This window comes from Cryptomeria japonica, chromosome 2 (assembly GCF_030272615.1).
Source record: "Cryptomeria japonica chromosome 2, Sugi_1.0, whole genome shotgun sequence".
In the NCBI taxonomy this organism is placed as follows: Eukaryota; Viridiplantae; Streptophyta; class Pinopsida; order Cupressales; family Cupressaceae; genus Cryptomeria; species Cryptomeria japonica.
In genome coordinates, this window is record NC_081406.1 from 268375585 (window position 1) to 268447673 (window position 72089).

Sequence of the window (72089 nt, forward strand, 5' to 3'; positions counted from 1 at the left end):
ATCTCACTACCTCTAATTCCTTGGATAAGTCACTAAATGATGGTGGTGGGAATCCTGTCTGTCCTATGAAGTCAAAAGAATACTTAGAAAGTTGTCAGGGGATTGGTCAGATTTTTGCGAAGAATGATAGGGTTGTTTCAGAGTCTAATGTTGGGGTTTCTTCTCTAGGGTTTCTTGATGATGTTATCCTTGCTCAACAAGTCAAAGAATTGGTGTCTAATTCTTCGCAGCACGTTGATGTGGATGTGGATAATAACGCCACCTTAGGAAATAATATTCAGTTGGGAGACATTCCTGTTATTGTGCTAGATGAAAATCTGCTTCACCAAGTAAATGATCTTTTTAAAGATCATGAGCATCAGATGGATGAGGACATTACAAATAGGGTTATCTGTTCCATTGAGAATAACTTGGGGGGAATTAAATCGACCCTTCCTATTTCTGCATCTGCTAACCCTTTTGAGGTTTTGGCCTCATCAAAAGTGGGCATCATAGATAATTTAGCCATGACTTCTCCTAAGTCAAGTAAGAGTTTACCAATTGTTCAAACTACTCTAATTAGGGCTTCATCTGTGGTTTCTCCTGGTAGGGGTAGGCCTCCAAAGAATCGAAAGACTCAATTGGAAATTGATGCTGGGATTCACCAGACTTTGTCTCTTTCTCCTGGTGTTGGGAAAGGGAAGCATTCGGTTTCTCTTGCTGACACTATGAAAGGAAGTGGTACTCCTAAGGGTAAGAGGAGTAAGAGGTCTATTATCAGTCCTCCTGTGACTAGGTTGGGGGCTATGAAGCACAATCTTCAAAGTAGTTTTAGAGAAGGAAAGTCTTCTCCGTCTAAAGGAAAGAGGGGAGTCTCGATCTCCCCTTAAGAGCAATGCGAATTATATCTTGGAATGTTAGGGGCTTAAATGCCCCTAACAAGAGGCACTTAATTAAGTTCCAGATGGACTTAGTTAAGTGTGATATTTTCATGTTGCAAGAGACAAAATTGTCAAAGGAGTCTGTTGATTTGGTTTTTTCTTCTCGGAGAACGTGGGAATTCCTCTCCTCTCTAGCTTGTGGTGCGTCAGGGGGTTTGGCATTGCTTTGGAATAACTATAACATTGAGGTTGAGCTAGTTGCTTCTACTGTAAACTGGATGTTGGCCTTAGTTAAAAGAAAGCTTTCGAAGGTTAAGTTTTGGCTTTTTAATAATTATGCTCCTTCTGGTATTCAAAGGAAGACTAAATTATGGGGAGAACTTAAGAGGATTTCCTCCCCTTTAAGGCATGGTCCCTTTATAATCTTTGAGGGGGATTTTAATGCTATCACTGACTTGGGAGAAAAGAAAGGATGTATTCTTCCTTATTAAAAAATTATGGAAGACTTTGGGATGTTCATTAAGGACATGGGTCTTTTTGATTGTCAGTTTCAGAATGGAATTTTCACATGGACATGTATGCGAAGAGATTTTTCTCATATTGCAGAAAGGTTAGACCGGTTTTTGTTATCAGATGTTTGGATTGATTCAGAGTTCAAATGTTTTTCCTCTATTCTTCCAGTTTCGGAGTCAGATCATTTTCCAATTTCCCTATCAATTCTGGAAGATAAAGCTCCTTTTAAGTTACCTTTTAAATTTGAACCTATGTGGTTTAGAGATTCTTCCTTTTTGCCTTTGCTCAAAAAATGGTGGAGTTTTGCTCCTTATTGCTCTAGATCCCAAATGTTTCAGATTGCTAAGAAGTTGAGATTTTTGAAATTTAATATTAGAGAATGAAATATCTTGCATTTTAAGAACATCTTTCAAGAAAAACAAAGGATTCATGATATGATTGAATGTCTTAATTCACATGTGATTCAACATGGTATGGTGCCTCTTGTTTGTGATGAACTAAAATTGCTAAAAGCAGAGCTTGAAGAAGTTTTGTCCAGAGAAGAAATCTATTGGAAACAAAAATCGAGGGAGATCCGGCTTTCAGATGGTGATAGAAATACAAAAAAATTTCACTCTTCAACAAAAATTAAGAGGAGTAGAAATAGGATATCTTGTGTTGAGTATCCAAATGGCAGACTTTTAACAGAACGGGAGGATATTGCTTCAGAGGCAGTTAGGTTTTTTAAGTCACTATTGTCTTCGGAGCATGGAGATCTTCATAATAACATTTATTCTAATATTCCTTCTTTGGTATCTTCGGAAGATAATAAAATGTTGATGTCTCCTTTTTCTTTGGATGAAGTTAAGAATATTGTTTTTGCAATGAACCCTGATAAGGCTCCGGGATCAGATGGCTTTACTCCTTTATTTTTTCAGAAATGTTGGGATTTTGTGGAAAATGATGTTTTATTGGCCCTTGAGGAAGCTAGAAGGAATAGGTCTGTTTTGAAAGAGCTTAATACTACAATGATTGCAATTATTCCTAAAAAAGAGGTTACCAAGACATTTGTTGGTTTTTGCCCTATTACTTTATGTAATACTTTGTACAAGATTTTTACCAAGGCTATTTCTTTAAGGTTGGCTAAAATTCTGCCTAGGATCATTTCTTTAGACCAAGGTGGTTTTTTTCCAAGAAGGGAGACGATAGAGGGAGCTATAGAGGCGCATGAGGTTCTACATTCTATTTCTACTCGGAGAATCCCAACCATGATCCTCAAATTAGATATGATGAAAGCATATGATAGAGTAGAATGGTGGGTGTTGTGTGTTGTTCTACTTAAATTGGGCTTTTCGAAGGCATGGGTAAAATGGATTCATGCTTGTATTTCTTTTGCAAGGTTCTCGGTTCTAATTAATGGCTTCCCTTGTGGTTTTTTCTCCTCTTCTAGGGGTTTGAGGCAGGGGGATCCCCCGTCTCCTTTCTTGTTCATTCTTCTAGCTAAAACGTTCAGTTGGGCTATAAGAGCCGCTAAGTTGGGAGGGCTTTGGAAGGGAATTAGGATTCAGAATGTTCCACAAAGCATTTCACATTGCTTGTTTGCAGATGATACCTTGTTATTTGGTCAGGCCTCTTTGGGTGAGGCAAGAGTGATAAAGGGGATAATACAAAATTATGCATCATTTTCTGGTCAGAGAGTCAATGTTGATAAGTCAAAGATTTTTTTCCTTCATGCTTCACAATTGGTTTAGGATAGATTGAAGATTTTTTGAGGATTTGCATCTGGAAATCTTCCTTGTTCTTATCTTGGTATACCTTTCTTCATTAAGCAGGATAGAGTTGAGTTTTGGGATAAGATCATTTCAGTTATCTCCAGAAGGATCCTATCCTAGATTCCTAGATGGTTATCTTTGGCTGGTAAGATTGTTTTTATTAAGTCTGTCCTAAATGTTGTTCCTATTTATCTCATGTCCGTTTTGCAGTCTCCGAAAGCGGCTCTTGTTAGTTTGCAAGATACTCTTAGGTCCTTCCTTTGGAGTAATAATAAAGATGGTAAGAAGAAACTCCCTCTAGTAGCATGGGATAAAATTTGTTTGCCTAAAAACCTTAGGGGCATAGGCATTAGGAGTCTGGAAAGTCAGAATTTAGCCTTAGGTGCTAAAGCTGGTTTGGAAATTGTATGAGAGACCATTCTCCTTTTGGGCACAGATTATGTTTGCTAAATATTTAAATAACGGACCAAGAGAGTATGTTTTTCAAGTTTCTAATTTACCATCTGGTTCAGCTATTTGGAATTTTCTATGTAAATGTAGATCAATGATTTTGCCTCTCTCATGGATTGTTCATAATGGTAGAAAGGTTAGGTTTTGGGAGGAAGTTTGGAATGGACATCCCCCTCTGGTGAACTTGAGGGATTGGTCTCCTTTAATTTCCACTCTTTCTTCCCTTTGGGGTGTCTTTGTGACTGATTATTTTGAAATTAAGTATAGTAGGAATTTTAAGGTGGCAAAATGGAAATCAATTGAGTTTTTAGATTTTGATCAAAATGTGAAATTGGAATATGAAAAGATGTTGGGGGAGAGAGTAATAATTCTTTCTGATGCTGACGATGAGCTTATCTGGACAAGGAATATCTTTGGTAAGTACACAGTTAAGGATGGCTATAATTCTCTCTTGGTTGCTAAAGATTTATCTACTTGGCCATACAAGTTGTTTTGACATATGGCTTGCCTCCCAAAGGCTGGTGCTTTTGCTTGGTTAGCAGTGTAGGACAGGGTCCTTACAAGAATGAGGTTGGACAGGTTGGGTATTACTGCAATATTTTCTTGTGTCTTTTGTAATAAAAATTTAGAATCCTCTGCACACTTGTTTCTTCAATGTGATTTTGCCTATGCTTGCTGGCAATGGTTGTTTGAAAAGCTTAATCTATCCTTTGTTATTGGTAAGGATCTCCTTTTCCACTTTAGAGCCTAGCCTCTCCTGTTTGCCTCATCTTTCTATGCATGTCTTTGGATTATTTCTCCGTCTATTGTGATTTGGAATATTTGGTTAGAGCGTAATAATAGGATTTTTAAACAAACAAGTTCTTCCTTGGCTGAGGTTTTATTGAGGATTGAATCTTCCATCTCTGAAGTTGCTTTGTCTTTTATCTATAAGAATTTGGAAACCCTTACCTCTTTTTCTCATTGGGATGGTAGGGTAACTCGAGTTTGGAGAATGTTATCAGTCTTACCTTCGCATGGATCTATTTTAAATAAGACTAATGCTATAAGTAAGAGAAATTTTGCTTGCTGGAAACCTCCTCTGCAAGGGCACTTTAAATTGAATTTTGATGGTGCTTCTCATGGGAACCCTGGCCTGGCAGGGGCAGGTATGGTAATTTATGATCATAAGGTAAGATTTATTCAGGCTTGTTGTCATGCGATTGGTTTCAAGTCTAACAATTGTGCAAAATTATTTGCTTTGTCCTTTGGTTTGGATATGGCTATATCTTTGGGAATTAAGGACTTGATAATTGAGGGTGATTCTATGGTTATTATTCAAAGTTTCATGAAAAAGAAGTCGAATTGTTGGCAATTACAATAAATACTTGATCATATTTTGCAAAAATTAGATTTTTTTGATTCCTTCTTGATTTCCCACTGTTATAGGGAAGTGAATAAGATTGCAGATTTCTTGGCTAACTTAGCCATTGACAGTGATGCTAATATACGGGAGGTAAGTGTGGATGAGATCTCTTACTCGGTTTTGGAATATTTGAAGTAAAGAAGGGCATAGTTGTAGTCTTCATCAACCTCCTTATTTGGTGTGGCTTTTCTTTAGTGTGGGTTCTGCTATGCTTGATCACAATGTTTATTTTGATAGGGTCTCTGATTATGGTTTCATTTCTGCTATGTGGTATCATTCTAACTAGTGGTTTGGAGAATTGTGTTTCATAGACAGGGGTGGTTCAGACTGGTGTTTATTGGCAACAATGGATATGCATCCTTCGATGATCATACTTTAATCTTCCTTCTATATGCTTCTGTTGGCGGCTTCCTTTATATCTAATGTGGCTTATGTAATTGGGATGGGTTTTTTGATGTACTATGCCAATGGACATTTGGTATTGGGTAGAATAGGCTTGTGTTACTTAAGCAATACTAAAAGGTTTTCTTACTGGTTCTTTCCCTTCAGTGCTTTTTGCTTTTTGAACCAGACACTGTAAAAGACTTTTAAAATTTAATATAGAAATTAATTTCTTATAATTACTGGCTGTTATTATTATTGAATAATAAAGCTTATTAGCTCAACTGTATTTTTTCAGATTTAGATGTTGTATATCCCCTGATATTATATAATAAAAACAAACATAAAAGTCATGTGTCTTGCAACTGTTGCCCCTGGCGTATACAAGCTTAAGGGTTGAGCACATCTGCCCTCTTCCCAGCAATATTGTAGGATTGGGCAAGTAATTTTTCTTTTGAAAATCTTTATAAGTTAGTCCTTACGAATTTTGGAAAAAACACCATCGCCAGAAAGCTTCTCTTTTTGTGGGTGGCTCTGAACATCACTACACAGTTATAGTAGATTCAGACAACCTATTTTTCTGCAAGCAACAAATACCAATTTCAAGACGATTTGGGATTAGTGTGCTCTTGGAGCTTGACAAATCTAAAGTACTCACTGTATTCACCTGTACTGATCAACACAGGATGACCGCCCTGCTCAACAATCTTTCCATCCTCAATAATTGCTATGGAGTTAGAGTTTTGAATTGTGCTCAATCTATGAGCTATAACTATTCTTGTTCTTCCCACCATAACTCGATCTCTGCTTTCTGAACCGTTTTATCTGATTGAAGATCCAATGGACTAGTTGCCTCGTCCAAAAGTAAGATACTTGGATTTTTTATTATTGCCTTGCTATGGCTATCTGTTGCTTCTGCCCACCAGACAACTGCAGTCCTCTATCACCTGTATTTGTATCATATCCTTTCTCCAAATGACTGAAACAATATTAATAACAACACATCTGTGCCAACAAAGAAAAATAATGTTTCAAGCTATGTTCCATCCAGGAGTTCCACCAAGTTTCCTGGATGGGGACGCTAGGGGATGGTGGAACAAGTTTCCCGTAGGGTACTTTTAGGCCGCAAGATAGAGAAATTTTTAAAAATATAGAGAAATTTCCAATACTCATATCAGACTATTTGTTAAAGCATTCATCATAGACATTTTAGAAGCTTAATATATACTATTGAATTTAAATTTGAGATTTCACATGAGCATTGACAAACAAATTAACAAAATTCAAATGCTTTCATTGCCAATGTGCATAAATATTTTACAAGAATTATAACAAAATGCCCCAAAAGACTCAAGTTTCAACTATAAAATGACAAAAACAAAAAAAATGTATGACTGTCCCTAATCAGCAGATGCAATCGATAGGTCTGTATCAAAATTGGAGCTCGAGTTTGAACCACTGCTAGTATAAGGGGTTGTCTTAGGCAATGGAACCCCAAGTCCCCGAAACATTATGGAGACGGGGACAAGAGCGCCAAGGCAGGGGGTGAGTCCCCATGGAGCACAGGTTTCAAGTTACAGTATTTCATTGATCATATAAATCCATGAGCATTAGCAGTCATCACGGCCTCAAGCATCTCTGCCTCAGTTGCATCTTCCTTACCATACCGAATGTTATCTCCAAAACTCCTTGCAGACAAAGTTGCTCTTGCACCCAGACCTATAAAGCATCTCAAGTACCTCAAATTGAATGCTTTAATGTCTTTATTGTCTATTAAAACTAGTCCTTTGATAGGATCATAGAATCTCTCCAAGAGTCCAATAATGCTGAACTTTCCACACACACTTTTGCCAACCAGAGCCATACTGCTTCCTGCTTTGATTTCAAGGCAGAAATTTTTCAATACAATGACATTGGGACAAGCAGGATAAGATAAATCTACATTTCTTAATTCAATAGTGCCATCAATTTTATCTGGTTTAATTCCTCCAATATCTTTTGGATTTATGGAACTATTTTTGTCCAAGATCACAAATACAGATTTCATAGCATCCACACTCTTGGCTATGCTGAATTCATGCTTCCAGCATCTGCTATAATATGCCCAATTCTTCTCATGATTGCCACGCAGGTTAAAGCCTTGCTGTCTAAGCTTCCCTGCATGCCAAAATCCTAAAGCCTCTTTGGATGTAAGGATAAATTGACATGTTCCAAGAACCAATCCTGCATACCATGATTGCATCTTGATCTCTTTGTGAGACTCTGTTTTCTGATTCAGTTTGAACAGGTATGGCAGTGAAACTTTGAGGTTGACAATGTATTTGAAACTGATTCTGATCTACTCGTCATAGCTTTTATATATCCTGCCTAAAATTACTGATTTAAAAAGAATTTTGCATTGTTCATTACAATCATGGCAAGAACCAATCCTGCATACCATGATTGCATCTTGATCTCTTTGTGAGACTCTGTTTTCTAATTCAGTTTGAACAGGTAAGCTATCCAGTATGGCAGTGAAACTTTGAGCTTGACAATGCATTTGAAACGGATTCTGATCTACTGGTCATAGCTGTTATATATCCTGCCTAAAATTACCAATTTAAAAAGAATTTTGCATTGTTCATTACAATCATGGCAAGAGGTCCTTTTAACAAAATGTCCATCTGGAAAGTTTTCAAATATGTAAATTATATACATATGTTAACAATGGCATTGGGAACTTTAGGTTCCATTGGAGGCGGATTATCTGTACCTGCCACATGGATCATATGGGGAAGATTATCCAATTATAGGATATGGTCCATCTGAGAAAATTGGTGACCTTATCACAAAAATTAACATGGTAAAATGTTTGGCAATATAGAATTTGATTGCTTTTACCCTTTAGCACTACTCAATAACACAACCATCTTGCACTACTGCAATTGTGTCTGCAGCTTTTGCTATGGAGAGATGACGTGCCACAAAAATAGTTGTGCATCCTGTAGAAGCTTTATTAATATAATCCTGGTCAATGTGCTCTGATTCTGCATCCAGAGCACTAGTGGCTTCATCCAACATCATGATTGGAGGGTTTTCCAGCATTGTCCGAGCAATGGCCATCCGCTGCTTTTGCCCTCCAGACATCTGGATGCCCCGTTCTCCTGCATGTAATATGAAGAATGTGAAACAAAACTATCAGCTGCATGAACTGATTTCATAAGAATAATGGAAGCTTAAAAAATATTTTTTATTTGAAAGGAGAAATATTACTAAAAAATGAATAAAACAAGTAAATCTTTTCTATTATGTAGTTCTTTCCAGGAGGTTCCTCCACATAATTTGCAAATTACTACCACTTATTGTATTATGATTTCCTATTCCTTTTTGCAGGTTTTCAACATTGTAGACAAAGCTACATACTTTCTCTAGCTGTTAATGTTGCACACACGAGGAAATTTATGCAACAATTATTACTTGTGTGAGTACGTACCTCCATTTTGTGTTCTAATGCGGATCAATTTTCTACTTACGAGTTTGTAAAACCAGCATCATAAAACATTAGACACCAAACACATCATCGGCTATTGTGATTACACAATACTTATTTTCAGACAAATGAAGCACTCGTGATCAAATTCCATTCAATTATAGAACTCCTTATGATTGCAAACAATATGCTTAAAAAGATAGGAATCCAAGGCCAGATTCAATCAACATAAATGCAACTTATAATTCTAGGCAATAAAGTGAACAGCCAGTACCAGAAATCTCTGAAACAAATATACCAGAAACTGCTTATCTCTTAAAAAATCTGGCACCTTTATCATGCCCCTTATCAGTTAATTGTTCATTAGTTTGGATAAGAACTGACCTGTGGAAGATTAATTCTATGGTTTTCATATCAGGAGGTAGATTGGATAGTTCGCAATGACTACTATGTATATGTCTAAAACCCTGGTTTGCAAAAGTGATTTTGTTATCCTTATCTTTACAAGGGCCTCTTGTACAGGCATTTTACCAATCCTTGTTGAGATGATATATCCAGCTACGTCTGACCGATACCATTTGAAATCCTGACTGAAAGCAGTGTAAAAAATTGTGGATCAAGAAATTTTACTAACAGGGTATGACATGCATGGTGTGGCGCTGTGCCATGACCCCGATCTGACACTAGAACCCGTAACATGAAACTGTCTTACAAATGTAATACTTCACAATTTCAGTAATCGCATATCTTGTTACAGTCGCCCATCTTCAGCAAGTTGGGGATATCGTGGGCTGATTAGGGGAGACGTTTCAAGAATGATCCTCAACATTAAGTCTCACTTCACAATCAATAGATTAAGAGAGGAAATTGGGTCATTAGTATAAAGAAAAGAACATCAATCTTTGAATATTATACAGCGGCTCATTATTATATTAATCGCCTATGTTAGGGATTGAATTACCAGTAAAGAAATAAGGTGGGCAGTTGGGACTTGGGAGTTTATTTAAGAGGCAGTGATTCTGATTCTGAAGAGATAGTAATACATTAATCCAACAGTAACCCATGGCAGCGATTAGGAATGAGAAGGCATCATCCACGTTTGAAGAAGCATGACTGATTCTCAAGGAGCAGCAACCTTCCAAAGGTCGTCACCCTTCAGAAAAACATTAAGTTATAAAAGGAGGAAGGCCACGATGAGGAAGGGGCAGATCGGCATAAAGCAAAAAAGGGAAGATTGATCAGCCACTACAATACCATATATGAATTCAATATATACATAGACAGTAATCAGCAATATATACATATATATAAGTCTGATAATTTTAGTATGAAGAATCCAGTCCAGTGCATAATAGACTGATTAATCTGTTAAATATCTTCATTTGATAAGTGTAGATATTCCATTGCCTACGATGCATGTATAATCAGTAATATAGTAGACATGTGCAATAATGATAACGTTCATCTAAGAACAATCACCATCGAAGAACAAGATATTTTCAGAGTACTGAGCATCGATCAGAAAGGGACGCGTCTATTGTGGCTCCAAAACAACAGTACGGATTGACTAACATGCGTGTTAGTCGCGCGTTTTACACCGCCGATTTTGCAATAAAAGGCTGCGATTGACTAACCTGTCGCTAGCATGCTGTACGAAATGTCCGTTTTGGAACCAGAATAGATGCAGCCATCAGAAAGAGATTGGAAAGTACTTAATACTCGAGCAGATTAAGACTGCCATTTCAGACTGCAACATACTAAGTCAGCAACCCACGTGAAGGGTATGACGTGTGTGTATATGTATATGGCCTAATAATTATGCCTTATTAAATGTTAGATATAATCTTCTTGCTGATTGTATGTAGATATTAATATCTTGGCCATATCTCTGCCTGTATATATGCAATACATATCACAATTCCCTTAAGGAATTCTTAAATGTTAGATATAATCTTCTTGCTGATTGTATGTAGATATTAATATCTTGGCCATATCTCTGCCTGTATATATGCAATACATATCACAATTCCCTTAAGGAATTCCTATCTATTGGGCTATCTCATTTTGGAGGGAAGATATGGTACATACGAAGGATTGCAAGCAGCTAGGAAGCCACACTGGTAGAGACACCCCCAGTGAGACTGGAAGGCGAGAATGAAGGTTGTCATTCAGTGCTCCTGGGCTGGATGGAACAGCTCAAGGCGCTTTGTATGGTCTCCCAATTGGTGCTCCCTAATGATGATGAGTTGGTTGGATAAAACTTCAAAGGGAATTCCATAGGTACATCTTAGATGTTACAATAGTGAACTAGAATTCTATTTGTATAATATTGGTTTATATGTTTATTTATCTTGTGGTACTAATCTGGTTGTAGGCCTTACATCAGGATACTGAGGTGACAATTTCCATTTCCAAGCATTATTCAAACCAGAGAAATGGGACTCACCCGGACTCGCCCAGACTCGGCGAGTCTGAGTCCGAGTCATGCTTGGCGAGTCCCAGGGGCTCGGACTTGGACTCGTTCGAGTCTGGCGAGTAAAATTGCCAGACTCGCCGAATTGGCAAGTTTGGCCCAAACTCGCCAAGCTCAGCGAGTCCTGAGCCTCGGACTCGGCCGGCGTCAAGCCAAAACAAAAACACAAAAAAAAAAAAATTTGCAATGTTTTTTTAAGTCCGTTTTTTTATGTTAATTGTCTTCTAGCTCTAAAAGTGACTTTCATTTTATTCACTTGCAAAACAAGGAAGAGTAAAGTGAATTGGGAAGAAAAACAAGGGTGCATAGAAGAAAAACCAGCAAGGAGGAAGCTCAAGTTTTCTTCAATTTGTCACATTGGAGCTGCATTGTGTTTCGATTTGGTGCATCAAGAGTTGGATAGGAAGACTTTGCAGCTTGTTTCAAGCTTGTTGTAAGAGGTACGGTTGTTTTTTTGAAGATTAGTTTGTTTCTTGTATGCAAAAATTCAATTTTGTATCCATTTATTTTGAAAGTTTTACATCTTCTTTCAAAATCTTTTGTATGTGTGTATGTAACATGTAATATGTAGTTGTAGTGTTGTACTATGTAGGCTTTGTAAATTTCTTTTTTTTAAAAGTAGGGTTTGACAAACCCTACTTTATTTTTTTTGAATGTATGTAATATGTATTAATTTTATTTTGTATTTGTAATATTTTATTGCAGCAAACTTCACTTTATTATTTCAATTTGCCTCAACTTCAAGTTTCACAAAACTATCCTAAAATGTCTACTTCAGCTTCTAGACCCCCCATTAGAAAGGACCCTGCTTGGAAATATCATGAGGATTTTCCAGGGCAAGGGAAGGGGCAAACAAAATGTATGTTTTGCAAAACAATATTCCATGGAGGTATATATAGGCTGAAATACCATATTGCTGGTGTGCGTGGACATGATGCCGAACCATGCCTAAAAGCAGTCCCTGAGGCCGTACGTAATTGTTATGTAATGGTTGAGGAGATTGAAAGAAAAAAGAAACAAAAGGAGGATCGAGCGACCATTGGGAGAGAGACAGTTTTAGGAAGAGGGACATAGTTAGGTTGTGTTGGAGGCCCTTCTTCCTTACCTCCATATCGTCCCACTCAGTTTGCTACTGCTGGTGCTTCCATTTCTGCTTCTGCTTCTATAAATGGCAGTGCCACCGCCACTTCTCATGCTCCTACCACTAGTAGTTGTAGTGGGAATGTTACCATTGGACCTAGGATTCGTAAATCTAGGTTGGATTCCTTCTTTGTGCCTCGCACTACTCCTGGGTCCCAACCGTCGCTTGAGGGCATGGGTTGGAACAAGGAGGTCCATGATGCTGCTAAAATGGCAGTTGGCAGGTTTTGGAGCTACAGCTGTATTCCATTCTTTGTAGCCAGGTGAATGTTTTACTAACTTTTATGTTTGATAACTTTGATTGTTTTAATTTTTATACTTAACTTATCTCATTGAATTTTTATACTTAACTTATCTCATTGAGTTTCTTTGCGACAGGTCTCCTTATTGGCAACAAATGGTTGATGCCACTACCATATGCGGGGCGGGGTTCAAAGCCCCTAGTGAGAGTGATTTGAGGGGACCCATTTTGTCTCAAATGGTGGATGATGTGAAAAAAGGATTTAGATGAACAACGCCACATATGGAGCACTAAAGGTTGCACCATCATGACTGATGGTTGGACGGATACGAGAAATAGAACTCTCCTTAATTTTCTTGTTTCTTCTGCAGGTGATTGATTAATTTTAGTTTCATAGTCTTTAATTTTTTATTTTTTATCTAATGGTTTATTGAATGATCATTGACCTAGCTTTATTTTTTTATTTCAAGGGGCACTGTTTTCATCAAGTCCATTGATGCCTCCGCCCATTGCAAGAATGCCACCTACCTATGTGAGCAGATAGAGGAGGTGATTGAAGATGTGGGTGAGGAGAATGTGGTACAGGTGGTGACCGACAATGCAGCAAATTATGTTGCTGCGGGTAAACTTTTGATTACAAACTAATTTTGTTTGCAAATTAATTACTATCTTGTAGTTTGTACCTCCATTAATTACAATTTACAATGCAACAAATTATGTTGCTGCAGGTAGACTATTGATGGCGAGGCACCCATCTATAGTTTGGACTATGTGTTGCTCATTGCATTGACCTCATGTTGGAGGATATTGGAAAAATCCCATTGGTCAAGAGATGTGTAGAAAGGGCAAGAAATGTCTACAAATTTGTATATAATCATTCATGGGTGTTGGCTCTTATGAGACAATACACAGAGCAGAAGGAGTTAGCTCGTCCAGGAATCACAAGATTTGCCACAAACTTCCTCACATTGCAGTCCATGCTTAGGTCTAAGTCTGCCTTGAGACGTATGATTGTTGGTGAGGAGCGGTCTTCCTCATCCTATGCTACCACCCCTGTAGGGATAGAGATGGCAGACTGCATTTTTGATGAGCAAGGCTTTTGGGTCCCTTGTGATGAGATAGTGAAGGTGATTTTTTAATAAATTTTACAATTTAACTTCATGTTTTATAACTTATTATATGTATTCTCTTATTTGCTCATTTTTCTAAATTACACAATATTTTCAATTTTGCAGTTTGTTAAGCCCTTGGTGGTTTTGTTGCGAGTTGCAGATGGAGATAAGCCCGTAATGGGCTATATATATGAGGGCATGGATAGGGCGAAGGAGGCCATCAGATTTGTCTATGGAGCAGATGAGAGCAAGTATGGTCCCATTTGGGAGATCATTGATAGGAGATGACATCATCAGCTTCATAGGCTCATCCATGCGGCAGCCTATTATCTGAATTCGGCATTCTGTTTTATCCCTTCTTTCAAGGCTGATGTGGAGGTCCTTAATGGGCTACTTCTCAGATAGACCTTTTTCGAGAGCTACAGATGTTCTCAGATGCACAAGGGGAGACCTTCTCTCGTCCTGTCGCCAAAGACGGTAGGACAACTATGATGCCAGGTAAAAATAAATTGTTAGGCTTAATTTTAGTTTTATTTAATACTATATTGTAACTTGTTAAATAAGTTCATGAGTGAGATTGATTTTATTTATTTTTCTCATTTCAAACTCAGATCATTGGTGGAACTTTTTTGGCCCAGAGACACCAAATATTCAGAAGTTGGCCATTCGCATCTTGAGCCAACCATGCAGCGCATCAGGTTGTGAGCGCAATTGGTGTATGTTTGAGCACATACACTCCAAGAGGCGCAATAGATTATCTGTGGAGAAGATGAATGATCTCGTCTTTGTTCACTACAACGTCCGCCTGAGAATGAGAAAGAATGCAATAGTTGACATGTCTCCTATCATTCTAGATGAGGTTGATCTTGAAGCAGAGTGGGCCAATGAGAATCAGACAACTCCTGGGACTCCTACAACTGTATTTAGTGATGATGACATTGATTGGATTGACCAGATAGATATAGAGGCCGAGGCTGTAGCCATGGCAGAGGAGGAGCAGAGAGCACGAGTAGAGACAGGAAATACTGAGACTCAGAGTGACAAAATTGTTCCTGATGTTAGCGAGCATGACACAACTGTTCCTGATGTTGGTGAGCATGGCATGGTGTCACGGGGAGCGACTATGACTGCTGAATCATCCAGGACCTACTTTAAACGCCTTCGCAGGGGGCCAGGGCAAGAGGGTTCAGTTGCACGGCCCTCTGAGCCATAGGCTTGTACACTTGTAGTTGTATTTAGCATTTACTATTTACCTTTGGTATTTGTATGAAACATTTGATGATGATCATATGATGACATGGATTTTTTATTCCATGAGTTTTGTAATATTGTATACATTTGACAATATTTATATATCTATGCTTGTTATTTTCTTCAGCTACAATTTGCGTTTATGCTTATGTGATTGATGTATACTTGTGTATGTAATCAAATGAGCCGAGTTTGATGATGTTTTTGTGTCTTTAAGGTGTATTCAATAAAGGGTGTCTGAACAAGTTTTAAATCTTTAAAAATCTCTAAATTTCTTGAGTTTTTCACTTTCCCGAGTCCAGTCGAGTCTGACGCCGAGTCCCGAGTCCGAGTCCGAGTCGGCCTTGCCGAGTCCGAGCCGAGTCCGAGTCCCGTTTCTTTGATTCAAACCCTAATTGAGGAATTTTAGAATAGATTAGGTCAAACCCTAATTGAGGAATTTTAGAGCAGATTAGGTTAAGTCCCAGTAGGGGACATTATACGCTGGATGACTATTTATGGATCTGCTCTAACTGATTACTAGGACAAAATTTGGCTCTAAATATCTCTATTACATTTACTTACCAGGACACAATCCAGAAGTATATATGCAAAGAATACTTCCTAAAGCAGTATTGATATGCAAAATTTGAGAATGACTGCAATAGGCATGATGGTTATCAATGAAACAAACTTGTGAATTTTTGTCTGTCAATGGCCATCTTCTGAACACAGTATTTTGTGCAATGTAGCATCTGCTTGCAGACAACATTTATTCTTTCAATTTGATTGTCAGTTAACTAGTCAATAGTTTCCACTAATGCATCAATTTGGGACGCCAAAGTTTGTTGTCAGTTAACTTGTTAAGGTTTTCCAATAATGCATCGATTTGGAAAGCCAAGATAAAAGGACATTATGCAGCTACTGACCATGTTTCATGCTTCCATTGAGTGGACAGATATATGCAAAATTCAATAGGCTGAATGTATTTTTGTTCCTTTGTAGTCTAGGAGAACTCATTTAGCATACCCAACCAGCAAATTCAAACAAATGCTTTCCCATGATCTAGTAAACACTGGAATAAGTGTGTAGGGTCCTTCCTTTCTAACCTTAGATTTACTAGTGCAACATAACTTGCAATCTCTAATAAACCTTGCTAGCTCTACTTTCATTTTATATGAATACATATAGCTATGCAAATGAGCCAGTACTTTACCAACACCAAAATGGCCTGGACCTTTAGGGGTACGAGCTTCCCTCATGAGAAGCTTAGGTGCCTTTGGTACATAAAATTTGTTCATCTCTTGCCCTTGTAGTAGTCTAGAGTTCTACCCAAAAATATGAGTCTTGTTCATATTCTTCTCCATGGGACTCTTTAGAGAAAAGCCTATGTTAAGCCATCAAAACGAGAGCTGATATGGACTTAGAAATAGTTGGCCTAGAGAACATATCTTCCATGAGAAAAGCCTTGCTATGAATCATGCTGAATACTATGAAACCACCAAACACCAAAAGTGGAATTGGTATAACAAATTTGTCTTCTTGTTAAATTGGTCTAGACCTTATCGTTTGCTCTTTGCTTTATCGATTTCAGAGGTGTAAAATGCAGCAATGACTGCCTCTTAAAAGTACTTCAGATTCGGAAGTGTTGTTGCCAAGGCCTAGTAGACCAAATAACAATTTCAAAACAAGAACACAAAAAATTAAACACACAATGTTTTGGGAAAAAAAGGATACATACATTCCAGCATGATTTATAAACGGGCCAAAAGCCAGGATTCTTCTTGGTGACCAAGCCGCTCCCACGCCATACCATAAAAGCCTATTAAAAAAAAAATCCATCAAAAATATGTTGAAATAGGGTGCATCAGTATAATACAATTTATGTGAATAAACAAGAAATGCTTATACCATTTATGCTTGTGACTTCAAAACCTTCTCACTTAGGACGCCTTGGGTGAGAAGAGTATTCCCATGTTAATGGTTCATGTTTGAAAATTGGGCATCTTATCTCAACACAGCTTTTAAATATTTTCTTCTCTTGAAAGAGAGGTTACAAGTTCAAATCTCACAATGGAATAAGGTATGTACGCTTCGTTTGTAGTGCAGTTAGGTACCTCCTGCGAGGAATACGAGATAGTCCCATATTGCTTTAACCCATCTATAGACCCATATACAGATGATCGACGCTTCGTTTGTAGTGCAGTTAGGTACCTCTTGCGAGGAATACGAGATAGTCCCATATTGCTCTAACCCATCTATAGACCCATATACAGATGACTGACATCATGGATTATAAAAAACCTTTTCTTTCCTTTTTCTCAATGGAAACGCATGTCTTTCTCCACTCCCAGTCCAGAAGAAAGCCTTGAAAAGAAGCACAGCCAATGCTCTTAATTTCACTAAACAAAATTAAACATTTCAGTTCTATCAAAAAACATTAACTACTTCAATTCTATCAAATTAAAGACAGAAACAACACCTATGAATGCTACAACCCATACCGCAACAACCGCAAACTCAAAATACATAACTCCCTGCACCAACCACAGTGAAGATTATAATCTAGCTACTAATGCTAAAAAGGTCGAAGCAATCAAATTCTATTCTATGAAAAAAATTACCATGTTAATTTTGGCGATAAGATCACCATTTTATTGGATAATCTCCCATATGATCTATGTAGCAGGTACAATATTCCTTCTCTAATTGAACATAAAGTTCTCAACGCCATTGTAACATATCTATAAAATCTACATATTTGAAAACTTTCTGGGCATTTTTGTTAAAAGCATCTCTTCCATGATTGCAACATACAATGCTAGGAGGAAAATGGGGGCGCGCCATTAATGCAGGTATGGCGTCCAGTCTAGAAGCCCAAATTTGAAGTGGCCAATGCAGGTATGGCGTCTAGTCTAGAAGCCCAAATTTGAAGTGGCCGTTTATTCCCCTTGTTTTGCCAGGAAAAAACAAACAGAGCTCCTTATTCAAATCAACTATAAATGTTAAGGCGGGGTCTCACGGAGAGGGGCTTCCTAAAAAATAGAACTCCAGCTGCTGAGATTATTTAGAAATATTTTAAAGTTGGTTTTCTTATGAATTTTGTATTGCACTTCAGCTTAAAAATTTAAGCTCCAATTTTTAAGCTCCAAAATTTAAGGATGTTGGTAGTCTCATAAGTTTAAACTTTTAAATTTAAGCAAGTTGGTTGTAAATAAATTTAATTTTCACTTTAAAATTCAAATGATTCAAATGATTGACAAGTGGCATAAAATATTCCTAAGGTAGTGGGGCAATTTCTAGCCCCACTCTATTTTCACCAGCTTAAAATTACATGCCTAAAAAGTAGGGGCTTCTATTTTTTAGGAAAAGATTCCAAATATTTCTTTAGAAAAATAATTTAATTCATCTAACCATCTCTTCCTTAAAAATAGAGCTTAAGCCCTCTCCATGGGACCCTGCCTAATTGTCCTCAAAATGTTTTCTATGCCCTCAAACCTTCTAAACTATTTTTGGGTTTCAAAATCTATGTGTTCAGTTGAAAATAATCGCATGCAAATATGTCACACAAAGTTTGTGATTAAGCACCCCAAGTAGGAAATAAGTCTCTTTTTGGGTAAACTTTATGTGTTATATTTATTATTATAATTTTTAAATTTTGAGTTTTATAATGTTTAAAATAGAATTTGTATGTATTTGATTGATAGAATTAGCATAATTGTAAAATGTGTTTGAGGATGTATGAAACAATAATCTTAAGAGGAGGGTTGTATTGAATTCATTTTAAGGGCTTTGGGGACCACGAGATGCTCATATTTTTATTGTTAGAGTTAGGGTTGAGATTATGATCATATTTAGGATTGTAGATAGAACCATAACCTTAATTACATCCTAACTCTAATATAACATACATTAATTCTAAAAAGGTTAAAACAAAGGCTATGCAACTTCCCGCTCTGCAAGCTTTTGAATTTTGAATTTTTTTCGTTCATGGTGGTTGTTGAGGGTGGGAGCTAGGCTCCCCCCACGAGCTGATCCACCGCCAAACTCTGTTGTGTTGACAATGTCTGTCATTGATCCTCCTGCTCTTATGGATGAAAATATTCCTGTTGTGGTTAAGACGGTTCCCTTACTGTCGATGACCCACTTGTTACTCCATTAGTGGTGGAGGTGACTGCTAATGGTTCTGAAACCGTGTTATCTCCAGACAGGCCTAGGGATTCCATCCCTAACCCCAAGGCGTCTGTCACTCATGATGAGAAAAAGGATAAGGGGACCCCTGACGATGGCATGATTGTTAAAGGTTGGAAGAATGCACTTGTGCGAAATCCTCAAGGTGGGGTGGACCCTGACTTTGTCCCTGTTTGTGTACAAACTAAGGAAGGAACAACTTTTGAGCTCCTTGATACAGTTATGGACCACATTATGCTCTACAAGAGTAACACTTTGGTGGGGAAATTTTTCTCTCTTTGACCCACTATTGAGATGGTTCAGAAATGGGCCTTGGCCAAATGGAGGCTCAAGGGAAGTGTCACTGTTAGTGCTATGTCTAGTGCTATTTTTCTCTTTAAGTTCACAACTGAGGAGGATGTCGTTATGGTTATTTTTAGTTGTTGGACTTATGGCAAGAGTAACCTATCTCTCTGTAGGTGGAAGGTTGGTTTTGACCCGGTTGTTGATCTTCACAAGTCTGCTCTTGTTTGGGTTCACCTTCCAAGACTTCCTCTAGAATATTCTAAAGTGGATTGGGAATACTTTCGAGCACTTTGTGGCTCTAGACGGGATCACCATAACCAAATCCAGACTGGTGTATGCCCGCTTCTGTGTTCTGGCCACAGTTAGTAAGAATTTCCCTAACTTCATTACCCTCAAGTCTAAGTTGGGAAGCTAGACCCAAGCTTTGGTCTATGAAAACACCACTCTCTTCTATCAAAAATGTCACAAGGGGGGGCACATAATCTTTGATTGTAAAGCCCCAGACCCTAAGCCCCTCAAGCTTAAGGAACTTGTGGTTAATGAGGAATATGTTATTACGACGTGTCCTGAGATTGACTGTGAGGACTACCCCTTTAAGGAGAGTATCAATAGAATCATTTTCTCCCCTCTCAAGGTGGGTGACGATGCCCCCAACTCCTTGCCAGATTTGGGTGTTGGGATTCCTCTTTAGGAGAGTTATGGCCCAAGGGCTCTGCTCTCCAGAGAAGCTAACCTCCACTCCTTCGAAAGGAATGAATCCTTTGGAGGATGGGGAGATTGTTGTTGTGACTCTCCCCCACGACTTTGCTCTTGAAAATCCCTTCAAGTGAGACAAGTGTGCAGGACCCCCCTGCTTCTTGTAAGAGATTCTCCTCTCTTGGTGCGTCCTCCAGTGGCTGCCCCCTCCTTGGTGATGATGGATAGATCATGCAGAGGCACAAGACAAGAAATATGAAGATTGATGTTGGGACTGACCCAAAGATGGGTTGCCCATCATAAGGACTCTCTCGGCATAAGGAAGCAACAAGGGAAGTCGCCAATGGCAGACAAAGGACCTTGGAGACATCAATCAGAGGTAAGAAATGAAGGTTCTTTCATGGAATATGTGGGGCTGCAACAACCCCTAGAAGTAATACACCTCGGAGAATTGTATTTTAGAAAATAAGATTGAGGTCCTCCTTCTTCAAGAGGTCAAAATGACCGACACCTCCTTTGCTAACATTGCTGGTAAAATATGGTCGAGTTCTTAGTTTTTCATTAGCAATGCCACTGGGGCTTCTCGTAGTTTAGTCACTATGTGGGACCCCTTACGGTTTTCTGGAAGCCTAATTTCCTATTCTACCAACTTTCTTGCTTCTAAGCTTTCTTCTAGTAATGGCTCCTGGTTCCTCATTAATGTTTATGCCCCCAACATTAGAACGGGTCGGCTCGCTCTTTGGAAAGATATTTCTTGTCTTGTCCAAAATGACACTAATGCTCATTAGATGATCGTGAGGAACTTTAACTCTCCTCTTTTCCCTTCTAAAAAAACTTGGGGGACTTCAAGAGTACTCTAATGGTATGACGAACCTAATAGATTTCATTAACAAGAATGGATTACTTAATGTGGACTTAGTTGGTCAAAGATTCATCTGGTCTAATCTTAGGAAGGGGGAGAACCTTATACAAGTCAGATTGGATAGATTTCTTATCTCCGCCAATTGGGGTATTGGTTATAATGTTTACCATAACTATTTTTCACCACAATCACCTTCTTCTGGTGTGTCCTCCCCAACATGTTAGGTGCGGATACCCCTTTTGATATGAAATTATGTGGACTACTCATCCTGAGTTCAAGGATGGTATTAAAAATTGGTGGAACTCTCATGTCTCTAGCACACCCATGTTTCAAGTGGCTCAAAAAATGGACTTAATCAGAAGAAATGTGAGAGGATGGAACAAAATACCTTTGGGGATATTTTTGTTGAAAAAAAGGATTTAAATACCAAACTCTCAGCCATCTAGGAGCAAATTGACAAAGGGGACCTCCATGAAACCACACATCGTGAAGAAGAAATTCTAAGGAGGAAATGGAAGGAAAACTCAACTAAGGAGGAAGTATTTTAGAAATAGAAATCTAGGGTTCAATGGCTGAAGGAAGGTGACAAAAATATTGCTTTCTTTCATAGATCGACTAATATTCACAGGAGAAGAAACCACGTTTCCTTCCTTTGTAATGATCAAAATTAGGAAATTAAAGATGAAAATGGTCTAGGGGACCTGGCTTCTGACTACTTGTCTAACAATTTATGGAGGACAATAGGATTAGGGATCCATTTTTGGATGAGACCCTCCTTCAATGCCTACCCTCACCCATCACGAGGGAAGATAATGATCTCATAATGGCCTTGGTCATTGATGATGAGTTGAGGACTATTGTTTTCTCAACAGGGGCTTTCAAAGCACCTGGCCCAGATGGTTTCCCTTTGGCATTCTTCTAGGACTTTCGGGATGTGGTTGGCCCTAATGTGGTTCTTGCCACTAGGGATTTCTTTAGATTTGGCAAACTGTTCAATAAGTTAAACAACACTTTAATTGCTTTGATCTCGAAGACTTAGGAATCAACCCTTCTCAAGGATTTCAGACCCGTCAGCCTCTGCGACACTCTCTATAAGATCTTCTACAAAATTTTGGTTAACAAACTTAATCCTTTTTTGGATACTATATGATAAGTCCAAGTCAAAAGGATTTTTTCCCTAGTAAGCAAATCCTGGATGCAACCATCTCCACTCATGAAGTCACACACTCAATGGACAGAAGTTGTAAGCCTGACATGGTTTTGAAACTGAACATCTCCAATGCTTATGATAGAATGAATTGGAGCTTTTTATTTCAAGTCCTCCAAAATTTTGGTGTTGAGGTCAAGCTACTAAACCTCATCAGGATTCGATACTGTCAATTATTTCGTCCTAATCAATGGTATCCCCTCGAGACCCTTCAGGGCATCCCGAGGACTTCGTCAGGGTGACCCTCTCTCCCCCTACCTCTTTCTTATTCTAGTGGAGGTCTTGGCTAGGAATTTTAGCTCGCTCATCAATAAGGGAACTCTTATGGGTATCAAACCTGCTTCTATTGTTCCCCCCACTACCTTGCAACGGTTTGTTGATGACAACATACTTTTTGGGTCATCTTCGGTTGGTGAGGCCAAGGGATGGAAATCCTTGCTAAAACTTTATGCAGACACCTCAGGACAAGACATTAATTATGATAAAAGAAACATCTATTTCTTTCACACTTTTGACAAACTCCAAACTAAAATTAGGGGTATTATGTGCTTTTAGGTTGCCTCCCTTCCTAGCACCTACCTCAGGTTACCACTTACTATCAAGGAAGTCTCCAACTCCTTTCGGGTTTCCATTCTTGAGAGAATACATAAGAAGCTGGTAGGGTGGAAGGGAAGATTTCTCAGTAGTGTTGGGAAGCTCCAGCTTTTGACCTCCTCCCTACAAGGGATTCCGGTGTACTTCCTTTCCCTTTTCAAAATCTTTGCCTCCATGGCTAATAGGCTTGAAAAAATTCAAAGAACTTTCCTTTGGATAGGCATGGAAGAGAAAATAATATTTTCTCTTGTCAGTTGGGACAAAGTTTTCTATCCTAAAATCAATGGTGGATTTGGGATCCACAAATTTTCCCAATTTAATAAGGCTCTTATGACTAAAATGGCTTGGAAGTTAATCCGCCAAGATACTGACTGGGGCTGAATTATGCGGGCTAAATACCTCGGCCAAGGTAGTTTTCATTTGTTTCTAAGTGAGGAGGGACTCCCAAGGGGATCCAAAATATGGAATAACATTCTTAAATGCAAAGATTCTATTTCTCATGGCATGAAGTGGCTCATTGGCAATGGTAGAAACATTAGTTTCTGGAAAGATTATTGGTTGGGGGATAAACATTTGATTTCCTCCCCTTCTCTTAGAAGGATTTGTGGTATTTCCATATATTTCTTTGGTCACTAGGTCTGCAATTACTTCTCCAACAACACCTAGAAGTATAATTCTTCTTCCTGCCACAATCAATCCCATCCGTTGCCTATTGCCCGAGAGCTGCAAAACAAGCTTGGTATGACTAGAGTCCTCCATTCCTTATGGAGGAGAAATTTATTTGGAAATGGAATCCCACTGGGAAGTTCTCTGTTAAAACTGCCTACCATAATCTTCTTCGGGACCCCATCTCCCAGGAATGGTGGAAAAAGGTTTGGAACCCCCACCTTATCCCCAAGATTAATTTTTTTTCTAGCGGACTACTCTCCACAATAAAATCCTCACCAAGGATAACTTGGCCAAGCATGGGTTTCAATTCCCCAACAGATGTGATCTTTGCAAAAGGGATGAGGAAAATTCCCCCCATCTCTTCCTCCATTGTGCCTTTGCCAAAGCCCTTTGGGGTATGGTCTACCAAGAGTTTAACCTTTGCTAGACCATGAATGAAAACATGTTACATTTGCTGTAGGAGTGGGGGGAGCACTTCCAACCTGTTGGTTCAACAACTCTGGTTGCAGATTCCTCCACACCTTAGCTAGCGCATTTGGAAGGAAAGGAACAACGACATCTTCAGGGATAAGGAATCCTTTGTGGAAACTGTCTTTGCTTGTTTCCTCAAACTCATTCTGGAGAACATCTTTTTCACTAGGATTAAGAAGCCACCTAATCCTCCCTCCAATAGGGTCTGGGAGGTTGCTCTCTGCTGGAACCTCCCTCTCTCCTTTTCTCACATTGACACCTCCAAGCATCTCCTCAAACAGAATACCAAGTGGCCCCCTCGAACTCTAGTTGCTTGAAACTCAATTTTGACGGTGCTTCTAGACATGACCTAGTTGTGGGGGGAGGAATTATTAGAACTCACAGTGGAGCACTTGTTGTTTCCTATGCGGGCAATCTAAATGGTCACTCCAATAATCAAGCTAAAGCTATGGCCTTGACTTGGGGTGTCCGCATTGCCCTCTCCATTGGCATCAGGTCAATTATCATCGAGGGGGACTCTAAACCTATAATTGATGCTATCAAAAGGGTTGAATAGACTCAATTGGTCAATTGAAGGTATTATTAGAGATATTCTTAGGCTTATCTTTAGGTTTGAATCGTTCAACATCAATCATGTTTACAGAGAAGGCAATGAGGTTGTCGATGCTCTTGCAGCTCAAGGCTCTTGGATCAAGGTCTGAGATGTTGGAGGAATTCCAACTCCTTGCCTCTCAGTGTTACCTCCCTCCTGCATGGAGAGTGTTCTAAATGTATCCCTCATGGATAAGCCCTCTGCTTATTCTTCCCACCCTTCCCTCCCGGTCTGTAGGGGTCACTGGAGGAAAGACGTTTTAAATTTGAATAACTTTAACTTTTTTCTAATTGGCTTCAATGGTCAAATAAGGTGGATTGCCAATGCGGCTATGAAGTGTGATGTCTGCATCATCATCCTTTATTGACACAGTTTCCTATTGTATCTGCTTATTATGATGTTGGTGTATGCTTTCATGCATGTGAACTCAATTGGAGGGACTGCGCTCAATGGACAATTCAAGCAAGTTGCGCCACGTGGATCCCACATCAATGATCATTTCTCATGCTCCGTTTCTAAGATGGTTGTCTTCATGCCCAAGGTCATGTCAAAAGGTTTTATATATGTTTCACACATTTTTTCTCATCCAATGGATAATTATTGTAACTATTTTACAGCAGGGCTACATGATCGCTAAATCCCTATGAAAATATCTAACTTTTCCGATGAAAGTATTTCTATTTTTATTAACTATTGTATTGTGGATACGTTCTTTGCTTCTCTGCATATGTCTCGTGCTTGCAAAAAATCTCCCACTGTCAACAATTTTTGAGTTGACCATGGGAGGTGACATAGTCCGCTATGAACCTGATAAACTCAATGATTTTAAGCAAGATGTAGTGTTTAGGAATTATTGTGTGGAAGGCGGGGTGGCGGAATTTATGGAGAACCTTTGTGGCCATGATGAGAAGTTTTCTGCTCAATTTGCGACTTCTTGGAGCAACATAAGGGTCATTGTTGGAGGTATCTCCTTTGATGTCATAGAAGAAACCATTTCTTAGGTGATGGGCCTTTCTCTGGATGGTAGAAGGTGGAAAAGGACTAGCCATGTCACCAATAGCGAGGACCTGAACAAATTTTTTAGGGGAAAGGAAGAACCGGTTAGACTGCAAGGAGGGTTCGCTAAAGAGGATCTCAAAAACCCATGGGACTAGATTTGCCTTATGATCATGAAGTATTTCACTCTCGAGGGCCACTTCAAGGTATACTACTACTACTACTACCATTTTCCCTTGTTGAACCATTTTAGGAACAATGATTTACTTTGTTTGCCCTTTTATCTTCTGCATTCCTTGGAAAATTTTATCAAGGAAGCCCTCGATCCTAAAAATGTAGATAAGCCTCCCATCACCCTTCACCAGGGTCTCATTTACAGGCTTTATAGTTACCACTTGGCTCTTTACCCCCCCAAGAATTTCATGCTCATTCAAACCTCGTTGCCTATCTCTCATCCTCTTGCGGCCCTTGCTAGCAGCTTGGCCCCCTCTAGATTGTTTCAAATTTATAATGAAGCTTTTCCTTCCTCCCTGATCCCCTGGTCCTTTGTTTCTATTACTGAACTTGCCCATCACACCTTCCCCTCTATTGGGAAGAATAAGAAACTCATTTCAAACAAGGGAAAAGGAAAGTCCCCAAGGAAGCATAAGAAAATTGTCATTGATAATTCCTCCTCTTACGAGTTGGAAGAGGAAAACCCTGCTCCTAAATCTGAGGGTAGAAAGAGGTCTCACAAACTTGCTTCCAAGGGCTCCACTAAGAAGAAGGGTAAACCCCAAAATGCTACTCACTCTGAGGATGATCTCAACGAGGGCAAGGGTGGTGGTAATTTGAATGAGCTGGTAAATGAAGAGACTATAAAGGCCTCTATGGTTGCGGCAGATGTGGATACCTTTGGGCCCCCTTTGGGTACTAAGAACTTTATTTCTGACAACGAGGAACCGGTTGGTAAAATTGACCTTGTGGACCTAGACGAAATTATGGAAATGGTGGACCTTGTTGTTCATAGGGCTCTTGAGCTGGATATTGGAGCTTAGGCTAATGTGAGGGTTCTTGGAGATGATGGGGTTAAAGACACAAAGTCTGTCGAGGATTGAAAATAAAAATAAGGTGGCATCAGTTTTCCCATGCAGGCAGAGAACAAGGATATTCCCAAGGAGGAGGAAGAGGTCCCCAAAGGTAACCCTAGTATGGAGAAGCTGCAAGGCCTCAACTACAAGGCCCGTGAGCTTTTTTGCTGCATTGACAGCCTGGGACTGGTTTTGGAAACTAAGGAGATCAAAGAGGAAATCAAGGAAATCAAACATAGGCTGGATATCAGAGATAAATAGATGGGCAACATCAACAAATTCTACCTACAAGTTCTTTATAGCTCTACATTGACACTCTCCCTCCTACAGGAAAGAACTATTGAGGATGATGCTGACAAACAGGTGGCTAGGAAGCTTTACAAGTTCCTCTATATTGACTAGGACAAGGTCGTAGACATGACGAGGGTCCGTAATTTGGCCCCTTAGGTCTTAGGTTGTTGGTCTTTGTTTTGCTCTCTTTTGGGGTTAGGCCCTTTTGTTATGTTGTTAAATTGTTAAACTCTCTTTGAACTCTTGGTTTTTGATGTTTTGATACTATTTTAGTGTTGTGAAAGTGTTGTTGATAGCTCTTGGCTATGTTAAGGGTCAACACCTTGGTTAACGTTGGTTTATTAATAAAAAATGTACATTAATTCTAATCATAATACTTATACTATGCCTAATACTAATTGAAGCCTAACTCTAACACTACCTCTAACCTTAATTGAAATCTAGGAACGCCAACTCCTATCCTAACTAAACCTTAATGCTAACCCTAATCCTAATTCAACTATAACCAACTTTAATTTTAACTACCCCTTAACTTTAACCTTAGCATTAACCATAATTAAAAGATGGTACATATTATTTAATTTTGGTATATTTTATTTACTATTTATATTATTTTGAAAACAGTAATTCAATTCATAAAAGGTGGTATTTTACATATTGTAATAAAATAATTTTATACAGTTTCTAATTATTTTTTATTACAAAAAATTAAATCATTTCAATTTTTTAATTTTTTAATTTTTTTAATAATTTTTTTATAATTTTATAATATTTTAAAATAGTTTCTAAAATGACAAGTAATGTACTAGAGACAAATTTTGTTACAATAGATTTGAAACTATATTCAATATTTTTCTAAACTAAATTTTGAAATAACACTAATGCTAACCCTAATTGAGTCTTAATCCTAACACTAACCTAACCGTTGTCTTAGAATAGAAACCTTATATTTATCAACCCTAATGCTAATATTAAGCTAACCTTAAATATAATTAAAAGATGCTACACATTATTTAATTTTGATATATATTTTTTAATTTTGGTATATATTATTCAATTTTTATTGTAAAATAAATTTTAAATCATTTAATTTTTATTTTTTTAATTTATAATATTATTTAATATAACATTTTTAAAAAAATTCTAAAATGACAACAAATAATATAATAGAACGAAAAATTATTCGTAAAATATGGTCCTTTGCATATTGTAATAAAATAATTTTATACATTTTCTAATCATTTTTTATTGCAATATAATTTTTAAATGATTTAATTTTTTAAATAATTACTCTTAATTTTATAATATTACAAATACAACATGTTTTCTAAAATGACAACAAATAATATACAAGAGGCATATTTTGTTACAATAGAATTAAAAGTATTATTAATATTTTTTTAACTAAATTTTGAAATAACACTAATTCTAACCTTAGATAATTAATGGTTCGCGAAAGGCAAAAAATATTTGTCAAACCCAAATAGCAAAAAAAGCAAGCATGAAATACATGGAAAATGGGACAAAACAACTGGCAGTATAAGGGGATGTCGAGTTGGTAGAACGATTTGTTAGAACAAAGGAAAAATAATCTCGAAAGATGGGCTCATTTGTTCAAAGAAATACCAAAATTTGCCACAGGTGCAAATAGAGTTTCGTTCGGTGGATTTGGAGAGGAGAGGGATTAGAAGCAAAAGGAAGGACATGTCCAAGAAACTAAGGAAAGTAATCCCAAGCTTAGGTATGGAAGGCCCCATAATCAACATGAGGGACAAAGAGCAAAACATAAATCATAGAAAGCACCCCTAGAGAAGAGATACAAGGCCTTCGTGATTTCATCCAAAACCCTAAAACCAACATAGTATCATATCAACAACTGTGGATTCTTCACGAGATGGAGTGGAATGGGTAATCCAACGAAGAAGATCATAAACTAGTGGACGAAGAGCTATGGAGGTTGGGAAAGTACTAAACTAATCTCCCAAGATTTCTTCCTCATTGCATGCATGGATGGATTTTTGAAACAAGAGATTCTGTTTGGGAAACTATTTTTTTTTAGGGTTTTTGCTTCTATTTTATCAATTGGGAGCCAAACTTCGACCCCAAGAAGCACAAAATGAGGATATTTTCATGATGGTTTAGAGTAGTGAGTTTCCCACATAATATTGTAACCTAGATGCCCTTAGCAAAATCGAGGAAGCCCTAGGATCCTTCATAGGTGTGGAAGAGGAATTTTTCTTTGGTAATAGAAGTTAAAATTTAATTGGAAATAGATCAAGATCTAAGATACCTATATAATCTAGAAATTATCATGGAGAAAGGAAAATGGTTCTAGAGAGTGGAGGTAGACATGAGCCCCGAAGGTGGCATATGCATCCTTGGGAAGGGGTTTGAGACCAATTGTTCCTCCAAGATAGATTTGAGGGACATTGGGGTGTCTTTCTCACTATTGGCAAACCCTAATAGATTCACAGATTTACAAATAGAAGATCATAATCTAAAGAAGATCATAAAGGAAAGGCCCCATTGAGGGAAGTTGATGTTGGGGGTAGCACTAAGAAGAGAAAGACGTCCCACACCACAGTATTGAAAATTAAGGAACCCAAATTTTTGGGAACTCTTGCCATGATCAACAAGGCTTCGAGGCTTAGTAGTGGGAATTCAACCCAACTAGAGCACCCATTTCATTCAAGAATGCCACTTAGATGAATGTATGAAAAAGAGGTAAGAAAATAACTAACCCTTCTATTGGAGGAAACATTGGCCCTACAAAGGGACATAAATCTACAGATAAGGGAGATTGCCTCATAGTGCAATCCAATGGCAATGACTAGAGAAAAGATAGATGGTGAGGAGCCCTTATTCTTGAACAAAGAAATAGAGAAAAAAGTTTGAACAGTGGAAGAAGGTAAAACACTGGAGGAAGAACTAATAGATGGGCAAGAGGCACAAGTAGGGGCTAGAATTACAAGCATGAATTCTCCCTTTATTCAAGAAGTGGTTGAAGAACATATAGAAAATTGTAAGGAAAGAAGAGTGAGGAAATACCTTCCTAAATGTCAATTTCTCAGAGGAGAGAAGCAGAGATCACTTTTAAATTCCAATTACAGTCATTAAAATGCACAATACAAGAAAAATAGAGTAAATAGAAAAATTTGCAACCATAGAAAAAACACTAGTATTTCACGTGGGAAAACCCTTAAGGGTAAAATACCCACACACCAACAAATCATCACTTGTATTACAATAAATATTGTTTACATACAAGCTATAGATTAATCACTCTAAATCAATCTTTATTCAGGGAACATACAAATATAAGATCAATTTCGATCCACACAGATTATAGGCACAACGTTCTGCAATTCAGCATCAATAGAACCACACAGTTGATCAAATTCCAATTGACTAACTTCATCAACTAATTGATCCACTTCCAACACCTTAATCCACTTCTGCATCCATTTCTTTAGATGTTTTATAACTCTGTCAAGAAAAACGGTTTGTTTCAGTTTCCTCATGGTTCCATTTGTAGGATTCTTCAGTTGTCAAAAAACATGATGTGTAATCTACACTAAGTTCCAACCACAGTCCACAAATTCCAACTTGAACCAAATATCGACATTTAACTCAGCAGGAGAAAACCAATCAAACTTGGTCCCCACTAAGTCTCAGAGGTTATCGACAAATGTTCCAATGGCAAACAACCACCGACTTCCAACTCAGTAGGTGAAACCAAGTTAGTCGTGGTCCCCACCATTTCCAAACTTATCGAGTTATCGACACCCGATGGAAGAAAAACTCATTTGTTCTCAAAAAAATGTTCTACCTGATCTCCGATACTCGATAGTGTTGTGTGTAAAACACAAGAGGTATTCCACCACCAACCATCTCCAAGCTTATCGCCGTATCAACACTTGATGGAAGAGTAACTCATTTGTTCCCAAATATTTGTTCCACCAAATCTTCGATACTCGATAGTGTTGTGTAAAACACAAAATTTTTCCACACCAAACTGATCACTACATAAACTAAAGGCCATCTAATCGAGATTTCAACCAGTAAGTTTGAGACACACATTCTCAACAAAAATGGGAAAGAAACACATAGGGAGCAAGAAACCCTAGGAATCAAACAACTCTTCAATCTGGAAACAACAAGAAGGTGAAAGGAGGGCAAGGAAGGGGAAATGGAGTTAGAGAAAAAAAGATAGGATTTCATCACTAGAATTGAAAGTAGTCTATGAACTCTTGGGTCTAATAGAAGTGTAGAAAAGGGGGGTAGAATGAGATTAGTGATGGTCAATGAACGACAAGCCAAGAAACAAGTAGTATTGCAAGAGCTAATGGAAATGGAAGAAACAGAGGTTGCAAAGCAAGAACTTCTATTTGGAGGGGTAGAAAACCGAGGGCTATATGAGTAAGATCAACAAGCTCTGGAAGGTTTGGGCATCAATCAAAACTCCTTGAATAAGACCAAACTGGATTGTGGAAAACTAAAAGGAAAGAAGTAGGGTAGGAAATCACTACTGGAGCTCAAGTCCAAGGATGGAGAAATAGAATATTAGATCGAAATCACAACATTATTAAAATTAGGGAAGGGAACCCCCCTTCCCAAGGGGCCATGAAGCTTCTTACTTGGAATGTTGGGGGTTTAAATGCCCCTAAAAAACAATGCTTGGTCAAGTGCAGGGTCTCTTTGGCTAAGACAAAAAAAATGCTTTTATAGGAGACCAAACTAACCAAAGAAGAGATGTTTTTTTTCAATAAAAATATTAGTAATTGGAAATTGGAGGCACTTCAATCGGAAGGGGACTTTGGTGTCCTGACAATCATATGGAATCTAGATTTGGTTTCCTTGGAGATGATTGCAAATAGAAAGAACTAAATAGGAGGATTGGTGTGAAGTCTTTATGCAAATCTGAGCTTCCTACTGATTAATGTCAATGGCCCTATTCCATGTCCTAAGAAGAAAGAATTATGGAGGGAGTTTGATGGATTTCTGACAAACAACCCCTTCCCACACACAATCATTGTGGTGCATTTCCATGCTATTTTCCATCTTAAAGATAAAAGAGGAGGGATTCAAATAATGAGCCAATCACAAATAGACTTTTGGGAATGGGTAGATACAGACAATCTACTTGAAATTGAATCAAAAAATGATTTAGTGTACATGGAACAACAAAAGAATGGGCTCAATACCCTGGTAGAGAAACTGGAAAAATATCAAAAGAAAGGGACTGCGGTGGATGTGTAAGCATTGGATAAGATGAAGGGGCAGGAGGAGGATAAAGGCTTATGCAAGTGTACTAGAGCCAATCTGAAGCAAATTGCAAAACAACCCTCTCTTGACATCCATGACCTAAATAAAATTACCCTTTGTATGTATCAATTGGAAGTTGAAGTTGTAGAGGCTCTTAAAAATTTGAACTAGGTTGTTCTGAGATTTTGTTGTTTTGTATTTTTTTGGCTAATCTATTGTCGATGGTTTGTTGTTGGTTTACTGGTTTTTACCTCTTTGGCAGCTTAATGTAAAAAGGGTTTCAGGTCCCTTCAAAACCTGTATGAACCTTAATAAAAAATAAAAGATTGGGCTTTAGTCATATTGTAGAGAAACTAGATAGGTTCTTCTTCCTCGAGAACTTGACAACCTTTCCCTTTGGCTTGAAAGCATCCATCCTACCATGCTCTAGTTCATATCACTATCTGATCCAATTGATGTTGATAGGAGACATGAAACCAATGAAATGCCCATTTAAATTTGAAATTATGTGGATGAAGGATAAGAACTTCTTTGAATTAATTAATATATGGTGGAAGGAGGAACAAATCTCAGGATCAAAATTGTTCTACTTTGTGGTAGAATTGAAATCAATAAAACAAAAACTCTTGCAATGGAACAAGGAACACTTCAAAAATATCTTCACCACGAATCAAGACTTGGAAGATGCTTTGAAAAAAATAAAATGGTTCAACATGGGATGGAATTTGGTATATTTATGAGAGAAAAGGAACTTCTAAAAGAATATGAGGATATATTGGCAAATGAAGAAACATTCTAGAGATAGAAATAAAGAGAGAGTTGGACAGGTGAAGAAGACAAAAACTCTAAATTCTTCCATAATGTAACGAGACAAAGGAGGGACATAAACATGATTGTCAAACTAAAGAAGGCGGATGGATTGCTCACTAATGATCTTGAGGAAATAGCTAAGGAGGAGGTCTCCTATTTCTATAATGTGCTAAACACTAGGAAGACTTGTATTGGAAGAATCAATAGGAGTTCCTAAACCATATACCAAATATAGTATAAGAGGCACATAGAAAAATATTGAGGGAAAGATTCACTAGGGAGGATATTGAGGTTGCTTTCAAATGATTTCACCCTGATAGAGCTCTAGGACCTAATAGCTTCTTGACGAGTTTATTTCAAAAATTTTGGCACATCCTTGGTGATGAGCTTGTTAATACATTGGAATCACCAAAAAACTCGGGAAGTTTTCTAAAAGAGATAAATAACACCTTCATCGCTTAAATCCCTAAGAAATAGAAGACCTCAAGTTTGGATGAGTTCATACCCATATCCTTGTGCAACAAAATTTACAAGATTATGGTAAAAGCCATGGAAAGCAAATTAAAAAAGATCCTTCCAAGCATTATTTTGAAATAACAAATTGGATTTGTCCTGAGAAGATCTATTCTTGATGGGGTCATTATTGCCTAAGAAGTGGTACACTCAATTTAGAACAACAATAATCCAAGCATGCTCATTAAATTAGATATAAAAGAAAGTGTATGATAAAGTGAATTGAAGATTTTTATAAAAAAATCCTATACGCCTTCAATTTTTGCAAACAGTGGATACATTGGGTTTTATATTGCATATCCAACCCAAGATTATCAATCTTGGTGAATGGTTCTCCCAAAGGTTTCTTTGATACATCAAGGGGTGTGAGGCAAGGTTACTGCTCTCCCCTTTCCTGTTCATAATAATTCTTTGAATAATGGTGAAATTATTCAAATTTACCATTACATTTCTCTCTTTTTAAGGTGAATGTAAATCCAAAATGATCACTCAAGACAATAAATAATTTTATATAACTTTCTTGGCATTCTATACTACTAAACAAGGCTTAGGTAATAATGCAAATAATCCACCCACTAATGAACATGGAAGATATTCACTATTACTAGGGAATTATTGGCTGTAGATGGCTATACAAACTTATTCCAATTGACTACAAGCTAAATATCATATGCATCGAGTAAGACAATTCTTACAATTTAGGAGATGTGTAAGATCAAGTAGGAAATAATTTATTACAATCAATTTCCTTGATTACATTCTTCATACTCATTCTACAATGTCAATCATCTTTGCAACAATTAAATCTAGTTAAAATTTTTTTATTATAAATTCTAACATAATTTAAAAAGGTATTAAATAATGTCAAATTCACTATAGTGAGATTTAATTTCGGTAAAAGACCTTTATGTTTAATGTATTGTTTGGTTATTTCAAACTAATGATTTTATTTGTCACAATCTTCCCTTAAGAAGTTATAAGAATGTATTAATGGAATTAAAATATGTTAAACTATACTCTTAAAGTATACTCTTAAAGTAATATTCCTTCCATTTCAATGAAACCTAAATTATTTTCACATTTATAAAGTTAACAACTAAGCCTTAAATACTCACTAATCCATTGATCTATGAAAATGAATCCTAGTCATTGATCAATTAAGGTGTATATTAGTTAAATTAAATATCACTTTAGGATTAAGCAATTTTTGGGTTCAGGAACAATGCATATAGATGGCTATATGAACTTCTTACAATTAGCTACAAGCTGAATATGATATAAATTAAGTAAGATGATTATCTATTATGCATAATAGGGAGAGGGGGGTTTACTTATAACCGAATTATAAAAATCTAGTCAAGATCACACCCATGGAAATTATCAGTGCCTAGATTACATTCTTCACACTCATTCTTTGATTTCGATCATCTTTGCAACAATTATGTAAGATCAAGTACGATATTTATTGGTTTAAATTACTTTTTTGTAGAAATTTACTTGCACAAATATATGTTACACTATTGGATATTTTATAGTCAATTTCTAACATTTTTATTGTCTATTAGATGGATGTTAATTGGTCTTGCATCATGGACAAAGCAATTCAACACCCACATAGTGGAAAATTTTCCTGCAATGACCTTTCATGGGAGATGTACGTTCTTAAAGGCTCACAATTATTTTTAGTTTGGATTGATACTAATAGATTCAAAGATTTTATCGAGGGAGAAAGTTCAAGGGAATCACACCCAACCTACTTTTACAAGAGTCATACAAAGAAACCCCCTCTTTGTTATGATACAAAAACTAGGATTAATAGTTTTTTGGAATACAACATGCAAGAGTAATGTGCTAACTTCAATTTTTTATACTTGTAATTGTTTTGTACAAGAGTATTTTTAATCATTGGTTGACTATACGTATTTATAATATGAAGATTCTTTATGATTTCCATAGGTATTGGTGTGCATGTGGATCAAACGACTTTAGGGAAAAAGATGCAATGCCCTTTGATCCTTCCTTAGTCCCCAAATTAGGGAAAGGTAGTAGACCTAATTGAAAACATACACAACGTGGTTGCACTTGTTATTTTAGCACACGAATCATGGTTCTTAAGACAAAGCATGTGATAATATGGTACCATTGGGTTCAACATGTGGACAAGGAAGGCATGCCTTGCTATCGTCAAATGAATAATGATTTTTTGGGAACAAATTCCTACTTTGCACCATATATTAGTAAGCGATTGCATCAATGGTTTAAGTCATCATTGTTGCTTGCCATGCCTGCAGATGTAGTGCATAAAAAACATAAACAAATGGTGCATGAGAAGATGATCACGTTTGATGATCAATCTTCTAGGGATGATTTTCTTATCATGGATGATATTGCAAACATTGATTGTAAAATTAAAACATCAAGCTACATGTTTGATAGTAGTGATTCTCTTTTAGTGCAAGAATGGGTTTTGGCAAAGCTAGACAAGCAGTTTGCATGTCAGGAGTATAGTGCCACTGTTGATGGAGATGGGGAATTCCAATTTATACTAGGGATTCAATTACCAAATCAACTTGATTGGATGCTTCAATATGGCCACACCAACATATTGGCCATGGATTCCACATTTGGTACAAACACGATGAAGGTATGTTATGTATTACTTGGTAGAGTTAAATTAAAAATGTTTACACTCAAAATAAAACATAGTATGAATACATCATACCCTATGCCTTATGATAGTTTCAATTGTATACAATGCTTGCATTTGACTCAAAGCATATGATGGTGCCTATGGCATGGATCATTATGTCAAGGTCTTGTGAATATGATATTGCATATTGGATGTGAATTCTTCTCCAATGGGTTCACATGAAAAATATTGATTGGAGACTAAATGCATCCACGGTGGATGATGCAGTGGCTGAGATCAAAGCTATCAAGTATTTCATTTTTCACATAAACCTTACAATTTTTGTAAATATTTCAATACATAACCTGAAAAAATATTAAATATCAAGTAAAAGTACTCATGATGTAGAAAGTGTTTCAATGTGATGATGCAGTTCAGTTACTTTCATTGATAATCATTTAGAGGACTTGTCAAACAAGGTCAAGAGGAGACAAGTTTCATCTCGAGTTGGATTAGACAATCCAAGTGCGCATTCATTTTCACTCTATACAAGATGGATTTGGTCACACTATTCATCGACAAAGAGATTTTATTGAGTGCATGAATGTGAGGAGAATCCCAAGAATCTCCAATAAAACACCCCTATTTCCACCAATGCCACAAAATCTCAAGCGCCAAAATTGGTTTGATGATCTCGATAGGGAAAATGAATGAGAAAAGGACTCAATATATAGTACAATAAACATAATTTTGACATGGTTGATAATACATAGTTTGAAACCGTCCAAAATATTATTGCAAGCACATCACAGATTTTATTGTTAGAACATAGGACAATGTAATCACATTTTATTTAGTTGTGTACTTTAAGCATTTTAAAGACTTTGGAATTCTATAATATGATTTTGGATGTTACAAACATAATTGGAATGATGGTCAATATCTAATTAGTTGAACTGCAAGATATTGAAAATTATTACATTGATCCATGATCTATATATAAAACTATTTTCTTTCTGATATAGTTTCAAATTATTATAGATGTTTTATTGGTTTTTTTATTTTATTTAAGCTAAAAAGGTTACAAATGTTGGAATAGGATTACATGAGAAAAACATAGTAGTCCAGGATAAAAAAACATAGATATGATTGGGTGAAGAGGTTTGTCCAACAATCATAAACAATTTTGCTACATGAAATCTAAAGCTTGAAAATAATCATAAACAATTGAACAATAGTGATGTAGACATAAAAGGTGTTGAAACAACATACCTTTTTTTGGACCACCATAGTTTGTTTGCCTATTAGTAAGCCAAAGCATGTTATCATATATTTTGATGAACAAAAATATGTAAATACATGAGAGCAACTAGGATGCTCTAAATAAGGCTTTTGGATTTAGTTTGTTTGATGACAATAACATGGGAAAATGTATCGAAATTAAGAGTGCATCATGAAGGCTCATTCATAAGTTGGTTATAAGCTATTTTAACCTCTAGGAATTAACTCATGTTGGATGCATGTTGTTTGAGTAATGCTTAATAGAAAAAATAACCAATAATTCATAATTTTTTATCAGTCTTCCATTTTGTAATTGTGCTATATTATTGGTGTCCCAATTTATAGAGTTGATTTCCAAATGTTCTCACAAAACATAATGGAATTGTTAGACCTTAGTTGTACAAATTTGTCTATAATCCTTTACATGGGTTTCAACATTGATAGATAATCCGCCTCCATTGGAACCTAAAGTTCTCAATGCCATTGTCAATATATCAATATAGTCTGCATATTTGAAATCTTTCCAGATGACCATTTTTTATTTATTTTTGACGAAGATCCAGACCTGCCAGCACCACAGCCCAACAAGAGCATGAAGTCCGCGAGCTGCCTAATGAATCTTTCCAAGATTGTAACAAACAATACCAAATTCCGGAATTTTAGGCCGGATATATAACAGCTATGACCATAGATCAGAGTCACTGTCACCACCATATCTCAGGATCGCTTCCTTGTTCAAACTAAATTAGAAAATAGAGCTCTAAACACAAATGTCGAAATTGAATGAGACTACGAACTCGAATGGAAAAAAGAACCATTTAGCGAGAGGTAAAAAATAGTGTTTTAAAATCTTATCACCTTGTCAATTTTAATGAACTTTTTAACATTTTTATATAGTAGCTGTCTTTTTATTGCAACCAACTTTTATAGTAGTTGTCTTTTTAATGCGCCTTGGTTCAGCAATAACTTCAGCAGAGTGCCATTATATTCTGTAGCTGTCTTATTTTTGGCACGCTAATTTCACCATAGTGCTACGATAAAGGTGATAGACAATATCAATATTGCAAATTATATTAAAAGATGATAAGTATATTTAAAGTTGTGAAAAGTGGGATTAATTTAGACTTGATAAGGACTGAGCATCTAACATTCTTTGAAGGATCTCCTGACTACTTGTAAATGTTATTGCTCTCCATCAAATCTTGTGACTTCCAAACTATTATGACCTAAATTATTTGCTAGGTAATATATTTTATAACTACCCAACTTTGTTTGATAGATTTCAAAGGCTCATATATGGATTTCATGTCTGAGAAAAATTTCTCATGTATCTTACATTTATGTTTTTTCTTTTGGTGGAATATTAGAAGAAGGTGAAGTAGTTCATAAAGGTTAGAATCTTCAAGACTCAAGAAAGTATCAATATATAGATTGAAGGTGCTTTTATGTTTTATAATAGTTAAAAATCTACTCAAAACTTCTTTATATATAAGATCTTGCATGATTGTTTTCTTAATGTAACTCTTCATTGCTACAAATGATTTGTGAAATATTGTAATGGTTTGAGTGCACATGAGTATCTTCTTCAAGAAGGAGAACATATCTATCGCAAAGGATGAAAAATAGATCTACTTCTTCTTGATATTTCAAATATATTTCAATTAAACTTCACAATTAACTAAAATAGGCTTAAAAAATAATCCATGAACATGCCCTATGGTGTAGTATTATTTATCAAGAAGATGATATCCCTATTAGATAACTAAAAAGAAATATTCACTACGCTCTTCATTATATTCATACTTCTTTGTACATATATATGGATGCATCATTTTTTAGAATACATGAGAGCTCACCAAATAGATCAATGAGATCACTCTATATTGTCTCTTTGATAGTGAGTTTTTATTGAATCATTCAACCTTACTTTTTAGCTTCATCGCCATCTAATTATTCTTCATCCTCCCCATCATTTGTTTTCACTTCTGATTGATATTGTGCATGTTTATCTTTATGCAAATGGAGATTTATGTCATGCAACAATTATATTTTTCTCTTCTTTATATCTCATAAAAAGCATCTAAAAAGTCTTCACAAAAAACACAAATGTAAAGGTTTCAATATTGTGCCCGATTCCATGTTTTCTACATACATATGAAATTTATGATTTGATGGAAATACTCAAGAAACAACAATCTCCTTCATTTTGTGTTCATTTGATTTCTAATGACATTCTTCTTTAATAGCAATAATGACATAAAACTTGATTTGGCACGTCTATTGACTAAAATTTTGGTTTTAGAAACTAATAGTATGCATATTGCTATTTGTGAGGGTTATGGAGCATGAAATTTGGATTGATATGGTATATTTACTCTTTTTATCTCATTTAACTCATGAGGAAAATAGTCCTATAATATTTTTCATTTCAACCACCTCTTCAAGATTAAACAACTTAATAAGGGGATGGCTAGTGAGTTGATCATTTTCATTTTTCCATATGGAACAACTTGGATTAAGGGTATTTTCTTGAGAAATAAATGATTTTATCAGAAAAGGAGATAATTTCCTAGCTTCTATAAGATCCATTTTATAATAGACATCATATGAATGAAGAAGATTTTGACCTCCTAAAACTTATATCATACCAATAATTTCATAATCTAAATCTCTAAAAAAAATAGAAATACAAAACCTAAATATGGCCAAACATTGGCTAGAAGTCTTTGTCATGCCTTGTTAAACCATGAATTATAATCATGTATGTATTCTATAGGATGTCTCTTGATGGTGATGAGACTTTGAGCACGTGAGATAGTATGCGATATCTTAAAAAATAAAAATTAGAAGGGTTTTACAAGTCGATCCCATATTCAATTAATCAAGTTCAAATCTTTTGAAGTGGTCACATGCTTTTACCCTTAAGAGACAATGTGAGCAATCAAGGAACCAAATTGTGATTGTCAGTGATATACATATTGCACAAATTTATAAGAGCTTCAATGTGATTTGTGGGAGACTGAATCCATTGGCATACAAGTGAGGTAATGCCTTCAATGTTAGTTTCATTTAGCAACATTAAACACTTCAATTCTATCAAATTATAGACATAAACAACACCTACAAATGTTGCAATCCATAATGTAGTAGCCACATACACAAAATATATAACTCCCTACACCAACCACAACAAAGCTTATCATAATCTAGCTACTAATGCTAAAAAGGTCAAAGCAATCCTCTATCCTTGAGATCTTGAATTACTAATTAGATTCGTGAATCTACATTTTGTGATTGTGGAAATAGTATGTTTAGGCATTGAAATTCTATTTGCTCTAAAGAGTAAATTGTAACAGTACTATCTTTCTTAGATAGAGATGTGTGTAAGAATCATGTATTTTATAGATACGAATATATAGATACGAATATATATATATATATATATATATATATATATATATATATATATATATATATATATATATATATATATATATATATATATATATATATATATATATATATATCCAATTTACAGAATGGAAGTTTTATTTTTCTAGTTATTAAAGGAAGATAATAAGGGTTCATACAAATATATATAAGTATATATCTACACATATATGCGAATATGCTATTAGTTATATATACATAGAATGATGGTAATTAATAGTTTATTATGTGAAAATTAATGGAATGTTTTGAGGAGTGGAACTCCACTAAGTGGAGAGTTAGGCGAGAGATGGATATTTATTTCTTAAGAAGTGGAAGTAATGAAAGAAGAGTGCTTAGATGTTACCTTTTCTATTATTCCCACATTGGATCAATTTCATGTGAAGTTGGGACATCCTTGACTCTCTTGCATGAAACCTATTCCTTCTACAATCCATAAATATTTAAAGTTGCCTCACAATGGGCATATTATAACAATCAATCATAGCCTTTGACAACCCATAATGAAGTGTAGAATTTTCACTCTTGATTACTTTTGGCCTAAACAACCTGAACCTTTATAACCTCGAAATGATATTATTTTTCTATCTTATAAAAAATGGAAGAATGACATGATATCACCCTTAAGTAAACCTAGAGACCCTTCTTCACCCATGGATAGTCTTCCTCCTCATTCTAAACCTAGACTTCTTCCTACTCCTTCTATTCCTCTGAGCTATATGTTGCGGTCCCACCTCCCACATCTTATAAAGGAAAACGCCCAACATCTTGTGTCTCTCAACCTATTAAAGCTTATCTCGTTCCTCCACTTAAAAGAGAAGAAAATAAGCCTATGTCATTTTTCCACATGGTGGTCTGAACTCTATCTTGAGCTGTGTGTACCCCTTCCTTAGCTTGTTCATATTGTTTTAGGTGCCCAAGGACATTTGGGGCACTCTTGTCCTAGACAAGGGTTTCTAGGATGTCCAATAGTCTCAAGTAAAAATAAAAGATTTTTTTGTGTGAGAGAACACCAACAAAGACGTTGTTCCAAGGCTCATGAACTTTCTTCCCAAACCGCTTCCTCCCCGAAGACACCAAATGTTGACTTGGTCCCATTTGTCCAACCTTTTCCTAACCCTAGGGAGGAAGTTCAACTTAAATCACCAAATTTAAAGATGCAATTTACTTCTCCATGATGTCTAGATCTTAAAGAATGTTTGAATAATATGGTGGGATGAAATGTCACCTTGATAGGCTATGATGTTCTTGTGATGGATGGATGTGAATACTTGAAGGTGGATGTCAAAATGAATTGGAAGAATGTTCTTATATAGGGTCTTCAAGATATTACATTGAATAGGCTGACCTCCAATGGTCAAATTGAGGCATCATGATCGGGAACCGACTAGCGGCAAGCACTAGGATATTTAAATTTGGGCCTAGTTTTGAGGGGCAAGGACGTCCTAGAAACCCTTGTCTGGGACAAGAGTGCCCTGAATGTCCTTGGGCACCTAAAATAATATGAACAGGCTAAGGAAGGGGTACACACAACTCGAGATAGAGTTCAGACCACCATGTGAAAAAATGACATCAATTCAAGGTTAAATGTTGGAAATAGCCTTAGATAAGAGATAAAGTGGGACACACTAAAGCAGGGGCACAAAAAGTGGTGTAAATTGTATGAGGTTACAATTTAAGATGCTATAGATACCAACATAATATACTTTGGCAAATATTTTCATGTATAAAATAATGAGAACTTTGAATAATAAAATCTATAGATGGCATTTGATCCCCCACTACTATTAAAAAAAAACTTATCAAGGTTTCTCAATATTAAATTTCTCACATTTCCTCCCAAGATAATTGCTCTTTTCACACCATTGATTTCATTTATAACATATGGTATTAAGAAAGTCAAGTAGCATTTAGAGGGATAGACAACAACAATTTCATTTATAACATATGGTATTAAGAAAGTCAAGTAGCATCTAGAGGGCTAGACAACAACAATTTATAACTTCAAAGGGTAAGAACTATGATGCCTCAATTATCTCTACCCATATGCTTCAAGAGTACATATTATTAAAATACAAAGTCTTGTGAAATCATTATTCGACCAACAAAATGCATAGAAAAAGGATACATAACTTAAGGTAATTAGGATCGCGTGTTGGATTAATTCCTTGTTTTGAATTTTATATAAAAATTCCTTCTAAATTTTTAACTTAATTGAGTCATGAATTAATTCTATTCATTGAGAGGGAATTGGTTTGGATTGAGAGGGAGGCATATTTTAATTTTTGGTGTTCAGATTTAAATTCATATGTGAAATATGTATTAAAACATGGTTTCATGTTTTATTAATAGATCAAAATAAGTTAACTATTAAAACATTAAACTCACACCTTATGTTGATTGCATGTAAGAGGGATTGGTCGAGGGTGTGTAATGAACTAGGCTAAAGAAGGCTAATTTATACAAGTTTGAATGACTGTGGACAGTACAAAATAGTCACAAAAAAGAGAGTGAGAAATATTGAAATGAGATACAAAGAAGAACCTAATGATGAAATTTGGATCCGAATGTTTAGGATTGGGGTGATGGGTGTTGGGGTGCTAAAGAAAAAAAGTATAGATGCTAGTGTTAGAAACTAGATCACGAGGTATCTAGGTATTTGTTTGTAACTTTTGATAGTTGTCAAGCTTTAGATCTGACCTTGTACACATGAAATAGGGGTAAATTTTGTCTTGTATAGTGTCTTGCCTTAGTCAAACCTCATATTTGGTTTTTTACCTCCACAATAGCAATGGTGATGATGATAGCAATTATGAGATCCCTCAGGAGTAGAGGAAAAATATAAATGATAATGGTTGCCTTAGGCATGAATTCCTTGCTTTAATCTCATGTAAGGTGATGATGACTTTATCTCATGAAGTCTTGCAATATGTTAGTACAATATGATGATAACAATGAACAATAAACAATAGATAATGCTTGATAGCATGTCATTGTATTCTTGATAATAGCCTCAAATTTTTAAGCTTGATTGATATTTAATTCTAGGTCTTAAGAGAGTAAAAGTGGTAAATTAGAAAGAGAGTTGATTTTATATGCACCTAACACTTTTTCACAAACAATTATTCAAGAGTCTAACAATAGGGTTACAACCATTAAGGGCTCAAGACCAATATTTGAGATTTCAAATTTGGAGTCAATTGGGACAACACTATGGTAGTGTCCAACTCTTTTTGGCTTCACAAAGGGATAGGCACTATTAGGCATGACCAATATTACCAATTTGGTCCCAAGACAAACTGATTTACATAAGATAAGACATGACCACCATGATCAGTGATAAACCTAGCATGAAATTATAAGGGTATACAACTTACGATGTTACATTTAGCCCCCACTTTAGTTGGAGTATGAACTTATGCCCATGTGCACAATAAATTATAGAGTAGTTGAGACTAAGGCACTTATTAATTCATAATATCATTTACAATATGAAGCATACACATACAAGGCATACAAGAAGCATAAGAATAGAAAATGTATAAGGAACACATTAAACAAACTTGAATTAAACACATTAAAAACACATATGAAGAAAGAACACAAGACATGAAGAATATACACAAGACGTGAAGGAAACATGCAAGACATCAAGCAAAAACATAAGGCTTGTTGGCCATAAACAAGACACATAAGTCATGCAAGAAAATTATGAAGCATATAATTATAAGGTAAGAAAAAAAAATTCCGAGTTAGTGAGGTAGGGATACCTCAATATAAAAAAATGTCTCAATACCAAGAACCATCCCTAGAATATGAAAAGCATATGAAGGAGCCCAATTAATACATAAACACATGCTAGAACTCAATATAAGAATATAAACATATGCAAGAACTCAATAATAGACATTTGCAAGAACTTAGTTAGTGTAAATACACAAGGGTACATGACTCTAGCACTAGTTTGCTCTGTCACTAGGGTTCATGCATGTCACAAAGCCCTTGTGAGTCTAGCAAGTTGAATTATGCTAGATTACAAAGGATGACCAACACCTCAAGAAGTGTAAACAAAGAATTAAAAACTAGCAAGTTGTGTTATGCTAGGTCATCACAAGGTGTATAGTGTTTATCAGTAAAATTCATCATAGCTAACTAGAAATAATAAGGAAATCATGAATCCATATTCTAGCTAACAAATTCTAAATAAAATCAATGAAAGTATGCAATTCTAGACAATAGGGACATAAAATAAATCAATCAAAGCTCCCTATTCCATAATTGCATGTCTCTCCCATTGTCCTTCTCTTCCTTGAGTAATGATGTTGGCTCTTAGATATTGCGTTGCTAACCTGCAAAATGGCACAAAGATTTGAAGTTCATGATTGTTGAAAATGGAGAATTGATGCCGAATTTATAGAATTTTGGAGAGGATTGAATAAGAGGTAGAACTCAAGTGAGCTCACATGCTAATTGATAGTTGAACTATTGATTGAGAGGTGGAACTCAATTGATTCAATTCTTAATTGACTAGATATTTGAGTTTGTTGGGGAAATGACTAATTGAGAAAAAGTTGATTGAAACATAGAAAAAGGAATGATTGAGTTAACTAATTGAATGCTTTTTAGAAAAAAAACTAATTGGAAGATAGAAAAAGAATGATTGGAGGATAATTGAGAAAATGATTTAATTAATCAATTAATTGAATTGATCAATCAATTATTAATTTAGCATGTGTTGTAGGATTTTTTATTTGAAATTCAATTTATCGATTTGCATGCTTTTGAACTTGATTTAGATTTTCAATTTAATCTTTGCATGAGAATTGAATTATTTAAATTCAATTTAATCTTTGAATATATTTAGAACTTGATTTATACATTCAATTTGATTTTTGCATGTCTTTGAATTTGATTTTCTAAATCATAAAATTGAAATTAGACGAAATTAGAATTTGGGGAAATTCGAATTTGAATTTGAATTAGAAGAATAAATGAAATTACACGAAATTAGAATTTGGGGATTTCGAATTTGAAGTAGAAGAATAAATTAGTTAATTAAATCATTTAAAGAAATTATTTAATTATTAGAAATTGAATTTAATTAAATAATCAAGATTACTTAATTAAAGGAATTAGATCACAATTAATTAAATAATTAATATTAGAAAAGGGATAAATGATTAATTAATGAGGAATAGAAATTGAAATAGGATAATTAGTAATATGATGAAGAAATATGAATTTAGAAGAATAAGATTAATTAAATTAATTAAAGAATTAAAGAATTTTTTAATCAATTAAATGAATAATTAGTACATGATTAATGGGACATTTTTAGGTGTCTACATTTGCCCCTCTTTAAGACAATGTCAAGATGATGTTGTTTCAAAGAAAACAAAAAATTCCCTGCCCCAATGTGCCCCGACGACGCTTAGGGTGTAAATATGCCCAGTCAAAATTTATGGATTGAGACCAATTTAACGATACCATGCTAGTGAGTAATAGTTTCTAGTTTCACATGATTTCGAGTGCGTTTGACTGTCCTACAAGTGCGTTGAAGCTCAAGGGGACCATGACCATCGGAGAGAGAAAAATCCTAATTTTGAGCGACAAATAGAAAATTGACCTCTTCGTTTGCTCATTTTCTTTCTTTTCAGTTCATAGATTCCTTTGCGAGTTCAAAGCTTTCTTAGGACTATTTGAGCATCATCTCTAGCTATAGATCACAACAACACCTGTCAAAGCTAGTGTGTTCATACCAGAGACCATCTGGCACCGAAGGCATTTTACGTGTTCGAAAAATTTGCTGTTTTTTTTCTTGATTTTGTCCAATTTTTCAAAATTTTCTTAGAGCCCAAAATTTTTTATGTTTGCGCATGAGTCTTAAATGTTCTGCATTAGTGTTTATTGTGTTTCATGTGTATATTTGTTTCGCATATATGCTAAATGTTATGCAATCGACTGCCATTTTCGCAATAGTGCTTAATATGTCACAATAGTCTTTATTGTTTCACATGTGTGATAAATGTTGTGCATAAGTTCTTAATGCATCGCATAAGTGTTAATCATCTCGCATTCATTTAAAATTTTGATTTTTTAATATGCATGATATGGCATTTTTCATGCAAGTATAATATCTAACATTTTCATCATTTTTATCTGTAGGAGACACTTGGCATGCTTGGATGCAAGCAGATGAGGCCTAGTGGTCTTGATCTTCGAGGTGAGTTACCTACTGAGGATATTGCCCTTATTAGACATCTTGGGTGTATCATGCTTTACATCTGCCTGAGATTACGGCCAATAGGGCCTTGATCGCTACTTTTGTCAAGCGGTGGCACTTAGAGACATTCTCATTTCATCTTCCCACTAGAAAGGCCTCGATCACTTTAGAGGTTGTTTGGTGTATCTTGCACATTCTGATTCATGTCGAGCGAGTAGTCTATGATCATAGGGATGGTATTAGAGGCCTCTACGAGCTCTTTGAGTGTGAGGAGGATGATATTCCCTTGAGTGGATGATACAAGATTGCATGGGGTCAGATAGAGGACACTTATGATGACTTGACAGTGGTATTATGCAGTCTCATTGGAGGTCTTCTGATACTAAACAAGAGATGTCATGGATTCGCAATCGGATGGGGCAGGGTTATCAATGGTATGATTGTCAAGAGATGGATCTATGCATGGGGTCCTTGCTTGCTTGCCATGTTGTATTATCGTATGCATGGGATTGTCTACTTGACATACAGATCTATTAGTTGTGGTGTCACTTTGCTCCAAGTCTGGGCTTGGGAGCATATTGTTATCTTTCAGATAGTTGTACATGTCGAGCTTCAGTTACAGGAGCCATATGCATATAGATATACTCTGGGGATCAGGCATAGGGGTTCGGGTAATAGTTTGTACTTGAGACACCAGATCAATGTTCGACAACATTTCATTTGGAGGTCCTATTTGGATTACCTCGGTTGGGCGAATGATAGACAACACTTGATTTTTGCAGATAGCAGAGGTATCTTATAGGTTGCACAGTTGATACTCAAAGGATCATGAAGCTACACATCCCAAGGTAGGTGCTTTGGTAGTTTGGAGAGGTACAGGGTGTCCCTGATGTGACAACTTATTTCACTCGGGTTTCACAAGAGGTCTCAAATTGGGGTGCATGTATACAACCTCATGTGGTTGCTCATGAGTTCAATTCACTTATGGTAGTGCAGTTGGGATGGGGAGTTGGGGTGGAAGATCCAAGCACTACACCTCAATATAATGCATGGTGGTTGAGATACAGGCCCGTTCCACTGACTGATCTGATAGTGCCTATTACACCACAACAAATATGACATCGGAGATGAAGGAAGGGAGACGCTGAGGAGGAGGGAGATGACAAAGGAGATGGTGGGGATGATGGAGATGGCAGAGGGGATGGCAGAGGTGATGGTGACGAGGAGGACATATACATCGATGGAGACATCGAGTCTAGCAACATCAGGGACGATGATGATGATGATTCTACTTCAAGATCATCTAGCAGCGGGGCAAAGGACGAGGATGAAGGTGAGGGCTCCCATGCTAGTGATATGATGGAGTTGGAGGACGTACCTACTACAGAGGTAGGTGGACAAGGTGGAGGACAAGATGGTGACGACGATGATGATTTGCAAGTCCTTAGAGTGCAAATCCAGATCCTAAAGGATGTAGTAGCCACACAGTAGAAAATGCACAAAGATGATCGAATCTTGTTTCACAGGGAACATGCAGTTGTGGTCACTAAGAGAGATCAAGTTTGTACTAAGCCGGATGATGTTGTGCAAAGAGAACAATTGGTACTAGATGCTTATGATCAACATTTTGGTCTAGGTACTAACATACAGACGTAGGCTAACAGGCTAATTGGTACTAGATGCTTATGATTAGTAGTTTGGTCCTTTTGATGAGTATAGGTCTCGGAGTAGGTCGAGTAGGTCTACAACTCACAAGAATAGAAGTGGAGGAGTCATGGGTCCACCTCGAGCACCATCAGGACATCCTGGTGCAAGATCTAGTGGACATGATTCACCTACTTATAGAGGCAATGTCAGTTGAGACACTTATTACTATGCTACTTGAGCCTTTCGACGTTTGATATTGTATTCAGACACATTTTCATTCTTTATATATATATATATATATATGATATGCAATTTTGGTGGCGATCTTATATGCATATGTTCTATTTTATGTGATGCATGATTCTATATATTTCTATGATGAATTTCTATGATACATTTCTATGTATTCTTTTATATGCTTATTTTCATTATGTATGATGAATGATTTGATTTCAAAATGAATGCAATCGGATAATGCAATTTTATGACACACTTAAATGACCTAATGTAACTATTATGGTAATTAATCTATCTGATAATGTAGTTAAGAGATTATGAATTACATTATAATTAATCTAAAGGATAGATGCAATCACCTAAATGAATATCTATATGAAATGTAACTAATTGAATTAATGAATAAATGAATGCAACTTAAATAAATCTTTTTGTTGACATGCCAGAATATTGTTTTACCACTTGTCCTAAATAACTTTTAGAAGAAATGTTAGTAAGAAGAAAGAGAGATAAAAATTGATGAAAGATCATGTTAGATGAAATAATAGAAAATGATTTGATGAGAGAATGATGAGGAGATAGGTCCAACCAAATTATGATGAGAGAGTGAGATGAAAATGAGAATGATTGGTTATGATTGATACATGAACATGTCGTGCCTTTATGCATAGTGCAATATATATTCTTCACTAAGCCTTATTATGTAACAATGGAGTTTTGTACACAAGGGTATAAGGAACCAAGGTCTAAAGATATCTCATTGCAAAAACAAACATGTTGCAGACTAGGAGTGAACCCTCCATTCTGGGTATAATATCAGGATTTGAGGTATGTGGGGTAGGCACAAGCATAGTTATCCTTCATGGGATACTTTCTGAATAAATGTACCAATCACAGACACCCATGGCACCATTACCCCATAAATTCATTCGTCCACACAAAAAACAACAAACAAAGACCAGGATCATGCCCATCCCGGCTCCTCTAGCCACTTAGGACATCATTGAGTAGCATAGAAACATGACCTATCACCAAATGATAAAAGATAAAGACTAACTAGGACAAAATTCTACAGCCATACTGATTTGTGTCTTTGCTTTGATTGTTTGATGTGATGGTTGATAATGTCTGATCTCAGAAAATGTGGACCCCGTTTAAGACTAACTTATCTGATTTCAAGTGTATCCTCTTTTGTTTAAGACAAGATAGTGATCACTTGATATGGATAGTTGATACAATTGATAAGATAGCTTGATGAGTTTGATTGCAAATTGTTGATTAGATAGTTGTATCCTTTGTTAACTTCGTATTAAGTGTTTGTTGGATATCTGCTAGGGTGTTTGATTCTTGTGAGATATTTTATTGTAAATTTTTTGATTGATTTTCGATTTTTAGTTCTTTGTCAATGATTTTGTGCTTTTTTGGATTATATTTGAATTTTTTTAGTATGATGATTTTTTTTTCACGATCATATTTGAATTTTTTTGGTATGAATTTTTTTAGGATTGTATTTGAATTTTTTTGTATATGATTTTTTTAGGACTTTTTATGCTTTTTAGGGATTTTTTCAGCTATGCCCCCAATATGTTGACCTGTCATGTTATGATGATCTACAGAGTGCACATGGAAGCAATTAAAATTTTTGATATAAAACTATTCTATGCAATATGATTTGTAGGATGAAAATGCATTTCCTATTTGGACAAGGATGATTGTTTGCATTTATCACTGTGTTATACATTGATTATTTTCAAGGTATAAAACATTTCAGAGATAGGCATTCATTCGATTGTCAAGAACCCTTGGACCACTCACTTTAACACATTGAGTGACTAAGATTTGTAAATGGAGACGTGGAAAAATTCCCAACTAATTCTTGAAACTTTTGGTCTTCTTTTGCCTATGTGTGCAATTGAATTTATTCCAGCTCTTATGATCATTGGAGACCCTTAGAATCTTATGTGACTAGCTACGTAGTTTATTTTGACTTCAAAAACATCCTAGATAGAGCCTCGCTGCCAGTGAACATTTATAGCCTCGATGAACTTATCACTGCAATCTCTCAAATATTGCTCCATTGCCAGCAGGCATCCATAGCCCTGATGGAGATACTTGCATGATCCCATAGCCAATCTTTTATTCCACTTTTGATGCATGATATTTTAGTTATATATCGTTGTTCCTTTTCTTTTGATAGATATGTACACATAGCTATATTTTCTCTTTTATTCTCTTGCATTGGCGTGTAAGTAATGAAACCTACATGGGTGTGACAATTATAACAACGTTGAAGCAAAATTTTGGATTTTTCACTAGTCATATGATCAACCAGGTTTCTACAATGATTAAGAGAAAACAATTAATGTGTGAGATATAGAAAATCATAGTCTTGGGAGACAAGGCACAATAGTGAAACTTCTACCCAACAAGGTGATGTTGAGGATGATTGACCTTAGGTTTTGAAAACTTCATGTTTGAGTATCTCAGAAATAAGAAAACCTTTTCTTCTTTCATGTGCAGGCAGGTGATTTAACTAAGACAATCACCTTGTTTTATTGATGCATCTATATGCAAAAAAGATGGCTATATGCTATGAAGATGCAAGTTATGATGCGATTATGGTGCAGATTGAAAGGGAAATGATATGCAATGAAATGCTTTATGAAAGATATGCAGAAATGCAGTAAAAAGGGAAGCTAAACTACCCCACTATTAGATGTAATAGCGCTTAAGGTACATGTTGCTCATGGGATCAGGGAGTAGATCTCCCTCCATGGTAGTCATGTTACAAGCACCATGTTGGACATTGTTGTTGCTAGGATATGTTGTTTGTCATTGATGTCAACATATTCTTGTGTTTTGGTGTTACAGAGAATTGGTTTCAATAATCCATAAGTCTTCTTGATTATATCACTTGATCTGGTGATTCCATTTGAGGTTTCTGGTTTTTCTATTAAGAGGCTAGCAGAGTCTAGTTTTTGATCTGATGAGCTCCAGTATGATGACATCTTGTCTTGTGGATTTGGGATAATGTTTTGGATGTTCATGTTTATCTTCATGTCAAGTGGTTCATGATTTGGTGCTCCGGAAGCTATCCTTCCTATCCAAGCTGCACTTGTTGAGTGTTCTTGGACGTTAGTGTGTTGATCGATGAATATTTGCATTAGTAGTGTTGGTGAAGCTATTGCGGATGGTTATAATGTGTTTTTTGGTGTTTCCTAATCATGTCCTATTTGTGTTGGAAATCTGCATTGATTATTGTGCAATTTTTTGGTGATTTTCATGATCCAATGATGTTCTTCGTGTTATGCAGTATTTTGGTGGTGTAACGTGTTGCGGTTGGTCTTGGTGTGATTTTCAGTGGTGATGAGAGTTTGGAGATATGATTTAGGACCATGTTATGCTATCCATTTTGTTATATTGGTCTGGTGGTTGATTTATGTATTGTGTGATGTAACTTTGTAATTAGGTGTTATGGGTTTGGTCAACCTTGTAGTCAAGGTTGATGAATTGTATAAATGGGTGTAATATTCATGTAATTTGGGTATCCATAGTGTGGAGGAGTTGAGTCTGAATTATTAGAGAGTGGTGTATGTGTGATCAAGAGAAATTATCTTCCGGTGTGCTGTGTAGAACATAGATTGGTGAAGAGCAGACATTTGTGCTTAACCATAACTATCATTAGGCATTAGCAGATGCTATTATTGCAGTTCATTCTTTCTGGATTGTAGTTTGAATCTTATTGTAAGGTAGTGAACCTTCCCTGAGGGTTGGATCCTTTTGGGTCATTGTAATTTGAGGAGTGATCCTAGGCAGTGTTATGACCCCATTGTAATATTTACACATACTACTGTAGGGTATTACCTCATTATGGGTAGGTTCCCACCATGGTTTTTCCCTTAACCGGGTTTTCTACGTCAAAAATATTGGTGTTATGTGTGTTGTTGTTATCACTTGTATTTTTCCTACTGCTGCAGTTGATCTGATATGATATTGTGTTTAATTGTTTTAAACTAGTGAAAATTGTTTACCCCCCTTGCTCTCAGTTTTCCTTCTTATTGATGCCAACAAGTGGTATCAGAGCTAGATCCTACGGAAGAAGCTTAACCACTAGAGGAGATCTGGGATGGTGACTTATGTGTTTAAGAAGGAGAGTCCTAGGTTTGATGGAAATAACTATGCTGTCTGGAAGGACCGGATGGAAGTTCATATGAAGTGTCTTAGTGAAGATAATTGGAAGATTACAAAGAATGTTTATAATGTTCCTCAGAATGGACCAGTTACTGTTGATGAGATCAAGGAAGTTGAACATAACATAAGGGCTAAGGAAGTGTTGCTAAGTGCTTTGACCGATTCAAAGATGACTAATGTAATGGGACTTCAGACTGCACATGAGATCTAGAAGAAGTTGGAGACCTTATGTGAAGGAGATGTGCAAGTTAAAGTTGTTAAGTTGCAGATTTTTAAAGGAAAGTATGAAGCATTAAAAATGGGAGAAGATGAGAATATATCAACCTTTATGGATAAGGTGAATGATATTTTCATGAATATCAAATGTGTCGATGGAACCCTTGAAGAAGATTAGATTGTCGCTAAGGTGCTGAGATCTTTGCCTCCTGCTTACAAACATAAGGTAGTTATTATTGATGAGATTGGGAGTGTGACTATTGTGACTAGAGACATGTTGGTTGGAAATCTTACTACATCTGAGTTAAGTGAATTTGGAGAATCACATGGGAAATCTAAGACTACATTCAAAGCCTCTGTATCTGGGAAGCAAAAGTATGATTTAAGAGAAAGTTCATGTTGGGTATCCATATTTGAAAGAGAAAAGAGAGAGATGGAAGAACAAGAGAGAGAGTTGGATGAGCTTGAAGCACTTATTGCTCGGAGATTGCCTAAAGGAGTTGGTAAGTGTGATGGAAAGTTACCTATGAAATCTTTCTCTTGCAATAAGATAGGACATTTTGTTTCTAGATGTCCTCAGAGAATGTCCAGATATGATAGGCATGAGAAATTTGATAGGCATGAAAAATCTGATAAGAATGACAAATATGAGAAGCATGATAAGTATGATAAGCCCTACAAGCCCTACTAGAAGTATAGAAATCATAAGAGATGCTACTATTTTTCTTATGGTGTGACAGACAAAGAATCTCACAATGGGAATTCAAGAGATGAGTTTTTATTTATTGCTATCAAAGAAGATGATCTGGTACCAGTGAATCCTACAAGCTACATGTTGGCAATTGGAGTAATTGATTATGTGTTGCATTGACATTTTTTCATTGATGGCAACACCGATTGTTTTGGTTGTTTATCGGTTTTTTATAGGTTCTGGTAGAGAGATTGGATTATGATATTGATCCGATATGCCTTGGTATGCTTCGGTTTGAAGAATTGGTTTGGATTTGTCATTTATACTATTTAGATGTGTATCCTAATTAGTTGGTTCAGGATTTGATGACTCAGGAGCTATCATTTGTTCTAGTAAGCCTTGGTCACTGGTAAGGGTTCTACCGACAGAGATTTGTTGAAGATCTTTTGATGCACGTCATAAGTGGTGTTGGCGTGGATTCTAGATGGCTTTCAGGATGTTGTTGGTTATCTTGTTCGTGTTCCTGTTGAACGGTGGTGTTGGATCTGGGTTCAGACCTAATGTTATCTTATTCGGCTAGGTTATGGACCAGTTTATGTAACGTGTTGGTGGATGATCCTGATGCATTACTAGTTGGATCTATTAATTGGATTATGTTGTTTTGATCTTAGGCTGACTTGGTTGATCATTGGATTGTGGGTTTATGTGATGAATTTATTGTATTATGTTTTGGGTGGCTGACCTAATTGTGTAGGTCTTGGGTTGGTATAAATATGATGTAAGTTCTCTTTGTAGATTAGGGGCATATTCATGGGATTAAGGTTATGGGATTATATATGTGCGAATAAGGTTGTAATCATATTTAGAGGTTTTGGTCAATCATAGGTGATCAAATTGGGTTGGTGAAAGAGGTTTAAGACCTCTAGTACTGAGCTTAACTAAAATTGTATTTAGGCATAGGAGATGTTATTCTTGCAGTTCACTCTTCTTTCCGAATTGTAGTCTAGATTTATTTTGTAGTCATTGAGGCTCTTTTTGTGATGAGCAGTGCACTCTAGGTTGTTGGCCTTCCTACATGTGCAACCCCTCTTTATTTAATCACATACTTACTGCAGAAGTATTATTTGACTATGGGTAGGCTTCCCACCGTGGTTTTTCCCTCTACTGGGTTTTCCACGTACAAGGATTGGTGTTATCTTTTGTGGATGGTTGGTAAATGTTCTGTGGATTATATTTGTGCTTAACTGTTATATCTTCTATTCCAGTATTTGGTTTATGTATTCTGGTAATAGGGTTTTAATACTTAAAGTTCTATAATCTGTTAACAACTGATTCACACCCCCCCTCTCCATTGTTCACAGGTTATCTGAGTTGTCTAACAATTGGTATCAAAGCATGGTCCTCTCTACAGAAGCTTAACAACTTGAGGAAGATCCTATGGCATCTAATAGTTCAAGTTCATCTGCAGTTGTTTTTCGGAGAGAAATTCCTAGGCTTGATGGTACAAATTACAGAGTATGCAAGATTTAGATGGAGACTCATTTGAGATGTCTTGGTAAGGAGATTTGGGAGATCACTAAGAAAGGAAATATACCTCATAATTCGACATCTAGAAATCCTCCTCCAGCAGGCTTGGATAAGGACATTGAAAATGATTGTAGAGCTAGAGAAGCCCTTTTGTGTGCACTTTCCGATCAACAATTTATGGGACTAACCGACAAATCAACTGCAAAGGCTATATGGGATAAATTGGAGACTTTGAATGAAAGTGACCCTGCTGTTAAATTGCTAAACTTGATGGTTACTAGGTGAGATATGAGAACCTAAAGATGGAATAAGATGAAATGATTACTTCTTTTATGGAGAGAGTTATTGAAATTGTTCTAGGAATTCAGTGTTGTGGTGGATCTCTGAGAAAAGATGAAATAGTTTCTAAAGTATTGAGAGCTTTTCCACCATCTTATAAGATGAAGGCTACTGCAATTAATGAGTTAAGAACAATGTCAAACACCTCTATTAAATGAGATACCTTGGTTGGGAAGTTATCTTCTTTTGAGCTTGAGCAATTTGGTTCTTCTGGACTTGCAAAATCTGAACCTGCTTTTCATGCATCTACATCATCTACCAGCAAGAGTGATTGGAAAGCCTTATATGCTAAGGAACTGGAGGAAATGAAGAAAGAAGATGAAGAATTTGAGAAACTTGAAATAATATTTGCTAGAAGAGTACCGCAAGGTCCGACAAGAAGTAAGTAAGAAGGAAAATCACCTTTTAAATGTTTCGCATGTAATAAGATAGGTCATTTTGCATCTAGAGTCCTGAAAGGAATTCAAGATTTGAGGAAAGAGTTAGAAGATCTTTTAGGCCTAAGCATGATTATTAGAACAAGCATAAGTACAAGAGGAACAAAGACAAATCATGCTACTATGCACATGAGGAAGGTGTGACTGATTCTAATGATGAACCGACACAAGATTCGACTAGTGGATCTAGCAATGGAAAGGAATGGGTATTCTTGGCTATCAAGGAAGATGATGCGGTACCTGAAGAAAAGACCATTGTTACTAAAGTTGAAGACAAGGATGAATGGGTGATAGACAATGGATGTTCACATCATATGACTAGAGATAAAAGGAAGTTTCTATCTTTGTAAGAATTTGATAGCGGTCTGGTTAGATTTGGAGATGACAAATCATGGATGATCAAGGGAAGAGGACTATATCATTGGATTCTAAGAATGATACTGATAATTTTTATTATTGTGAAGGTTTAAGGCATAATATTTTTAGTGTAGGATAGTTGGTAGATAAGGGATTTCAATTACAGTTCAAGGATGGAAAATGCAAGATTATCAACAGATCTGAATTGGAGATTGCAACTAGTACTCAGACTAAAGGTAACATCTTTCATTTGAACTCCGGTGAGAAGACATGTTTGATTACACAAATTGATGAGAGTTGGCTATGGCATAAGAGGTTGTGTCATGTGAATTTTGATTGCATTGTAAAGATCAATTCTACTAAGGCAGTTAGAGATATACCTAAGATTGTGAGGCCCTATAATCCGGTTTGTAAGGAATCTCAAATGGGAAATCAAGTCAAAACTTCTTGTAAGAGTATAGAAGATGAATCTAATGACGTTCTTGATCTTATTCATACTGATTTGTGTGGTCCTACTAGAATCAAAAGTTTTCAAGGTGACAAATATTTTATGCTAATCAATGATGACTATTCTAGAATGATGTGGGTTACAATCTAAGGGAGAAATCTGAAGCATTCGAAAAGTTTAAATATTTAAAGCTAAAGTTGAGACAAAGACAAGATTCATTATTAAATGCTTAAGGTCTGATTTGGGTGGAGAATTCACATCCGGTGAATTTAAAAGTTATTGTGAAAAGAATGTGATAAGGAGATAGTTATCTCGACCCAGACACCTCAACAGAATGGAGTTGTGGAAAGGAAGAACAAAACTATCTTGGATGCAGCTAGAACTATGATGATGGAAGCTAATATGCCTCATATCTATTGGAGAGAAGTTGTGAGCATGGTGGTATACACATTCAATAGAGTTCATATCAAAGGAGACACCAGTAAGACACCTTATGAGTTGTGGTTTGGTCATACACCTATAGTTAAGTATTTCATAATCTTTGGTAGTAAATTCTATATCAAAAGAGATGATTTCGTTGGAAAGTTTGATCCTAGATGTGATGAAGGGATATTTCTTGGTTGATAGAATAAAATAAAAGCATATAGATGTTATAACAAAAGATTGCAGAGAATTATCGAGAGAATTAATTTCAAGCTGGATGAGTTGAACAAAAGTCAAATCAGAACTTATAAGAGAGAACAGGCAGTGAAAATGATCATAACTGGACCGATAGCACCTACACCAGAACAAAATGTTGAACCAGTTACTCCTAAGTATGTCAGGTTAAATCATTTAGAAGATCAGATCATTGGAGACAAGAATAAAGGAGTGATGACAAGAAGAAGGTTGGCAACTGATGAGGTATGTTTAATTTCTCAAATTGAAACGACATCGGTAATTGAAGCATGTAAAGATAAACGTTGGATAAAAGCTATGGAAGAAGAATTATATTAGATAGAAAAGAATAATACATGGACTCTAGTTCCCTGGCCTAAAAATAAGAATGTTATTGGGACTAAATGGGTTTTTAGGAATAAATTGAATGAAGATGGACAAGTTGTGAGGAATAAGGCTAGATTGGTTTGTAAAGGATATTCTCAGAAGGAAGGAATTGATTAAGATGAGACTTTTGCTCCGATAGCTAGGATTGAAGCTGTGAGATTATTTCTTGCTTATGCTTCCCATAAGAACTTCAAGGTTTATCAGATGGATTTTAAGTGTGTGCATTTATGAATGGATATCTTGAAGAGGAAGTTTACATTGAGCAGGCTGATATATTTTCACTTTTAGATGACAAAAATATGGTTTCCAGGTTAAGGAAAGCTTTATATGGATTGAAACAAGCCCCTGGAGCTTGGTATGCAAAATTAGATAAATATATTTTGAAGCTTGGTTTCACTAAAGGTAATGCTGACAGTAATTTCTATTATAAGATCACTAATTATGACATATTGATTGTTGAAGTCTTTGTTGATGATATCATTTTTGGAGGTGAGGATAAGTTATGTATGGAGTTCTCTCATAATATGAAGAATGAATTTGAGATTTCTATGATTGGGGAGATGAAATTTTTCTTAGGTTTGCAGATTACTCAGACTGATAAAGGTATTTTCATATGTCAAACTAAGTATGCTAGAGAGTTGTTGAAGAAATTTGGTATGGAAAATTCCAAACCGGTTGGTACTCGTATGGTTACAAGTGATAAATTGACTAAGATAGATGCATCAACACTGATAAATCCTACATGGTACAAGTCTATGATTGGAGGTTTGTTATATCTGACTCAAACTAGACCGGATATAGTGAATGCAGTTTGTATTGTATCAAGATATCAGAGTGATCCTAGAGAGAATCATGAGAGTGCGGTGAAAAGGATTTTCAGGTATTTGCAAGGAACAACCGAATATGGTTTGTGGTATCCTAAAAATGATGATTTTATACTATGTGCATATACAGATGGAGATTGGGCTAGAGATGTTGATGACCAGAAGAGAACATCTGGTGGAGCTTTCTTTCTTGGAAAGAAACTTGTTTCATGGATCAGCAAGAAGCAGTCATGTACCTCTTTATCTATAGTTGAAGCTGAGTATGTTGTTGCTGCTACTAACTGTACACAAGTTCTATGGATGAAGCAAATGTTGAAAGATATAAGGGTGCATTGTAATAAACCAATAGTTATTCACTGTGATAACTCTACTACTTTTGACATATCAAAGAATCCGGTATTTTATTCTAAGACAAATCACATATCTATCAAGTATAACTTTTTGAAGGAGAAGGTGGAATCAAATGAAGTCAGACTAGTTTATGTGAATAATAAAGAGAAGATTGTAGATATCTTCACTAAACCTTTGCCTAAGGAATCATTTGAGTACTTCAGAGATAGATTGGGGGTTTCTTCCTCTCTGATAGAGACTTGAGTGATGTTGATTGGCATTAGTCTAGTATGCATTTACAGAGATACTATTCATTCTAGGTTGATATGTTGGTGCTACTACTCAGGGGGAGTAGTTAGCTATGTGGTTCAGTGGATTTATGATTTTTCTTTGATATTCATGTTAGATTTTTGGCATTGATGTCAAAGGGGGAGAGATATATGTGAAAAATAGAGCTTAACAGGGATAGCATTCATAGGGGGGGTTTGTTAAATTCATTGTACTATCATCTTATGGGAGATTGTTGGTTGTCTTCCTTTGGGGGAGACTAGTTTGGCATTTCTTGGAACTTGGATGTTTTTCACATGTAGTGTTGCAATCAATGCCAAAGGGGGAGATTGTTGGCAATTAGAGGAATTGATTATGTGTTGCATTGATGTTTTGTCATTGATGACACCACTGGCTATTTTGCTTGTTTACTGATTTCCGGTAGGTTCCGATAGAACGGTTGAATAATCATATTGATCTGGTATGCTCCGGTATGCTTCGATTAATGGAATTGGTTTGGATTTGTCATTCATGTTCTTCAAATGTGTAACATGATCATTTGGTTCAGGATTTGATGACTCAGGAGCTATCATTTGTTCTATTAACCCTTTTGGTCATCGATAAGGGTTCTGCTGGCAAAGATTTGTTGAAGATCTTTTGATACACGTGATAAGTGGTGTTGGCACGACTTCTAGATGGATTTTGGGATGTTGTTGGTTATCTTGTTTCTCTTCCTGTTGATTGGTGGTGTTGGATTTGGGTCCGGACCTAATGTTATCTTATTCGGCTAGGTTATGAACCGGTTTATGTAACATGTTGGTGGATGATCCCGATGCGTTACCGATTGGATCTATTGATTGGATTATGTTGTTTCGGTCTTAGGCCGACTTGGTTGATCATTGGATTATGGGTTTATGTTATGAATTTATTGTATTATCTTTTAGGTAGCCGACCTAATTGTTTAGGTCTTGGGTTGGTATAAATATGATGTAAGATCTCTTTGTAGATTAGGGGAATATTCATTGGATTAAGGTTATGGGATTATCTGTGTGCGAATAAGGTTGTAATCACATGCAGAGGTTTTGGTTGATCATAGGTGATTGAATTGGTTTAGTGAAAGAGGTTTAATACCTCCGGTATTGAGCTTAACCGAAATTGTATTTAGGCATATGAGATGTTATTTTTGCAATTCACTCTTCTTTTCGGATTGTAGTCTAGATTTATTTTGTAGTCATTGAGGCTCCTTTTGTGATGAGCAGTGCACTCTAGGTTGTTGGTCTTCCTACATGCGCAAGCCCCTCTTTATGTAATCACATACTTATTGTAGAAGTATTATCCGATTGTGGGTAGGCTTCCCACTATAGCTTTCCCTCTACCGGGTTTTCCACGTACAAATCTTGGTGTTATCTTTTGTGGATGCTTGGTAAATGTTCTATGGATTATTTTTGTACTTAACTGTTATATCTGCTATTCCGATATTTGGTTTATGTATTTCGGTAATAAGGTTTTAATGCTTAAAGTTCTATATTCTGTTAACAACTGATTTAGCCCCTCGCTCTTAGTTGTTCACCGGTTATTTGAGTTGTCTAACACTATATTGTTGAGGAGAAAGCCATGGCTGCTAAGATTGAAGAAAGTTATGAATGGGTAATAGACATCAGTTGTTCACATCATATGATAGGTGATAAGAGAAAATTTGTATGGAAAGTTATGATGGTGGTATAGTAAGATTTGGAGATGATAAAGCTTGTGTGATTCATGGTAGAGGTTTGATATCTTTTGATGGTAAGAATAACATTGATGATGTCTTATATGTTGAAGGATTAAAGCATAATCTTCTAAGTGTTGGATAGATGGTTGACAAGGGATATGATTTACAATTCAAGAATGGTAGATGCAAGATATTAAATGGCTCCAGTGTAGAGATTGCAATAGGTACCAAGACTAAAGGTAATATGTTTCACTTGAATGCCAGTGAGAAAAGTTGTTTCATTGCTCAGATAGATGAAAGCTAGTTGTGGAATAGGAAAATGTATCATGTTAACTTTGATTATATGGTAAGGATGCGTTATACTCAAGTTGTTAGAGATTTGCCTAAGATTGTGAAGCCCTCTAATCCAATATGCAAAGAATGTCAGTTGGGGAAGAAAACTATAACATCATTTGAAAGAAAATTTTATACACCTAATGGACTATTAGATCTTGTACATATTGACTTGTGTGGACCTACTAGAGTGAGAAGCATGGAGGGAAACAGGTATTTCATGTTGCTGATTGATGACTATTCAAGAATGATATGGGTGACTTTTCTAAGGGAAAAATTAGAAGCATTGGAAAAATTCAAGATATTTAAAGCAAAGGTGGAGACTGAGACTAGATTGAAGTTGACGTGTCTAAGGTCTAACAGAGGAGGAGAATTCACGTCTGACGATTTTGATATATTCTATGAGAGGAATGGAATTATAAGACAATTATCTGCCCCTAGAACCCCTCAACATAATGGAGTTGTTGAAAGGAAGAATAGAGAAATCTTGGATGCTGCTAGAACGATGTTGATTGAAGGAAATGTTGCACAAATATTTTGGAAGGAAGTTAACATTGTTGTTTATACATTCAACCAAGTGCACATAAAAGGTGATTCCGATAAGACTCCTTATGAGTTATGGTTTGGTCATGTTCCCACAATTAGATATTTTAGCTTTTTTGGAAGTAAATGTTATATCAAAAGAGATGAGGATATAGGAAAGTTTCATGCAAGGTGTGATGAAGGAATCTTCTTGGGATATTCAACTAATAGTAAGGACTGCTAGTGTTACAATAAGAGGTTGAGAAAGATAGTGGAAAGTGCAAATGTAAAAGTTGATGAATGTCTTGGTAAGCATATTAGAGCTTGCAGATATGAGGTAGATGAACAAGACATTACTTCTAAGCCTGCAACGAATGAGATCCTGAAGCAGATTAATCTAGTAGAGACAGTTGATCCAGATATTTTTGTTGTCGATGAAGGACTTCAAGAGCCTCTGAATCAGAACAATCCAAAAAATCTGAGGTATGTGAAATTGAATCATTTCGAAAATCAAATTATTGGTGATAAGAACAAGGGTGTAATGACTAGAAGAAGACTTGTTATTGAAGAGATATGTTTGATTTCTAAGATTGAGCCTAAAGATGTTTTTGAAGCATGAGAGAATGAGAATTGGATAAAAGCTATGAAGGAGGAATTGAATCAGATTGAAAAGAATAACACTTGGGAACTTGTTCCCAGACCTAAAGACAAAAATGTGATAGGCATTAAATGGGTGTTCCAGAATAATCTGAATGAAGTCAGTGAAGTGGTAAGAAATAAAGCAAGATTAGTCTATAAGGGATGCTCTCAAATAGAAGGTATTGATTATGAAGAAACATTTTCTCCTATAGCTAGAATTGAAGTTGTTAGATTGCTACTTGCATATGCTGCTTATAAGAATTTCAAAGTTTATTTTTAATATCAAAAATATTATGCTTTGTAGTTACTGGGACAAATGGCACTTTTCCTAAATGTCATCGAAGGTCAGGATTTTCCATCATGTCCTTTTGTCCGCTTAGACCATCCATGTCAGCTCTGGCCGAAGTATTACCAACTGTGTCAACCTATCACCTTGGGGGACACAGGTATGAGTTGGAGATGTCTGCATGGTGTGCTAGCAGGTGGTCATTTGAGTGTTACACCTGAGCCTGAAAAGAATCGCAACACCTCTGCATGCACCTACTGACATCTGAATTCCTTCCTGGGCCTCTATCTTTCACTTTGGAATCATTTTGAGGGGATTCTTTGGCAAGTTTGGCAAGCTTCTTGCAAGTTGAGCTCTTGGAGACCATTTTGGACTACATACTATCAACACCACCATTGTTGCAGTGTTACGAAGCATCCCAAGCACACCATTCCAAGCACTTCTGAGCATTCCAATCTTTGTTCGTCATAGGGGAGTTATCTTAATCCTCTCTCTTGCATATTTATCAAATTTATTTCCAATTTCATGTTTCATTATTATTCTCTTTATTATTTATCTTTCTTGTGGCTTTCTTGGGTTGTCTGTGGAGGTGGAAACACCAAAACGGGGGTCTAACTTAGGCAGGATCCAAAACACAACCCCCAACATTTTCTTTTCTTGCGCGTGTGTAGGTACATTTATCGTGAAGAGTAGATTGACTTGCAAGAGGCTTCATAGCATGGACCTTTTGTCTGTCTGTTTATTTCCCTTTTCTCCTTCCATTCTATTTTGGTTATTTTGTATATCGCATTTACTAGTTTAGTTTTATTATTTCATGTACTTTTATTTCATCGTAATCACACTTAGAGCTTTCTGTACAAACTATGTACCTCATTCGTACACGATGAGAGGGAGTCGCGCTGGTGTCCCTAATCTGTGCACTCGTCCCAAGGACAGAGGCTCTATAGAGTCATCTAGAGATGCTTCTTGGGTTTCTGGCACTTCTCGCATAAATCTGTTATCCCCTGGCTCATCTTAGCACCAGTTCATAGAGGTAATTGGAAGGACAATTTGTCCTCAAGGATCCATCATCCTTGATGTGGAAAATTACCTCCATTACATTCTGGTGAACTCGATGTGAACCAGGATTATCTTTGCATTACTTTCTTTCTACTTCATTTAAGTGCATTTAATCTTTTAAATTTTCAAGAGTTTAAAAATTTGAAAACTATCTATGAAAAAAAAAAGAGAAAAATAAAAAACAACAAAACTTTCATTCGCATTTAGTTTAAATTTTTGTATTTTCCATTTATCATTTAAAACCAACTTTATCATTTAGTGTCCCTATAGTGTGGTCATGAACGTCATGTGGATTGTCTATAAGCTTTATGACTTAGACTGCAAGAGGAGTCGTAGTCACGAGGTCATCTAGGCGGAGTTTTCCCCCTGATCATTACATTCCTCCTCTACTCTACACCATGCAGGGTGGGTAGTCATCCGATCCCAAAGAGTTTTTGACCTCTCACAGTCTGAAATCTATTTGGACTGGGAGGCTTTCTCCTTCTAATTCAAAACCTAACTCTCCTAGGAGTTCTACCCCATCTTCCCCTCCTGTGATCAATCACGATTCTGCGATTACTATAGCCTTTGAGAAGATCAATATGTTGGAGCAAAATCTGAGAGACTTTGAGGGTTTCTTGAACAGAGAGAATGTCCTCCCCCAGGCCGGGAATGTCATAGGTACCTTGAGAGACATGTTAATCTCTGACAAGAGAGGCCTGGAGATGTTGAGGGCTTTGTCCATGATTATTAAAAGCCATGTGCCTCTGGTGGATGCACCCCCTATAGATAATCAATGTGATCCTTTTAGTTCCCAGGTTAGTGTTAGTATTCTGGGCCTGGGTGTGCACATGGTGAACTCCACCATACCTAGTGTTAGTGCTTCACTCACTCCTTTGGGCTACACAAGCATGGCTAGTGGCTTGACCTCTGTTGATGCTCAGGTTTCAGTAATCAGTGCTAGCACTACATCTATCAGTAGTACTGGTCCTTCTGGAGGTTCCGGTGGAGGTGGTGGCGGATATGGCCCACCTCCACCTCCTCCGCCTTCTAATCTTGTCCTAAATACAATCTTACAAAACATGGGGCAGTTGCAGTTGCAGCTGACAAACTTATCCTCTGCCTCTGGTCAATCATTTGTGCCTACATATTACAAGAAGAGTCCCCTCGATATTACCATCATGAATACTATCCTTCCAACTACTATTGAACCCTTCAAGTTAGATAGGTTCAATAATGATGGGGACCCGAACGTGCATATAGATTCCTTCATGACTATATGTAGTGACTACCATAGTCTATATTTCGTCTTGCTGAAATTGTTCTCACGTTCCCTCAGGGGGACATAGTTAGAATGGTATAGTTCCTTACCTGACCACTCTATTCGTACCTTTGATCAACTTATGGATCTTTTCCTTAAACGGTTTCAAGAAAAAATTGGTACCAAGGTCACTATCGCTGACCTTGTTCATTGTAAATAGAAGCCTAATGAAAAGATCACTGATTTTATTTTGAGATATCAAGATATCTCAACCAAGATCCCCTTTTCCCTACCAGACAGTGATCTGCAGAGGATGTTTATTGGTAATATGCAACCGACATTGAGGGAGAAACTATCTCTTAACTGATATCAAAACTTTTCTAACATGTGCTCTGCTCTCACCGACTACTAGCACACTGATAAACTTATAAGAAACTAAGAGGGAGGGGGTTGAATTAGTGCAAGCAAAAACAATACAAATCTGATCACCACTTTAACCAATTTGAAATTTAACAAGCATGCAAGGAAAATAAGCACATAAAATAACACCCAATAACACAAGCATCACATAACACAATGTTTTTCATGTGGAAACCCAAATGGGAAAAACCATGGTGGGAATTAGTACCCATGAGATCAACTATCTGCAGAATAGGGATCTGACTGGTTAAGGTCTTACAATTTCTCTATTAGGAGAACACCAAATTAGGAGTGTCTTAGCCCGGTTAGGAGCTATTATAGTAAGGCATGTTAGGACCAACCCTGTTAGGAGCTACCCAGCTATTGGATTTAAACAACACAAATTAATGTGTGACCCTATTAAGGGATTTAACCTTTGGACCTGTGAGGATCCTACTGCACCCAGTTAAGAGTGACCTTGTGAGACTATTTTATCTTGCTCCAACTACTAGGGAGCAACAAGTTTAACTGGTCTACATATAACACCTATGTGCCTTATTGGATCCGCTTCATTTCTGCTTCTAACATCGACTAAACATCAATAGAGAGCATCACCTTTCACCGCACAATCAAATTCACACTATGGATTTCATATATGATACATCATCACACAATATACTCTTTTTTATAAACAACTCTACTAAGTCAGCTAAGAACCCTTGGAACAATTTCCTAGGTTCAATGTATCTAGACAATCTTGCACATTGCAATTTACTCATTTTGGCCACAAACAACTTAACTCAAAAATAAAACATTAAGTCTACCGCTTTACCGATCTAAGTAGTTTTTCTCTACTGGTTTAACTATTCTTCTTGATTGATTGCTCAATACATCGTAACTCACTCCAAATTTTGAATCTGCTAATGCGGTTCTAGTCATAGACTCATACCAATGTCATGAGCATACATACCAAACCACAACACTTAACTCTTCATTGATCTTCCATACCGGTCGCTTGAACATAGCTTTGTCATTGTTTACCAGTTCACTATTTAACTACTTCCACTACTGGTTAGGCTTTAATGGTTGGACTAAATGACTTAGATGACTGAAAAAACATGGTTGCCATCAATGAAAACATAATACAGGTCATCAATCAATCTATTACAACTCTAAATCATTATCAAGCCAACACACACTATGTCGCAGTTCAGAGATACTTCTTTGAACCCTTGTAGTGGGTGTTTTGTAGGCACGACCACAGATGGATCTCAGAAGAATAAGGTTGTCACTAATATTGCGACTATTCCTTTGATGGATGCTACACAAGCCTTGCAATAGAATAGAGTCTTCACTAAGTTGAATGATTCCTACTTGAGCATAATGCAGCGGTTGCTGAAAGATAACCTTATTACCCTTTCGGAAATAAAACCGTTGTCTGATAGTTGGCCTTATCCACGTTGGTATGATGATTCAAATTTTTTTCATTATCATCATGTTCCTAGTCATGACACTGAGTGATCTTATCGTCTTCGACATGTTGTCCATGATCACATTGATAGTAGAGAAATCAAGGTGGATGCACGAAAGCACAAATCAAAAAAGTCTGTTGATAAAGCCAACAATGACTTGCAAATTTATATTGATCCTTTCCCTCCGCATTCTACAAACTTTATCTCTACATCAGATCCTTCTTCAGATGAAGGTCCATATGTGAACATGGTCACCATCACCCCCATTAGCCCACCTCCGGCCCAGAAGGGGAAGGTATCTAGCTTGTCCTTGTCATTAACCCCTCTAGATGCCCTATATTGTGGAGAGCCTACTCATCTTTATGTCCTTGTCAAGTTGAAAAGGCAAATTGTCACAGGTGTGATGGTTGACCCATCTAGCAGAGTTGATGTTATCATAGAGGAGAATCTCTTTGTGAATGGCTAGCATAGACTGGTGTATGATGAGTGTCTCACAACTTTGAGGACACACGATGGGTTCTCTATCCGTCCCTTGGGTAGTATCACCTTGACGGTCCTCATAAGACCTAAGGCGGTGTCCTTTGTGTTTGTCATCATTCCCGAATCGGACCTCTTCTGAGTTAAGCTTGGCATTCCTTTGTTGATTGTTATGGAAGAAGTCCCCTCGGTTGTGCATAAATATGTCAAATTTGCCTATGAGGTCAAGGTACATGTCATCCAGGACACCGGATATCGACCCCTCATTTCCCATGGGGATTTTTTCGTTGGACCACTTTTGGCCTACTCTGGTGGTGCCCATGCTTTCCTATGGTGATTTAATATATCGTGCTTATTATCAGTATAAAACAGGGGATTTGGCCCCTACATTTGTGCAGCCTAGTGTTTCGTTGCCACCTCCTACATCGACCTCTCCTCCATTGATTCTAGTCTTGGAGCGGGTATTGCTTCATGTCTCCTCATCATCAGGGATCGAGGCTAAGCTTGCTCGCTCAAATATATCTTTGTGTCCGTCCAGGACAACACAACCTCTAGCGATGTCTATTATTCTTGCAACTGTGCCCAACGCAACCAAGGGAAAGGCACCCATGTTGTTGAAGTTTACATCCCACCCTCCCTTTGAGCTCCTGATCATGGTCGATATTTCTCAACCCTTTCGTTATGAGAAAATGCCGGGGTGTTCTTCTTGTGTCCCTTCATCACAGACTGTGTCAGCACCCTCTATTCCTCTGGAAACTCCTCAAGTGAAATGAGGTTGGGCACCTGTTGTTGTGGATGTGGTGCCTCTCCAGGATGCACCTCATGTCTCCCTGGTTAGGCCTTCTCCCATCCTTGAAAAAATTCTAGAGGCCTCTCCTATAGAGAAGGATGCTCTTGAATCCTCTCTCGCTTTGGTTGGTGGTCCTCACCTCCATTGGAATTAGCATGTGCGTGAGTGTAAACACTTTCAACAGGCCCAAGCTCAAGAGCGCGACGCTACCTAACAATCCGCTAGTGTTGATCTGACACCCATCGCTATTGTTTCGGAGCCTATTCCCTTAGTTGCTCCCATCTCTGCACCTGTTTCGGCCTCGCTCCTTGCTCCTTCAGGGACTTTTGATCAACCTCCCTCTAAATAGGTGCAGGTTTTCATCACCCCTTCTTTGGAGACACCTCTTATTATTTCTTTGTCAGACATGCCTCCCTTGTCACGACCCCTTAACATGGCACACACACAGGTGGTGCCTAGTACAACTTTGCCTACCCCACCCACTTCGCCACTGCTCCAGCATCTGAGTTTTCCTAGGGTCCTTTAGCTTGCTATGGTTGTTAGGAGGCCTAACACTCCTATCCCATGTAAATGCATTTTTGAGTAGGGCCCTATTCAGGAGTTTCTCCAACGCAAGTCTTCACAGGTATGTTCTTCATCCTTCCTTTGCCTGTCTCAATGCCTGTTGCTTTGTCTATTTTTGTTTGTATGATCGAGAAGGCTCCGCCTTCTCCTGAGTTTGTCACTGCCCCTCTTCTAGAGGTCGGTAGTCCAATTCTTATTTCATCTTCTCCAAGTGAGTCATCTGCTTCCTCCATGGAGGCCTGCATGTTCAACTCCTTGGAGGGCATTCCAGCCTTGTCAACGATATTCACACAATCGTTGACCCTCACCTCCTCTAAGCCTACAGACGAAGCAGGCATTGTTGTTTCGTCTCTTTCTCTCACTGAAGGTGAGATGCCTAGTGCAACCCTTGTGATAGTACCTCTCCAAGCTCGTCTCCCTATGACCTCAATTGGGAGGACGAAGCTCTTCTTGAGGATAATGATCTCCTGCAGTATGACCCCCTCCTCAGGGTTGGTCATTAGGACTTTTATCTTTCATCTAAATCCGCTTGCATGTGTGTGTGATTATGTTCGCCCATGCTTTCTTTATCTATTTGTTACCTCTTGGAGGACCCAAGTTACTCCATAGGTACTTGGATATGAGAGGTTGACTATTTTTATCCGTTGTGCTCTTCTAAAAGACCTAAGTTACTTTGTAGGTTCTCAGATACAAGGGATTTTTCTATCATACACATTCTTCTATTTGTATACCTCTTTCTTCCATTTGTCATATCTTGTTGTTTGACATTTGGGGATGATGCAAAGCGTTGGGGCCATTCTTTGCCTTCTTTCATGTTGACCCAAATTTTTATTTTTCTCTTTGTCTTCATGTGCTCTTCTTCAGATCCGAGAAATTTGGCACTATCACGATGCACCTATCTCGCAGTAATATTATATATCTTTTTGACACAGCTATGGGTTCTGATGCCAAACTATCGAATCCCCCTATTCTCTTGCATTGCATCTTTTGATGTTGTGGACATTTATGTCTCACTATCTATTGGTGGCATTCCACAGAAACATCTTGTTATGTTGACTTGCCACAATTCCTCTTCTCTTTAGAATAACATGCCTTCCACGCATATCATTCTAAGGGGGGGCCATCATATCTGCATTTTATCTTTTAGCTCATGTATGAGTTTCCTTTGCCAAGTTGCTTTTTCATGTTTGTCTAGGTGGGGGCCAAGCCACTTGATCTTTTTCTTTTCCTAGATCGCCTAGGTGGGGGCAAAGCCACTTGATATTTTCCAAAGATTTCCTACATGGGGGCCAAACCATTCTTGAATTATATCTCTCTTGTTTTCCTTGGTAGGGGCCAATCTACTATTTACCAAATTTATTTTCCCTATCACATGGCTATCTAGTGCATCATTACCATGTTGGAAAATCTATCTTTATCTGCCCAATCGCATGGTTGTCTAGCATGTCGCTACCCATGCCGACAAAATCTATCTATCTCATTGCCCTATCATATGGTTATCCATACTGACATATCACGCCCTAGCGTATGGCCATCTAGCATATCGCATATTGCTACCCATACCGATGTATCTTATACCAATGGCAGTCGATTATCTCTCATATTTCCATGACTAGGGGCTTTCCTCCAGAGCAAGGTTTGTTTTTGTTACGCTATCTTATCCATTTCTTTATCTTATCGTCCATCACACTAGTCTACATCTAGTGTGTTTGAGATGTACCAAATAGAAACATTTGTACCAAATCTCTAAATCATCTAACTAGGGGCAACCTCTTCTGATCAACAAAAATATGTCTCCCTACCGCAACTGTTCTTTCTCTGTATCTTCCTCTACTTTAGCTTTGCATATCTCAGCGAAGGTATGCTCACTAAAGTGGGGGCAACATATAATATCAAAAATATTATCCTTTGTAGTTAATGTGACAAATGGCACTTTTCCTCCATGTCATCGGAGATCTGGATCTTCCATCATGTCCTTTTGTCCACTTAGACCATCCATTTCAACTTTGGTTGAAGCATTAGCAACTTTGCCAACTTGTCACCTTTAGGGACACAGGCGCAACGTGCTAGCATCGCACAAATGTGACAATATGCAGGTGGTCATTTGAGTGTTACACATGCACTTGGAAGGAATCGTAACGCCTCTACATGCACCCATCAACATCTGAATTCCTTCCTAAGCCTTTAGCTTTCACTTTAGAGGCATTTTAAGGGGGTTCTTTGGCAAGTTTGGCAAGATTCTTGCAGGTTGAGCTCTTGGAGACCATTTTGGATAGCATACTATCAACACCACCATTGTTGCAGCATTACCAAGCACACCATTCCAAGTACTTCCAAGCATTCTGATCTCTGTTCGTCATAGGGGAGTTATCTTAATCCTCTCTCTTGCATATTTATCAACTTTATTTCCAATTTCACATTGCATTGTTATTCTCTTTATCATTTATCCTTCTCGTGGCTTTCTTGGGTTGTTCGTGGAGGTGGAAACACCAAAACGAGGGTCTGATTTAGGCAGGCTCCAAAACACAACCCCCAACATTTTCCTTTCTTGCATGTGTGTAGGTACATTATCATGAAGAGGAGATTGACTTGTGGGAGGCTTCATAGCGTGGACCTTTTGTTTGTCTATTTCTTTCCCTTTTCTCCTTCCAATCTATTTTGGTTATTTCACATATCGCATTTACTAGTTTAGTTTCATTGTTTTATGTACTTTTATTTCATCGTAATCACACTTAGATCTTTCTGTATAAACTTTGTACCTCATCCATACAGGATGACATTGCGTCAACCTGGTGTCCCTAATTTGCACACTCGTCCTGAGGATAGAGGCTCTACAGAGTCACCCAGAGATGCTTCTTGGATGTTTGGTACTTATCACCTAAATCTGTTATCCCCTGGCTCATCTTAGCGTCAATTCATAGA

The 72089-nt window shown here is 36.8% G+C and overlaps 2 protein-coding genes across 2 annotated transcripts; one reads left to right on the forward strand and one right to left on the reverse strand.

Moving 5' to 3' along the window:
- Positions 1-6951: 6951 nt before the first annotated feature.
- On the reverse strand, positions 6952-10476 carry LOC131056083 (putative multidrug resistance protein). The gene is made up of 5 exons (XM_057990418.2): positions 10464-10476; positions 8262-8503; positions 7956-8023; positions 7798-7858; positions 6952-7629 (listed from the first exon to the last, which is right to left on the reverse strand). The coding sequence occupies exons 1-5, from the start codon at positions 10474-10476 to the stop codon at positions 6952-6954; spliced, it is 1062 nt and encodes a 353-aa protein (XP_057846401.2).
- Positions 10477-13311: 2835 nt separating this feature from the next.
- LOC131056061 (uncharacterized) lies at positions 13312-15148 on the forward strand. The gene is made up of 3 exons (XM_059216576.1): positions 13312-13810; positions 13919-14293; positions 14407-15148. Exons 2-3 carry the CDS (start codon positions 14221-14223, stop codon positions 15006-15008), a joined length of 675 nt encoding a protein of 224 aa, XP_059072559.1. The 5' UTR covers positions 13312-13810; positions 13919-14220; the 3' UTR covers positions 15009-15148.
- Positions 15149-72089: the final 56941 nt, after the last annotated feature.

Excerpts from the sequence above, each read along its gene's own strand:
- LOC131056083 (XM_057990418.2), bottom strand. Across the intron at positions 7,859-7,955 it reads GCAAAATTCTTTTTAAATTG|CTTACCTGTTCAAACTGAAT; the intron begins GTAATTTTAGGC and ends CATACTGGATAG. Across the intron at positions 7,630-7,797 it reads GAGATCAAGATGCAATCATG|AAAACAGAGTCTCACAAAGA; the intron begins GTATGCAGGATT and ends AAACTGAATCAG.
- LOC131056061 (XM_059216576.1), top strand. The coding sequence starts at position 14,221 with ATGTTCTCAGATGCACAAGGGGAGACCTTCTCTCGTCCTGTCGCCAAA. Across the intron at positions 14,294-14,406 it reads TAGGACAACTATGATGCCAG|ATCATTGGTGGAACTTTTTT; the intron begins GTAAAAATAAAT and ends TTTCAAACTCAG.